Source organism: Elephas maximus, chromosome 14 (genome assembly GCF_024166365.1).
Source record: "Elephas maximus indicus isolate mEleMax1 chromosome 14, mEleMax1 primary haplotype, whole genome shotgun sequence".
NCBI classification, from domain to species: domain Eukaryota; kingdom Metazoa; phylum Chordata; class Mammalia; order Proboscidea; family Elephantidae; genus Elephas; species Elephas maximus.
The window spans coordinates 32479924-32552012 of NC_064832.1; positions in this window are offsets into that span (position 1 = coordinate 32479924).

The window sequence follows — 72089 nt, forward strand, 5'->3', positions numbered from 1 at the left end:
TCAGTGCTTCAAGTCCTCTTCCCTTTCTGCAAGGAAGGCTGTGTCATCTGCATATCGCAAGTTGTTAATGAGTCTTCCTCCAATCCTGATTCTGAGTTCTTTTTCATACAGTTCAGTCTTCAGATTACTTGCTCAGGATACAGATTGAATAAGTATGGTGAAAGGATACAACCCTGACACACACCATTCCTGACTTTAAACCACTCAGTATCCCCTTGTTCTGTTCAAACAACTGCCTGTTGGTCTATGTACAGGTTCCGCATGAGCACAGTGAAGTGTTCTTGAATACCCATTCTTTGAAATGTTATCTGTAATTTGTTATGATCCACGTAGTTGAATGCCTTTGCATAGTCACTAAAACACAACTAAACGTCTTTCTGGTATTCTATGCTTTTAGCCAAGATCCATCTGACATCAGTAATGATACCTCTTGTTCCACTTCCTCTTCTGAATCCAGCTTGAATTTCTGGCAGTTCCCTGTTGATGTATTGCTTCAATCATTTTTGAATTATCTTTACTAAAATTTTACTTTTGTGTGATATTAATGAAATTGTTCAATAATTTCCACATTCTGTTGGATCATCTTTCTTTGGAACGGGCATGAATATGGATTTCTTCCAGTCGGTTGGCCAAGTAACTATATTCCAAATTTCTTGGCATGGATGAGTGAGCACTTCCAGCATTGCATTCGTTTGTTGAAACGTCTCAATTGGTATTCCCTCAATTCCTGGAGCCTTGTTTTTCACCAATGTCTTCAGTGCAGCTTGGACTTCTTCCTTCAGTACCATCGGTTCATGATCATATGCTGCCTCTTGAAATGGTTGAACATCGACCAATTATTTTGGTACAATGACTCTGTGTATTCCTTTCATGTTCTTTTGATGCTTCCTGTGTCATTCAATATTTTCTCCCGAGAGCACACTTGATAAAATCTATTTGATAATGCTAGAATCTGACTATGAGTTTGAACATGGCATGCATTTTCAGCTCATTTTAGTTCTTCCATCTATAAAATAAAAACAAGATAACCTGCCCCTCTGTCTCTCATAGGGATGATTTCCATCTTTACAAACTGTAAAAATGCTTAAGAATCCTCATATTGGGAAATAATATGGTTCTGGGACAAAAACATGATCCATATGGCCCAAATCTCTGTTTTGTACATGAAGACAAACTCTGCCTCAAACTTCTAAGCAGTAAGACTGCTAAGAATGAGGACTTCACCCAGTGGCACTAGTCACCCTTGGGTTGTACTTTTATCCAGTGTGATGGAACAGTACACAGGAGACACATACACAGTGTTGGCAAAGTGAAAGCCATTATTATTATTTACAGAAAGCAAATGGCAAACAATAGGAACAGATTGCCTACGGTGAACTGGTCCCACCCCTCTACATGTAGCTTACTTTGTAGGCAAAAAACTTGCTACATCTCAAAGGGAGAACTGCTTACCCTTGCTCAAAATTATCCATGTCCATTCTTATATTACTTGGCAGGCATGCCATGGTTCAGGTCAGATACTGTGTTCACATCACTGCTGCCTCCAGCTCCCATGCACATTGCCCGGGCCTCATGGCTCCTGCTGTGCTGTAGGAAGATCCCTGCCCAGATCTTCCAAGCCTCTGCAAGCAACCTCTCTCCAAGGGTGCCCAGCTTTTCTCTTGGGCTGACAAGCCCACCATTTCTCTTCCTCTTCAGCATTACAACCCTCGACCCATATTACAGCTCTTTTATTGGGTCTAGGAAGTTCTCAGCACAAGGACCCTGGGTCCAAAGGATGTACTGTGCTTCAGGCTTTTGACCATCATGAGGTCCTCCAAAACCTCTGTGAGATTGGCCTCTTATGTAGGTCATCTCAAAGTGTGGCCCTCCCAGTCGAATCACAAACTAACCAATCCTCTAGGTAGAACACAAGCCACTCAATCCTATTGGGTAGATTACAAGCCTTTTATGTGGCTAGTAAGTAGACCAATCATCTGCAAGATCGTGGCCTTAGCAATCATTTTGGAAGAATTTTGAACCCAGGGCCAGAAAGGCCATAGAAAAGAAATCCATTGCATCATAATCTCAGAACCACTTTGGCTTCTCCCATTTCTTTAACTACTACACCCAATCTGTTGCCAAGCCTCATCTCTTTTAATGGTACAAAAATTCTCACATCCATATTTTCCTCATTCTCCCAATTGCCACTGTACTACTCACAGCATCTATTCCCCAGACTCTGAAATGGTTTCCTAGTCTCCAGTATCTCCTCCCTCAGATCCATTCTCCCCACAGCTGCCAACATTATCCTCCTAAAATAAGTCATCATGTCCATGGCTTGCTTAAAAACCTCCAACAAGTCTGCACAATGTTTCCCACATTAGGTACATAATTATTAAAAAAAAAAGTATTATAAAAGAAAACTTTCAATGTTTACTTATCATGTTATGGGGAATGCTTTTTCCCTACTCCTGAGGTTTCTGTCTTGTAAAGACAGCAGAATTAGCATAATTTCAGGCCTCTCTGCCCTGTACGTATTCTACCGCAGGGAGTGAGCAAACAATCTGATTGGTTCATTTAAGAAGAATAACAAAGCATGCTTGACTTAGCTGTATCCCACTTTCCCTCCCATAGAAAACACAGTTTTCCATAGCTCCCCCAGTTTTAAATTGTAGATATTTGACCCAAGGGAGAGGTTTTCCTCGGGTGGAATCACCTGGTAGCTGGCCAGTGTGTCAACCTACCTCTAAAGTTCATTTAGGAGGCCTAATTGGCTCTTACACTAAAGTGGATAGATAACCTCCTTGAAACTGACTCCAACTCATGGCACTTTATGAACAACTGAACAACATATCACCCAGTCCTGTGTTATTCTTATGATTGCTGGCAAGTTAGAGTCCATCATTGTGACTATTGTGCCAATCCATCTCACTGAGGGTTTCTCTTGGCCTTGCTGGCCCTCTGCTTAGCCAAATATGATGTCCTTCTCCAGTGATTGATTCCTCCTGATGACATGCCCAAAGCAATCTAGTGGGGAAATGTTCTGTTGTGATCTATAGGATTTTCATTGGCTAATTTTTGGAAGTAGATTGCCAGGCCTTTCTTCCTAGTCTGGAAGTTCCACTGAAACCTGTCTACCATGGGTGAACCTGCTGGTATTGGAGGTACCAGTGGCATACCTTCCAGCATCACAGCAACATGTAAGCCACCACAGTACAACAAACTGACAGACCCATGGTAGTATACTAAAGTTCATTCCTCTAAAGTAGTCAGTCTCCTCTTTCTCTTTCTCTTTCTTTCTAATAAAAGTGATATTTTGGCCTTGATTTTTGGTTTTACTTCTCAAATTGTTTTGGGGTAAAGAGTGTTATTACAAAAGTTTATAGTAAATAACAAGTTACACAAGTACAGTAAGTAAAAATTTAGTAAAGTCACAGACATTATACAAGTATAATATATTAAGGCTCTCAGAAGAGTTTCTGGCACATACTAAGTATTCAACAAGTGCTATTATGATGATGATTTATCAGGAACTTTGAGTTATTACGATCATCTCTTATCACCTTCAGGCAAATAGCCAAGTTGGAAGGATGGAGAATACTACAAATGGCGTTTGCATCCAAAGGTATGGGTTTCAGACAACTGGCCCTGGTGGCACGGTGGCTAAAAGCTCAGCTGTCAACCAAAAAGTCGGCAGTTCAAATCCACCAGTGCCTCCTTGGAAACCCTATGGGGCAGCTCTACCCTGTCCTATAGGGTCGCTGTGAGTTGGAATCGACTCAACAGCAATAAGTTTTTTGGTTTTTTGTTATAGATTGACACAGCCTGGTGAAGGATTTCTTTCCTCCCTTTTCTGCTCTACTGAGCTGCTCCTATTGTCTTGGGAAAAATTGAGTACTGGGTTCTGAGAACACAATTCCAATGGGGATAAACCCAGAAACTAGGGACTGACTTCTAAATGCTATGGGCATAGCCAGTGCTGGGCTGCGTATGTCCCATAAACTCTTTGGGCTCTTTTAAAGGTGAGGCTCCTGGGACTCTTGTCATTAAACCAATTCAACTTCTGAGGTCCTGAGTGAACCACACCCACTCCGACCAGAGATGGCTCATTATAGAGATGCCAAAGGAACCACATCTCCACTCAGGCACCAGGAACACCTCTGGCTGAGACTGAGCAAAATGAGACCTTCGTGGATTAGTTTCCCTGAGCTGCCAAAATTAAGTATCACAAACTGAATGGCTTAAAAAAACAGAAATTGATGCAAGACTAGAGGCAGTTATGTTAATGAGGTAGGACTCAATCTATAAGATTAGGTTCTCTCACACCAATCTCTTTTGAGATATAAAATTGAGAAGCAGGCAGAGACACCAGGACCTCATACCACCAAGAAACAAGAGACAGGAGAAGAATGTGTCCTTTCGACTCAGGGTCCCTGTGCCGAGAAGCCCTCCAGTAGAGGAAGATTAATGACAAGGACCTTCCCCCAGGGCCTACAGAGAGAGAAAGCCTTCCCTGGAGCTCGCACCATGAATTTGGACTTCTAGCCTCCTTGACTTGAGTGAATAAATTTCTCTTTGCTAAAGCCAAAAAAAACCCCAAACAAACAGAAATTGATTGTCTCACAGATTCAGGGTATGGGCAGGGTCTGTCTGAAGGCCCTAGGGGGAAATTCTTCCTCATCTCTTCCAACTTCTGGTAGCCCAATGCGTTTTTTGTTTGTGACAGCATAACTCCAATTTCTGTCTCTGTCTTCACATGGCCATCTTCCCTCTAAGTCTCTTCTTCTTTTTACAAGCAGTCATATTGGATTAAGGCCCACCTTACTCCTGTATGATCTCGTTTTAACATAACTAATTACATCTGCAAAAACTCTATTTCCAAATAAGTTCTCATTTGCAGGTACTGGGGGTTAGGACTTCAACATATCTTTTTCAAGGACACAAGTTAACCCATAACTTTGTAAGAATGATTTTTCAAAAGAGGACTTTGGACTTCTAACTCACAAGGGCACAAGAATTTCATGTGGGGCTTTAGTATTCAGATTTGGGTTGCTCCATGTTGCTGGTACTTTATTACCAGAGAGTTCTTATAAACTGTGTTACAGGACTATCTTAATATTGTCATTTTATCTCATTGCAGACTTTGATAAGCTGTGCTGGACAACGTGGTTAGACTAATTTGGTTGGGGAATAGAATAGGGAATGAATATTCAGTCTTGAGTATGGTTTAGCCTTTGGTATTTAACTAATATTCTTATCCATTTCAGATTCTGAGGGCAAAATATAATCTCCTCACCAGCAGTTCAGGAGGCTACCTAAAGGATCAGTGGTGGTTATTAGGATAAGAGTGTCAGGAAGATGCAGGTAAGGCTGTGCTGAAAAGCTGGATTTTCTCTCCTGGGTGTGAGGGTCTTCCCCCTTTTGACCATATGCTTAATGGCAAGGTCAACTGGTTGAAAGAGAAAGAGGAAAGGAGGTAGGCAATGTTAGTGAGAAACACTACTTCCCTCCTACTACTTTTATTTTCTCGTGAATAGAGCTTAATTGGTATAACCCTGAGCTTCTCCATCTTATACTTATTCTAATGCTGGGGAAGTGGGATAACATCCGATTGATAATTTGAGAAAAATAGCTGGGCGTGCTTCACCCAACCCAACCTCTTTTTTCCTCATTGGAGGGAGCCTGGCCACATAGAATCATTCCATATCATAAGTTGGGCAGAGGTTTATTTTTGCCAGGAGCATGTCTTCCCCAGTCCAGCTCTGCCTATAACTGTGCGGGTAAGTCTGCATGATCCTGAGGTTCAGTTCAGGCCCATGTGACGCTCAGACTAAGCTACATCTGCCAGCCTAACTCCACTTGTACCCATTGTTTTATTTCTTAGACAGTTTAGAACCCAGGTAGAAAAAAGAGATCAATTTATTGCAGTCCCAACATCTCATATTCTTTTCTATTCCTTCTATTTACTGCAAAGTCTGAACTATTTCTCTTCACAATATATCTTGCTTTCATGTCTTTTTCACCCATTGTTGTCTCTGCCTGGAATATTCTGTTTAGTTACTGCATATTAAAACTGCATACTCAAAGGCTTTTTTCATCCTTTAACAGCCAATTCAAATACCTCCTTCTCCAAGATAAGCTACGTGACCTCGGAGACACTATCTTGTTTGCAGCTGCATACACTTAGTGCCTACCATAGTTCCTCGCACATATTAGATCAGTAAATCTTGTAAGAATGGTTGAAATATAAGGAGGATGACATTAAAAAAGAAAGATCACTTCCTGCTTAGGAAAGGATTCAGTCATTACATCTAAGATAATTCATCTTCTTGCCTTCAAGAAATTCGGTCTAAGGGATAGAAATCCAGAAAAAAGACACGTAAACAAATAGCAGAAATTCATCACAATCTTCCTTAAAGTACGGTTATTGTATATACATGTTTAATATACACAAGTAGACTCTAAGCTCCCTAAGGGCAGAATTCAGAATATGTTGCAGATTGTAGAAAATTTGGAAGTATCTGTTGAATGAATAACTGAATGCATAAATTTTTAGAAGGCTCTTCCTGACTCTGAGGTTCCATGAAGCTAATCTGATGCTGTAGAACACTTCAGCAACTCCTTTCTTTACCCACTGTCCGAAGTCACCCCGGACTCAGCCCTAAAATTCCCAGTGAAGTCTAGGGGAGATAAGAATGAACTTAAGTCACTTTTCAACTTATCTGATATGCAGTTACTTCAGTAAAAGTTGTGGCCATTTATGGTGGGCAGTTAATCCATTTTGCTGATTTCTGTAGCTCTGAACCCTACATTCAGAAAGTTTAGTCACATACCCTCTTTAGTTCACCTGCTGTATGATTTCATTTTATTGAGGCTGCATTCTGAGCCTCCAAGTCTGAGTTGACTTGCTGGGGCTATCAATGGCTTGGCACCAATGGTGACCTACCAAATGATTATGATGAAATTAATTTCTTATCGATTTTCCTCCTATAACTAGTTACTGTAGAATTGATTCCAACTCATGGTGACCCCATGTGTATCAGAGTAGAACAGTGCTCCATTGGGTTTTCAATGGCTGATTTTTCAGAAGTAGATCACCAAGCCTTTCTTCTGAGGTGACTCTGGGTGGACTTGAACCACCAACCTTTCAGTTAGCAGTCAAGTGTGTTAACTGTTTGAACCACCAAGGGGCTCATTTCCTCCTGTACTTTATTTTAAAATGGTTTGAATAACTGAGACATACAGGTACCTGGGATTTTATGAGGCAGCATGTAGAAAATTTAGGAGATGTATATGCTTTAGGCCTGTTCTTTAAAACTGCTAATCCCTAAGTCCCATCTTTCTAGCCAAGCATTCCACAGAATAGAACTGAATTTAACTAATTTTTTTTTAATTTTATTGTGCTTTAAGTGAAAGTTTACAAATCAAGTCAGTCTTTCATATGAAAACTTATATACACCTTGTTTTTTTTTTTTTATATACTCCTAGTTGCTCTTCCTCTAATGAGACAGCACACTCCTTCTCTCCACTCCGTTTTTCTGTCCATTCAACCAGCTTCTGACCCCCTCTGCCCTCTCATCTCTTCTCCAGACAGGAGCTGCCCACATAGTTTCATGAGTTTCCTTGATCCAAGGAGCTCACTCTTTACCAGTATCACTTTCTATCCCATAGTCTAGTCCAATCCCTGTCTGAAGAGTTGGCTTTGGGAATGGATCCTGTCTTGGGCTAACATAAGGTCTAGGGGCCATGACCTCTGGGGTCCTTCTAGTCTCAGTCGGACCATTAAGTCTGGTCTTTTTACAAGAATTTGGGGTTTGCATCCCACTGCTCTCCTGCTCCCTCAGGGGTTCTCTGTTGTGTTTCCTGTCAGGGCAGTCATCAGTTGTAACCGGGTATCATCTAGTTCTTCTGGTCTCAGGCTGATGTAGTCTCTGGTTTATGTGGCCCTTTCTGTCCTTGAGCCCATAATTACCTTGTGTCTTTGGTGTTCTGAATTTAACTAATTTTAATTTACAGTTTGGGCCATATTTTTTAGACCAAGTTGTAGCTATTTTACCTTCTTGTATTGTTTTTCTTCTTAAATTAGTCTAATTTCAAATATTGGAAGTATGTCCACTGTCACCACTTGTATTCCACATTGCACTGGCTGACCTATCGAGTGCAATATGGCATCTAATTCCTTTATTTAAGATGAAGCATAAGCCTAAATGTGGAAGCTAAAAGTAATAAAGCTTTTAGAAGAAAACATAGGAAACTACCTTCATGATCTCAGGTAGGTAAATATTTCTTCAACAGGATACATTATTTAGTTAAATACTAACAAACTGGACATGTTTCATGGATTGAATTGTGTCCCCCCAAAACATGTATATAGATTTGGCTGGGCCATGATTCCCAGTATTGTGTGGTTGTCCTCCATTTTGTGATTGATATAATTTTCTTATGTGTTGTAAATCCTAATCTGTGCCTGTGGTTAATAAGGCATGGTTAGATTATGTTAAAGGGGATTAGGGTAATACCCTTGGTCATCCCTGATCCAATGTAAAGGGGGTTTCCCTGGGTTGTGGCCTGCACCACCTTTTATCTTCTAAGAGATAAAAGGAAAGGGAAGCAAGCAGAGAGTGGGGACCTCATACCACCAAGAAAGCAGCACCAAGAGCAGAGCTTGTCCTTTGGACCTAGAGTTCCTGTGCAGAGACGCTCCTAGCCCAGGAGAAGATTGATGACAAAGACTTTCCTCCAGAGCCAACAGAGAGAGAAAGCCTTGCCCTGGAGCTGGTGCCCTGACTTTGGACTTCTAGCCTACTAGACTGTGAGAGAATAAATGTCTGTTTTTTTAAGCCATCCACTTGTGGTATTTCTGTTAAAGCAGCACTAGATAACTAAGACAGCTTCATTGAAACTAAGAACTTCTGTTCATCAAGCTATACCACTAAAGAGTGAAAAAGCTGCACACAGATATAAGATGTTTGTAATACATTTATCTAAATTAGGACACATTTCCAGAATGCATGAAGAATTACAAATCATTAACGAAAAAAGACAAGCTGACAAAAAAAGAAAAGTGTAGAAATGGCATGGTGGGGGTGTCTGACCTCCTCTAACTTCACAAACAAGGAGGAAAATCATAATCAACATCAATAGCCCAAGGTTGAATCTGATGAAGCCTAGGTCAGATGGGCCTCCACCTTCCAAACTTTTTACCATTCTGACACCAACAATCCCTTCCAGGGCACTCTCTACTTCTCTGTTGGATTTGATAATTCATTGCAATGGCCACATAGAATTCACAGACAATACTCATTGTCTTAGTCCTCTAGTGCTGCTGTAACAGAAATACCACAAGTGGATGGCTTTAACAAACAGAAGTTTATTCTCTCATGATCTAGTAGGCTAGAAGTCCAAATTCAGGGCATCAGCTCCAGGGGAAGGCTTTCTCTGTTGGCTCTGGAGGAAGGTCCTTGTCATTAATCTTCCCCTGGGCTAGGAGCTTCTCTGCACAGGAACCCCAGAACCGAAGGACATGCTCAGCTCCCAGCACTGCTTTCTTGGTGGCATGAGGTCCCTCTATCTCTCTGCTCACTTCTCTCTTTTATATCTCAAAAGAGATTGGCTCAAGACACAATCCAATCTTGTAGATTGAGTATTGCCTCATTAACATAACTGCCATTCATCTCACCTCATTAATATCTTCTTGTTGTTGTTGTTCTTATGTGCCATCAAGTCAGTTCTGACTCATAGTGACCCTGTGTGCCGCAGAACAATCTCACAGTTGTTGTTATGCTTGAGCCCATTGTTGCAGCCACTGGGTCAGTCCATCTTGTTGAGGGTCTTCCTCTTTTCCACTGACCCTGTATTTTACCAAGCATGATGTCCTTCTCCAGAGACTGATCCCTCCTGGCAACCTGTCCAAAGTATGTAAGATGCAGTCTCGCCATCCTTGCTTCTAAGGAACATTCTGTTTGTACCTCTTCCAAGACAGATTTGTTTGTTCTTTTGGCAGTCTACATTATATTCAACATTCTGCATTTGTCATTAGCATCATAGAGGGTAGGATTTACAACACATAGGAAAATCGCATCAGATGACAAAATGGTGGACAATCATACAATTCTGGGAATCATGGACTAGCCAAGTTGACATATATTTTGGAGGGACAAAATTCAATCAATGACACTCATGATTATGGGGTTTATTAGGGTAAGAAACAGCCCAGAATACTGTTCTTCCATCAGGACATCCTCTTCTCAGCCAAACCCGCAGGCAGACCTCCCTGGCCCCCGGCCTCTCGGCCCTTGGCCCCTTGGGCCTCTTGGGCCTCTTGGGATGGCCAGGCCTCTGCCCTGCTTAGCCAAGTGTTACAAAGCTTTTTAGCTCAACTGCCAAGTGCCCACAGGTACCCCGCTCCTCCAGCAAGCCCCCTGACTGAAGGTGCTCAGCTTTCTCACCAACCATACCCTCTCCTGCCAGTTTCCGGGTTCTTCCACCTCTGCTGCCATCATTCTTCTGCTGCTGCTTCTCACCGTCTGGTACCATCTCTGGTGTCACAGTTCTCTCTCTCTCTGTCTCCTGTGACTAGGAAGTTCTCAGTGCAGGGATCCTGGGTCCAAAGAACATGCTTTACTCCTAGCTCTTCCTTCTTGATGGTGTGAGGCTCCCTCTTTTCTCTGTGATTGTCTTTCTTTTAAGCCTGGCAGGATGACAAAACTGATCAATCCCCTCATTAGGACTCCATACACCTTATTTACATGGTCCCAAGCATGCCATGCACCTTAATTACATTATTAACAAGCTATCCAATCCCCTTGGTGGGCTGCGAGCACCTCATTTGCATAGTCCCACCCAGTCATATGGTGGGAATTACAAAGACTGTGGCTATAATTTAAAAAAAAAGTTTTTGTTTTTTTTTTTTGTGGCTATAGAAGGGTCATATTAAGTTATTCACTGCAATGCAATTGGTAGGAGACTTAACAGGCACTTCAAAAAAAAAAATTCTAATGACCAAAAATTTAAAAGGAAGTAGGAATTAAAACCACAGCTACATACCACTACATGTCCCCCAAAATAGCTAAAACTAAACTGATAGACGATACCAAGTGTTGGCAAGGATGTGAAGCCAATTGAAACTCTCATATATTGTTAATTGGAGTATAAATTGGTACAACAACTTACACCGAGCAGCATCATGAAAGGTAAACACTTTTCTAACTTATGATCCAGGAATTCCATTCCTGGCCATACCTTCAACAGATATAAAAGCATATGTCTACCAAAAGCCATGCACAAAAACGTTCATAGAAGCTTTATTCATAATAGCTAAAAACTGAATATAACCGTAATGTCTAACAGTAGAATGAATAAAACGGTTGTGATATATTCACACAATGGAATACTACACATCAAAGAAAAGTATGAACTCCTGCTACACACAACAGCGTAAGTGAAGAAACAAAGGAGTACATACAATATGATGCCATTTTATGAAGTTCAAAAACAGGTACGACCTACTGATGGTGATATAGATCAGAATAATGGTTACTTTTGTGCAGTATTAATTGACAGCAACTACAGGGGTCTAATAGCATACTGAAAAAGTTCTATATCATTTTCTGGGTGGTGATTTTACAGGTATATGTGTGGACAAAAATCCACTGAGCTGTACTCTTATTATCTGTGTACTTGACTGTATAAAGTTCTTTGTTGTTGTTTTTTAATTCTCAAAAAAAAAGTCTAATTTTTTATGACCCAATTGAGGGTCTTGCACATTTATCTAATGAAATCTTCCAAATGTATAGAGTCAGTCACAAAATACTCTGACGTAGTACTATGAATAATTCTTAATTTGTTCCTTATTATATAATCGTGAATTATCTGAGTATCGAATGTGGTTACTTCTATTAGAAGAGTAGCCAGTTGCCCAGTGGACACATCCCCTCACCCAATAGTTTCTTCATCCCTTCTGGAAGGGCATAGCCTGTGGAGGGAGGAGTGGGTTCCTCTATAATATGAGGCCCAGGGTGGAGCTTCAGTCGCCAGGTGCTAAGGGCAGTACTACAGGGCCCTTATGAGTCAGAATCAACTCAGTAGCAAAGGGTATTTGGTTTTTTTAAGGGCAGTACTGATCATAGAAATCACGTACCTTCTTGACCACCTTTTTCAGGGGCTATTCCTAAAGGTCATATCTCAGCAGGCCTGGGCAGTGCCAGTAACCTTGAACTTGCATTTCTTAAATCTAAACTGATGCCATTTGGAATTTTAAAAATAGATCCAGGTTAAAAAAAATTAAGTGACTTTAATTCCAAATGGTCAACAGATGTGATAATTCATATATTCTAATGTCTTGGTCATCTAGTTCTGCTGTAACAGAAATACCACAAGTAGATGGCTTTAACAAAGAGAAATTTATTCTCTCACAGTCTAATAAGCTACAAGTCCAAATTCAGGGCATCAGCTCCAGGGGAAGGCTTTCTGTCTCTGTCAGCCCTGGAGGAAGTTCCTTCTGATGCATCAGTCTTCCCTTGGTCTGGGAGCATCTCAGCACAGGAAACTCGGGTCTAAAGGACATGCTCTGCTCCCTGCACTGCTTTCTTGGTGGTATGAGGTCCACATGTCTCTCTGTTCACTTCTCTCTTTTATATTTCAAAAGAGATTGGCTGAGGTCGGGGCCAAAATGGCTGACTAGGTAGACGCTACCTTGGATCGCTCTTACAACAAAGACTCGGAAAAACAAGTGAATCGATCACATACATTACAATCTACGAACCCTGACCAACAAACACAGATTTAAAGAGTTGACCTGAGTGACAGAGACCATGAACGAACAACTACGGGGAAGCAGAGACTGTTTTGGAGCCTGGAGCCAGCGTCCCAGTAAGGTAACCTTGGCACCAGGCTTTGGACTGGGCGCAGGGGAGCTGAGCACAACATCCTGTCTTGGTGAAAACACGGGGCACAGCCCTACCCCCCTGAACTGACCTCGGGAGGGGGCCCAGCCAGCCAGCACGGGCAGCGTGGCGAAGCAGCTGGCAGGAGGAGAAGTCACCGGGAGGCAGCGACTGTTTTTGGAGCTGCGAGTGCAGCGTCCCAGCCGGGGAACCTTGACACTGGGCTTTGAACTGGCAGTGGAGGAACTGACCCGGCTTCTGAGACGGCGCGAGCACGGGACGAGGGCCTGGCCCTCAGGGGCAATCTCTACCCAGCCAGCGCACACAGGCAAGGCGCCCCTTGGGAATCTCAGATAAAACAGTCATCCCAAGCAAGATAAGTAACTTTGTCTATATTCCGGGAATTTTTTTTTTTTTTTTAACTCTCTCCTATTTTTCTGAACCCTCCCATCCCCTTCCCAGGTGGCTTCATTAACATTGGAATTTCCTGAGCCAGAGGGAGAAATGCTCCGCGCTTTTTCTTTTCTTTTCTTTTCTTTTTTGGTCTTTTCCTAACCCATTCTTCTGGCCTGAGAGAAGCAACCACAAAAAACCCAGGGACCAAAAATCCTTCCCTAACTGACTAAAAACACAGAACCAGCTCCAGCCAAGCATATGTGATCCACAGTCTTGGGCTTTCATCCCTACAGGGAACAAGGTGGCTATTATAATGCAAAGGCATTTCTGATAGGGATCTGACTGCATTTTTTTTTTTGTAGTGGATTTACTGGAAAGACATGTTTCCCAGGTCTGATATCTCTGCGTATTCAACAGAGCCCTCACTGACCCACAACAGGGAACTGAGGGCTGAAGCTCCCCCAGACCACCCAGCCTCCTGCCTTAGGGGTCTAAGGAGGGTGACACCAACCAATCTGTAGAGGTACTTGCATTGAGGTCCTAAGGTACAGCTGCAGAACCCACCCACCAAGGTGCTTCAGGAATAGATACACACCTACCTCACTGACACTTGGGGGAAGCCTGTCAGCATCCTGCCCACCCTGGAGTGTGAAACCCAGCTGCTACTAGAATCTGGTGCACACAACTATCACCACTACTTCTCAAGGTGGATAGGTGACAGGGTGCATCACACACTTGATGACCCCAAATCAGATTCTACTCAAGAAAGTGAATGGACTCAGGCACATATATCTGGTAACAGCCCAAACCAGCTGGTAATAGGTCATAAGTAAGTCAAGGGATACAAGAATCAAGACAGCACAATCTAGTAGCCCATCCGCGTATATTGAAAGAAAACAAAACAAGATAAAACTCAGTGAGCAAATATAGAATAAATCACTACAATATCTTAGTGATGGCTCGGAGACAGCAGTCAATATCAAACCACATAAAGAAGCAGACCATGACTGCTTCTACAACCCCCCCTAACTAAAGAATCAAAATCTTTCCCAAATGAAGATACAATCCTGGAATTATCAGATACAGAATATAAAAAAACTAATTTACAGAATGCTTCAAGACATCAGGGATGACCTCAGAAATGAAATAAGGCAATCTGCAGAAAAAGCCAAGGAACACACTGATAAAACAGTTGAAGAACTCAAAAAGATTATTCAAGAACATAGTGGAAAAATTAATAAGTTGCAAGAATCCATAGAGAGTCAGCATGTAGAAATCCAAAAGATTAACAATAAAATTACAGAATTAGACAATGCAATAGGAAGTCAGAGGAGCAGACTCGAGAAATTAGAATGCAGAGTGGGAAATCTGGAGGACCAGGGAATTAACGCCAACATAGCTGAAAAATAATCAGATAAAAGAATTTAAAAAAATGAAGAAACCCTAAGAATCATGTGGGACTCTATCAAGACGGATAACTTGCATGTAATTGGAGTCCCAGAACAGGGAGGGATAACAGAAAACACAGAGAGAATAGTTAAAGATCTGCTGACAGAAAACTTCCCTGACATCATGAAAGATGAAAGGATATCTATCCAAGATGCTCATCGAACCCCATTTAAGATTGATCCAAAAAGAAAAACACCAAGACATATTATCATCAAAAATGCCAAAACCAAAGATAAAGACAAAATTTTAAAAGCAGCCAGGGATAAAAGAAAGGTCTCCTACAAGGGAGAATCAATACTAATAAGTTCAGACTACTCAGCAGAAAACATGCAGGCAAGAAGGCAATGGGATGACATATACAGAGCACTGAAGGAGAAAAACTACCAGCCAAGGATCATATATCCAGCAAAACTCTGTCTGAAATATGAAGGAGAAATTAAGATATTTACAGATAAACACAAGCTTAGAGAATTTGCAAAAACCAAACCAAAGCTACAAGAAATACTAAAGGAAATTGTTTGGCCAGAAAACCAATAATATCAGATACCAGTACAACACAAGGTCACAGAACAGAACATCCTATTTGATATCAACTCAAATAGGGAAATCACAAAAACAAATTAAGATTAATTAAAAAAAAAATGCTCAAAACAGGGAATCATTGAAGTCATTATGTAAAAGATCACAATAAACAAAAAGAAGGACTAAATACAGGTGGCATAGAACTGCCATATGGAGAGGGAAACAAGGCAATATAGGACAATACAAGTTAGGTTTTTATTTAGAAAAATAGGGATAAATATTAAGGTAACCCCAAAGAGGTATAACAACTCCATAACTCAAAATAAAAGCCAAGAAAAACGTAACGAATCAACAAACGTAAAGTCAAATACTATGAAAATGAGGAACACACAATTTACAAAGAAAAAAGTCTCAGCACAAAAAAGTAAGTGGAAAAATGAAATTGTCATCAACACACATAAAAAGGCATCAAAATGACAACACTAAACACTTATTTATCTATAATTACGCTGAATGTAAATGGACTAAATGCACCAATAAAGAGACAGAGAGTCTCAGCTTGGATAAGGAAACACGATCCGTCTATATGCTGCCTACAAGAGACACACCTTAGACTTAGAGACACAAACTAAAACTCAAAGGATGGAAAAAAATATATCGAGCAAACAATAAGCAAAAAAGAAGAGGAGTAGCAATATTAATTTCTGACAAAATAGACTTTAAAGTTAAATCCACCACAAAGGATAAAGAAGGACACTACATAATGATAAAAGGGACAATTGATCAGGAAGATATAACCATATGAAATATTTATGCACCCAATGACAGGGCTGCAAGATACATAAATCAAATTTTAACAGAACTGAAAAGTAAGATAGACACCTCCACAATTATAGTAGGAGACCTCAACACACCACTTTCGGAGAAGGACAGGACATCCAGTAAGAAGCTCAATAGAGACACGGAAGACCTAATTACTACAATCAACCAACTTGACCTCATTGACTTATACAGAACTCTCCACTCAACTGCTGCAACATATACTTTTTTTTCCAGCGCACATGGAACATTCTCTAGAATAGACCACATATTAGGTCATAAAACAAACCTTTTCTGAATCCAGAACATCGAAATATTACAAAGCATCTTCTCAGACCACAAGACCATAAAAGTGGAAATCAATAACAGAAAAATCAGGGAAAAGAAATCAAATACTTGGAAACTGAACAATACCCTCCTGAAAAAAAACTGGGTTATAGAAGACATTAAGGAGGGAATAAGGAAATTCATAGAATGCAACGAGAATGAAAATACTTCCTATCAAAACCTCTGGCACACAGCAAAAGCAGTGCTCAGAGGCCAATTTATATCGATAAATGCACACATACAAAAAGAAGAAAGAGACAAAATCAGAGAACTGTCCCGACAACCTGAACAAATAGAAAGTGAGCAACACAAGAATCCATCAGGAACCAAAAGAAAACAAATAATAAAAATTAGAGCTGAACTAAATGAATTAGAGAACAGAAAAACAATTGAAAGAATTAACAAAGCCAAAAGCTGGTTCTTTGAAAAAATTAACAAAATTGATAAACCATTGGCCAGACTGACTAAAGAAATACAGGAAAGGAAACAACCCAAATAAGAAACGAGATGGGCCACATCACAACAGACCCAACTGAAATTAAAAGAATCATATCAAATTATTACAAAAAATTGTACTCTAACAAATTTGCAAACCTAGAAGAAATGGATGAATTCCTGGAAAAACACTACCTACCTAAACTAACACAATCAGAAGTAGAACAACTAAATAGACCCATAACAAAAAAAGAGATGAAACGGTAATCAAAAAACTCTCAACAAAAAAAGCCCTGGCCCGGATGGCTTTACTGCAGAGTTCTACCAAACTTTCAGAGAAGAGTTAACACCACCACTAAAGGTTATTTCAAAGCATAGAAAATGACGGAATACTTCCCAACTCATTCTATGAAGCCACCATTTCCCTGATACCAAAACTAGGTAAAGACATCGCAAAAAAAGAAAATTACAGACCTATATCCCTCATGAACATAGATGCAAACATCCTCAACAAAATTCTAGCCAATAGAATTCAACAACATATCAAAAAATTAATCCACCATGACCAAGTGGGGTTTATTTATGCAAGGCCGGTTTAATATTAGAAAAACCATTAATGTAATCCACCACATAAATAAAACAAAAGACAAAAACCACATGATCTTATCAATTGATGCAGAAAAGGCATTTGACAAAGTCCAACACCCATTTAAGATAAAAACTCTCCCCAAAATAGGAATTGAAGGAAAATTCCTCAACATAATAAAGGGCAACTATATAAAAAAAAAAAAAAAAATTTTTTTTTATACAAAGCCAACAGCCAACATCACTCTAAATGGAGAGAACCTGAAAGCATTTTCCTTGAGAACAGGGACCACACAAGGATGCCCTTTATCACCGCTCTTATTCAACATTGTGCTAGAGGTCCTAGCCAGAGCAATTAGGCTAGACAAAGAAATAAAGGGCATCTGGATTGGCAAGCAGGAAGTAAAATTATCTCTATTTGCAGATGACATGATCTTATACACAGAAAACCCTAAGGAATCCTCCAGAAAACTACTGAAACTAATAGTAGAGTTTGGCAGAGTCTCAGGTTATAGATAAACGGATTCCTCTACATCAACAAAAAGAACACCGAAGAGGAAATAACCAAATCAATACCATTCACAGTAGCCCCCAAGAAGATAAAATACTTAGGAATAAATCTTACCAAGGATGTAAAAGACCTATACAAAGAAAACTACAAAGCTCTACTACAAGAAACTAAAAAGGACCTACTTAAGTGGAAGAACACACCTTGCTCATGGATAGGAAGACTTAACATAGTAAAAATGTCTATTCTACCAAAAGCCATCTATATATACAATGCACTTCCGACCCAAATTCCAATGTCATTTTTTAATGTGATAGAGAAACAAATCACCAACTTCATATGGAAGGGAAACAAGCCTCGGATAAGTAAAGCATCACTGAAAAAGAAGAAGTAAGTGGGAGGCCTCACTCTACCTGATTTCAGAACCTATTATACAGCCACAGTAGTCAAAACAGCCTGGTACTGGTACAACAACAGGCACATAGACCAATGGAACAGAATTGAGAACCCAGATATAAATCCATCCACATAGGAGCAGTTGATAGTTGACAAAGGCCCAGTGTCAGTTAATTGGGGAAAAGATAGTCTTTTTAACAAATGGTGCTGGCATAACTGGATATCCATTTGCAAAAGAATGAACCAGGACCCATACTTCACACCATGCACAAAAACTAACTCCAAATGGATCAAGGACCTAAACATAAAGACTAAAACGATAAAGATCATGGAAGAAAAAATAGGGACATTAGGAGCCCTAATACAAGGCATAAACAGAATACAAAACATTACCAAAAATGACGAAGAGAAACCAGATAACTGGGAGCTCCTAAAAATCAAACACCTATGCTCATCTAAAGACTTCACCAAAAGAGTAAAAAGACCACCTACAGACTGGGAAAGAATTTTCAGCTATGACATCTCCGACCAGCACCTGATCTCTAAAATCTATATGATTCAGTCAAAACTCAACCAAAAAAGACAAACAACCCAATCAAGAAGTGGGCAAAGGATATGAACACGCACTTCACTAAAGAAGATATTCAGGCAGCTAACAGATACATGAGAAAATGCTCTCGATCATTAGCCATTAGAGAAATGCAAATTAAAACTGCAATGAGATTCCATCTCACTCCAACAAGGCTGGCATTAATCCAAAAAACACAAAATAATAAATGTTGGAGAGGCTGCGGAGAGATTGGAACTCTTATACACTGCTGGTGGGAATGTAAAATGGTACAACCACTTTGGAAATCTATCTGGCGTTATCTTAAACAGTTAGAAATAGAACTACCATACAACCCAGAAATCCCACTCCTCGGAATATACCCTAGAGAAATAAGAGCCTTCACACGAACAGATATATGCACTTCCATGTTTATTGCAGCTCTGTTTACAATAGCAAAAAGCTGGAAGCAACCAAGGTGTCCATCAATGGATGAATGGTTAAATAAATTATGGTATATTCACACAATGGAATACTATGCATCGATAAAGAACAGTGACGAATCTGTGAAACATTTCATAACATGGAGGAACCTGGAAGGCATTATGCTGAGTGAAATTAGTCAGAGGCAAAAGGACAAATATTGTATAAGACCATTGTTATAAGATCTTGAGAAATAGTATAAATTGAGAAGAACACATACTTTTGTGGTTATGAGGGGGGGAAGGAGGGAGGGTGGGAGAGGGTTTTTTACTGATCAGTTAGTAGATAAGAACTGCTTTAGGGGATGGGAAGGACAATAGTCAATACATTGAAGGTCAGCTCAACTGGACTGGACCAAAAGCAAAGAAGTTTCTGGGATAAACTGAATGCTTCAAAGGTCAGCGGAGCAAGGGCGGGGGTTTGGGGCCTATGGTTTAAGGGGACTTCTAAGTCAATTGGCAAAATAATTCTATTATGAAAACATTCTGCATCCCACTTTGAAATGTGGCGTCTGGGGTCTTAAATGCTAACAAGCGGCCATCTAAGATGCATCAATTGGTCTCAACCCACCAGGATCAAAGGAAAATGAAGAACACCAAGGTCACATGATAACTATGAGCCCAAGAGACAGAAAGGGCCACATGAACCAGAGACTTACATCATCCTGAGACCAGAAGAACTGGATGGTGCCCAGCCACAACCGATGACTGCCCTGACAGGGAGCACAACAGAGAACCCCTGAGGGAGCAGGAGATCAGTGGGATGCAGACCCCAGATTCTCACAAAAAGACCATACTTAATGGTCTGACTGAGACTAGAGGAATCCCGGCAGTCATGGTCCCCAAACTTTCTGTTGGCCCAGGACAGGAACCATTCCCGAAGACAACTCATCAGACTTGGAAGGGACTGGACAGTGGGTAGGAGAGAGATGCTGATGAAGAGTGAGCTATTTGTATCAGGTGGACACTTGAGACTGTGTTGGCATCTCCTGTCTGGAGGGGGGATGGGAGGATAGAGAGAGTTGGAAGCTGGCAAAATTGTCATGAAAGGAGAGACTGGAAGGACTGACTCATTAGGGGGAGAGCAAGTGGGAGTACGGAGTAAGGTGTATATAAACTTATATGTGACAGACTGACTTGATTTGTAAACGTTCACTTGAAGCTCAATAAAAGTTAATAAAAAAAAAAAACCTACAGGTCACAGCAGTCTGATCCCCTTGTGCATGGGGTCCCCAAGAGTTGGGGCCAACTCCCGGCAGCTAACAACAATAAAGAGAGCTGGAGGAACCTTGAGGGGAAAATAGGGAGTGACTGCTAACGGGTACGGGGTTTCTTTTTGGGGTGAAGAAAATGTTTAAAATTGACTGTGGTGATGGTTGCACAACTTGATGAATATACTAAAAACCACTGAATTGTACATTTTAAAAGGGTGAATTCTATGGCATGTAAATTACTTCAATAAAGCTTTTTTTTTTTAAAAAAAAAAAAAAGAGAGATTGGCTTAAGATACTACCTAATTCTGTAGACCTCATCAGTATAACTGCTGCTAATCCAGCTTATTACATCATAGTGATAGAATTTACAACACATGGGGAAATCACGTCAAATGGTAGAAATCACATGAAGTGGTGGACAATCACACAATACTGAGAATCATGGCCCACCTAAGCTGAGAGATATTTTGGGGGAAAACAATTCAATCCGTAACACCTAAGAAAAACGGCGTAAGTGTGGCATACAAACAACCTCAAAAGCACCTAATCAGAGAGAGTTTTGAGGTCAAACCGAAAACATAAGGCAACCAATAATTGATACAATGGGTCTGTATTTGTTTCCTGGGGCGGCCACAGCATCGTTAACTGGGTGGTTTAAAACAGTAGAAATTTATTATCTCACAGTCTGGAGGCTGGAAGTCCAAAACCACAGTGTGAGCAGGGTCAGGCTCTCTCTGAGGCTCTAAGGGTGAACCGTTCCTTGCCTTTGTCCTCACTTCTGGTGGTTCCAGGCAATCCTTGGTGTTTCTTGGTTTGGAGCTGCATCGCTTCAATCTCTGCCTCCATCTTCACATGGCCTTCTTCCCTGTTTCTATCTCTCAGTGTCTTCTCATAAGCGTACCAGTTCAACTGGATTAAGGTCCACCCTACTCCAGTATGAACTCGCCTTAACTTGATTACATCTGCAAAGACTCCATTTCCAAATAAGGTCACATTCACAGGTACTAAGGGCTTTAACATATCTTTTTACAGGACACAATTCAAACCACAACACGGTCTTCGTGGGGTTTTCAGGCTAGATGAAGGTTAAGATGGAGGGATTCCAATTCATCAGGATGAAGAGAGTTGCCACTTGGGGGAGCGTAAACACTCTAGAAAGGATATAAAGAAAAAAAAAAGATGGAGGTATTCCAATTCATCAATATAAAGAGAGTTGCCACTTAGGGGAGAGTAAACACCCTAGAAAGGATATAAAGAAAACGATTTAGCAAATGGCTGGCCAATTCACTAAAGAGGAAAAGACAAAAAGCAGTCTAAATTTGGAAAAGGAGAAAAAAATGTTAGCTCTTAAAGAGACAGATGAGAATAATATGCAGGCAGATAACTGATACAGCGAGATTGTTGTTTTCTTTTATTCTAATTTTTGGGAGATAATTTAGGGAATATGGATGACTGAGAGAGAAAAGAGAACAGGTTATCTTATGAGTGATAAGCAATCAACCAACAGATGGTACTGGCAAAGATGTTTATGTTGTAAATAGTCTGATACTTTATGTACCTGTAGGAATGTCCTCATCAAACCTCTTGTTGACAATAAAAATCAGGGAAGACCTGAGATGACAAATCCAAGGACTTCTAGTGTTAAACACCTATCTTTCCCACGCACAAAGAATTTATGGGATAGAGAGAGCCTTCACGTGATTTTCACATTGATTAGTAAGGAACCCAGTTCAGTTTTTCTCTCCTGGTTTTCAGGGATTCTGACAGATCTGGATCATTTCCTATGCCACTTTGGTGCACCTTGTATAGACCACTACCTGCCTGCTGGTTTGTTGTACTGTGGTGGCTTGCATGTTGCTGTGATGCTGGAAGCTACACCACCAGTCTTAAAAATATCAGCAGGGTCACCCATGGTGGGGGGGTTTCAGCGGAGATTCCAGAGTAAGATGGACCAGGAAGAAAGGCCTGGAGATCTACTTCTGAAAATCAGCCAGTGAAAACCTTATGGATCACAACAGAATATTGTGCTGGAAGATGAGGTCTTTAGGTTGGAAGACACTCGAAATACACAGTGGCTGCAACAACAAACTTGAGCATAACGGTGATGGCGAAAATGGCCAGGACCAGCCAACATTTCCTTCTGTTGTACGTGGAGTCACCATGAGTCAGAGCTGATTCAACAGCAACTAACAACAACAGCAAAACAGATAGAGAAGAGAGAGTTGAGCCTGAAAATCCAGTCCCAAGGCAGGCAGGGTTCTGGATTCTTTTTGGGAATGGATTGGTGAAATGAAAAAGTTGAAAATTACCATAGATGCAGACAATATCACACTGAAGCTCAGGTAAAAGGGACTCTGCCCCAGGGTCTACACCCCATCATTTTGAGGCCTTTTATTTAAATTTTCTAAGCCCCTTTCTGGTGGCTGGGTTGGTCAAGTAGAGCCATCTAGGCAAGGCATCCCCAGTCCAGACCCATTTCTCCCCGCAAGGCACTCTCTGACCCTCTACCCTGCACAGGAGGCCAACAAAAGGCCCACAGGAGCTCCTGGACTGGTGCCTGTGGGGTCGTCCTGAGGCCCTGTGGCCAGCCTTGTCCTAGGAGAGGGACCTGGTGGGCAGATCACTCCTGCTGAATGGTAAGGTATCTTATTTTCAAAACTGCATGAGACTGGACTTCCAGAATGATGCTGGCACCCAGAGTAGAAGTGTCTTAAATTGTTTATATACTGTGCCTCCCAAAATGTTTTTCCAGGGCCCAACACATCCTGGTGACAACCCTGGCTTCTGAAGGTTCAGGAGATTTTTTTTTTCCCAACTTCAAATAATGTATGTATAAAACACTAGAATGATAATGGTTGTGGAGGATTATTTAAAAGAGAGAGAAAGAGAAACTGACTGATTTCTGGTTGGTACAAAATGACAGTGATATGGGCATTATCATTTCCATTTTACAGACAACAAACCTAAGGCTCAGAGAGTTTAAGCTACTTGCCTTTGTTTACCCAGCCATTGGCTTACTTCACTATCATTAGAATACAACTGGACCAGTCTTGGATTTAAGAACCAAACATTGAATCAGAAACAGAATTAGAAAGATGCAAAGAGAACTGACAAGTCCCGTGTCTAGGAACAAGACAGAGACGCCATTGTTGTCATGAGTGCTTAAAGGCTTGGACAGGCAACCCTGCGCAGGTCACCTCTAACAGTTGCCCTCTGGTAGTACTATTCTCTACACATCACACACTAAGCATCTAGGGACTTGTCTGTCCCTGGGCCAGAGTGACCTGATTGCTGTCCTATCATCACGTGGGGTCCCAACTGGACAATCAGTCCACTGATGAGCACAACTGAAAGCTCCAATGTGCCCCCAAACTATGTCTTAACTGATTTTAGTCTGAAACATGGATGAATGCATATTTTGTGTCATCCATGATTTTTTTAATTGCAGAATTTATATTAATAGTGTGTATAAGCTCAGAGAAACTTAACAAGAAAGGGCAAGGGTAAGAAGAGAACTACTCTTGTTCAAAACCTCAGAGAAATTAGCTAAATATACAATTGGCTTACACGGTGCCTGAGGGGAGAAGGAGCTTGACGCTGGAGATAATTTTCTGATATTCATATGTGGGTCTGATAAAGATTATTTCTGCATTACAAAATCAAGTCAGAAAGATCTGGAAATTTACTGAGAGGAAAACTTCTGAGAGGTCATAATTTTTAGACTACACTTTAATCTCCTGAGGAAAGTGTCTCTTGACTCATTTATCAACAAAGGTGGAAGCGTGATAGAAGGTGCCCTGTGGACAGCCACTAAGGTAAGGTGACAGCGTGGCTCTTTTCTCTTCACTCCCTTTAGATCCCACAGTAGCTGGCTACACTTTACAAAATAGAGAATTCACACAGCACCTTTCAAACCATTCTCACAGCTCTTGTCTGCAGGCTGGCACCCTTTTGTCTTTTCGTTTTTAAGCCCAACCTTCCGCCCCCCCCAAAAAAATCACTTATTCTAGTACAGTTCCCTGCCCCATACGGTTAAGTGTCACTTGACGTCACTCTGCTGGGTAATTAGACTTCATGTAGGTGGAAGCATAAGTCAGATCATTTGCGTTACAGTGATTTAATTCTGAGATTTCTTTTGCTTTTCCCTACATAGACTTAACAGGCATGCACTCTCCTAATTTTTCAGACTGGAAGGGCCCATTTCCTGTGCATGGAGTTGGCACATGGAGGACACTTCTTGACACATCTACAATCAAGGCTAATTATTTCAGGGTGTGTGCTTTTTATAAAGAAAAGATATTAAAATAATGAAGCATTAATATGAATCAATGGTTAATATAATGGCAATTTTTAAAAGTCTGAAAATGCCACAGAAAGATTCAGAGAACTCAAACACAGGTATGGGCCAGTACCTGGCTTATTTCCCCCCCACGGTTCACAATCTACATGGAGTTTAATGCCGGTGTTAATTTCCAAAGCTAAAAGAAAAGACTCAGTACTCTGTCTACATTCACTACAAGAAACCTCGTTAGAATCAAACATAGCTTATGAACTATCTTTTTTTTTTTTTAGGATTGCAAAATAACTTTCTATCAATTTATCAAAAGACACTTTAGATGAAGTAAGTCAGACACAAAAGGATAATTATTGTGTGATTCCACTTGCATAAAATATACAGAAAAGGCAAATGCATAGAGACCAACATTTATTAGTGCACTAATAAATGTTGGTCTCTCTGCATTTTTTTTCTACCAGCAGCAGGTGCAGGGGAAGGGGAGCTATTGCTTAAGTGACACTGAGTTTCTGTTACGGGCGATGAACACATTTAGAAATGGATAGTGTGGATGATTGCACAGCATGGTGAACATTATGTCACTGAATTGAATGTGGAAAAATGGCTGAAAAGGCGTTTTGTTATATATATTTCACCACAATAAATGTGTCAAAAATAGTTTTGTAAAAAGACCCTCCAGCAACATACTTAAAACTAGTACATAGAAGAACTACATTTTCTCTCCTAAGTCCCGAAAACAACTCTTCTGATCTTTAAGGAGCCCCATATCATTTGCAGCTACTGCACCCCTCTCCATATTTAAGCAACCTCACCTGTGGATGAGCGTGAGCGTAAGCATACCTGGCCCTTCAAAGTGTGGCTCCCCATTCCTCTGGTTTCTGGGTGGAGCATGCAGCTTAGGAACAAGAGTCCTATCGCAGTGTTCAATAGAGGAGATTTTTGAGGAGGCATCAGATGGCTTACAGGAACAGAGGAAGAGATGTAGAACAGGGACATGGCTATGTTGGCACCACTCACAGCTCAGCTGCCCATTAAATCTGCAGGAAATTATCCGTTTATCATAAATGCAACGGGAAGTGGGTCAACTTAAGGGAAGCACTGAAGTACCAAGTTTTCTTCAATGATAAGAGCAGGGCAAAGACAGAAACTGTCCTAGAGCCTCTGCTTCACCCAGAGTTTGGGATAAAATGCTATAAGCCCAATGATAGAGATCCGCACGGGGAATTACAGAGGAGTGAAGAAAGGGCACCTAATCATATAAATATTATTGTTGTTGTTACTTTCTGTCAAGTTGACCCTAACCCGTGGTGACCCCATGCACAGCAGAACCTGACTTTGCCTGGTCCTGCATCATCCTCATGATCGGTTGTGGATCAGACTGTTGTGATCCATAGGTTTTCGTTGACTGATCTTCAAAGGTAGATTGCCAGACTCAGTCTTAGGCTGGAAGCTCCACTGAAAGCTGTTCAGCATCACAGCAATGCATAAGCCTTCACTGACAGACACATGGTGGCTGATCAGGAGGTGCGTTGGCCAGGAACTGAACCCAGGTCTCCTAGATGGAAGGCAAGAATTTTTCTGCTGAACCACCACTAACTCATATAAATAACAAAACAAAACCAAACTTCTTGCCGTCGAGTCAGTTTTTGACTCATACGTCACTGTAGCACAGAGCAGAACTGCCCCATGGGGTTTCCAAGGAGTGACTGGTGGATTCAAACCGCCAAACTTTTGGTTAGCAGCCAAGCTCTTAACCACTGCGCCACCAAGGCTAGCAATTCATGGGAGAAAGAGACTCAGAAAAGAGTACTTTGAATTTGGCCTCGAAGCTTGGGAATGATAAACCAAACTTTTTGCTTCATCTTTTCAGAAATTGAAGATGAATTTCAGGCACAGAGTAAAGGCAGTAAAGGATTTGGGAGAGACAGTAAGTACGGGAAGCACAGAATTTACTCAGGGGTGTGGCTCGGTTTCAGTGAAAGACCCTGAGGAAGAAAGTGGGCGTGAGGAACTCATCCACCTGTGTGTGGCCACCAGCAGAGCAAGACAGAGTGACACGCCAGGGAGGCCTGAGAGTCACAGTGCCTACTGACAGGGACGGCCAACTTCCGCCTGAAGTTTAAAGGTCTTTGCCCTGAGATTAAAGTGCGATGCTTCTCTTTTTTAATTAATACAACTTAACAAGAAGGAAAAAGAATAGCTTTCTAGGTGGGTTGAATGCTGTGACAAAAGTACAGAGAAGATGAATATATATATATGTGGCTGTTAGTTGTCATCAAGTTGATTGTGACTCCTGGCGACCCGATGTGTGCAGAATAGAACTGCTCCATAGGGATTTCAAGGTTGTGAACTTTCAGAAGCAGATTGCCAGGCCTGTCTTCTGAGGCGGCCCTGGGTGGAAATGGCACTTGCGCCACTCATGGACTCTCTCTCTCTCACTTTCTCTCTCTATATAAGGAAACAGTGAATGTAAGTTCAAGAAATGTTAAATTGGCCAAAGAAACGGTATGAAAGGTTTTTCTTAAAAAAAAGGAATAAAAGAACAAAATGGTTCTTTTTGAAGCTTAAATTGATAGGATTATGTAGGGTGGGTTGTGGGAGAGAGAACTAGAATTTTACAGAAAAGTGAAACCAGACTGTCATGGATTGAATTGTGTCCCCAAAAACTATCTGTCAACTTAGCTGGGCCATGAGTACCAGTATTGTGTGGTTATCCACCATTTGATATGATTTCCCTAAGTGTTATAAATCCTATCACAAAGATGAAATGAGATGGATTAGCAGCAGTTACACTGATGAGATATACAAGATTAGATAGTGTCTTAAGCCAATCTCTTTTGAGATATAAAAGAGAGAATCAAGCAGAAAGATGGGGGACTTCATACCACCAAGAAAGCTGTGCCAGGAGTACAGCGTGTCCTTTGGACCTGAGATTCCTGTGCTGAGATGCTCCCAGACCAAGGGAAGACTGATGTGTTACAAGGACCTTCCTCCAGAGCCGACAGAGAAAGAAAGCCTTCCCCTGGAGCCAGCACCCTGAGTTCGGACTTCTAGCCTGTGGGACTGTGAGAGAATGGGCTTCTCTATATTGCAGCTATCCACCTGTAGCGTTTCTGTTACAGCAGCACTAGATGACTAAAACACAGACCATGAAAGCTGTATCAGTTTCTACGGCTGCTGTAACAAAGTACCACTAACAGAGTGGCTTAAGAGCAGAGATTTATTCTCTTACAGTTCTGGGGGCCAGAAGTCTAAAATCAAGGTGTTGGCAGGCCCACACTCTCTCTAGAGGCCCTAAGGGGAATCCCTCCTCACCCCTTCCAGCTTCTGGTGGTTCCCAGCAATCCTTGGTGTTCCTTGCTTGTAGATGTCTCACTCCAATCTCCACGTCTGTGGTAACCTGGTGTTCTCCCTGAGCATGTCTGTGTCTCTCCTCCTCCTCCCACAAGGATACCAGTCCTATCTGGTTAGGGCCCCCCTGCTCCAGTGTGACCTCATCTTAACTTGATGACATCTGCAAAGGCCCTATTTCCAAACACCGTCATACTCACAGGTACCAGGGGTTAGGACTTCAATGTATCTTTTGGGGGGACATAGTTCAACTCAAAACAAGAGCTTAGAACAAAATAGCAACAGTGGAAATGGAAGATGGGGTGGTGGGGAGAAAGTTAAAGAGAATATGAGAAGGCAGAAAAAAAGATGAAATTTAATAAGCAATTAGAATGAGTGAGAAGGGAGAACAAAAGATAATGCCAAAACATGAGCCCAACTTATTCATCACCACTCTTGATAGCAAACACTCTATTTTTCCATTTTAAATACCTAATTAAATTGTTGTGAAAAATATGAAACTATTTCTCTCTTATTGCCTGTTTATTAACGGATTTGCTTTTGCAGAGCTGTGAATGTTATTTAGAGAGAATACCTCTTTTCCTGCAGAAAGGTCTTTCATTCAGTTAAACGTTAAATTGCTCACAAAAACTTACTAATTAAATTGGCTGTAACTGCCACTTTTAAAGAGTGATGGCCAACATAATTGGCCTGAAAGTAACAGCTAATGTCTCATTCATAGAGGACCTGAAATTAATTTCATTGTTTTCAATTTTCAGAAGCACAGTTCCTCACCGCCCCGCCCCCCCCCCCCCCCCCCCCCCGTTGTCCATCTGGCAGTCCCTGCCTGTATAGCCTCCCTTAGGTTCACTTAGACCGGTACTGCAACCCTGCTGGTTTCTGAATTAATAGTGGTGGTGGCAGGAAGTCAAGCAACAGCTCGTCCTAACTAGTAGGGTTTGGAGACAGACCCACTGCTATAGCTTCAGAATCCCATGTGCCTAAGGTAAACTCGCAAATCATAGCCTGCCTCCCTACTCACCTCCTCCACCACCCTCCTTCCCTGTCATTTCTTCTTCCAGACACCCAGGTGCATGTGTGTGTGCATGCACACACAGACACACACACACATGCACACACATGTGCACAGCAGACACACACACACTTTCCAAATCGGTCCAATATCTGACTGTAAGCATCTGCCTGTTTCCCTACTCAGAACTTTGGTTTCTGTCTGACATTATAACTTTCTTAGTTTGTTAGTGCCATCATAACTAAAATACCACAAGTGGGTGGTCTTCAAGAACAGAAATTTACTTTTTCACAGTACGGGAGGCTAGAGGTCCAAATTCATGGTGTGGCTCTAGGGGGATGTCCTTACTTGTCTATAGCTTGGGAGTTTCTGGGACTTCCTTGGTGTTCCTTGGTGTCTGTCTTCCCCTGTGTCTCTATGTCTATTCTTCTCTTTTTACAACTCAGACGTGATTCGGTTTAGAATTCAACCTTCTGGTATAACCTCATTAACATAACAAATGAAAACCCTAGTTTAAAACAGGGTCATATTTACAGGTACAGGGGTTAGGATTCAACATACATTTTAGGAGGATGCTATTCAATTCATAACGTAATTCTGCTCTCACCTCAGCCCACCTGTTACGGCCCATAAACCTGGATCCTGCACTTAATATTCCTAGCCACTAATACAGGCCTTCCTGTGAGTTAACTAGACCACAACCACCACATGAACTTCAGGTACTTTCTACCACCTGACTCTAGCTACCAGCCTCCATTTACCAAATTAGACATTCTTTGATGTAAAAATCAAGCTGAGTTGATCACACATGCAATTACTCCCTTAGGAAGAAGCTCATGTCCCACATAAACCCACCTTCCTTCCTCTTCCCCATGAGTCCTTGATTCTGAGGTCCTAGTAGATCTCAGAGCGGAGTCCACGTGAATTATGATACTGCTTCATGCTGGAATTGAAACACAGTTGGTTTCACCAAGAAAGGGGAATAGTTCACTGTCTACATAGCCACGGCTCTAACTCATTCTAAAAATAGTCCAAGTAATATTATGGTAGTTTTTTTAAGGTAACCAATATACAAAAACTAAGAAATTTTTTAATGATAAAAATAGTCCTGAGGAGTAGTTGGTAATTCTAAAACCCTTGGGTAACTGGTAAGTTCAAAGTCTTCATCTACTTCAGCTACTTAAAGAAGAAACAAACTGAAAATTTTCACTATGGAACCATACCTCATTTTTATAATGGAACCGTAAAAATAATCAGTAGCTAAAATTCTCTAGAACACAATTTAAAGAATTTTAATTAAATCTAGAAATCAATTTAAAGCCTCCAGGGTAAAGAAATCTTAAAAAGGTAGTTCATAAAGTGACCCAATGAGTTCACAAAGAAGGGAATTAGAATGGGTCTTCTGTAATCCAGCCTACAGTATCTGCCACAGTCTCTTCCTTTTATGACTCAACATCCCTTTACACCTTCCTTCTCATAATTGAACTTCCAAACAACACAGCAAAACAACTCACTCCTGCCTAACAAACAAGGCAACTTGGCCTTACACAAATGGAACCCTTTTACCTCCTGCCAGAAAGGAGAGATTCATGGTCTCCTTCACCCCTGTAACCATCTCTGAGTGATGTGCTTTCCTCCTCTAGTTCTGCACAATCTTGTCTTGATATTCTGTAAACTAAGGACAAAATCAGTATAAAACTAGGGGAAAGAGTGCTGGGAATTAAAAGTCTGAATTTGTAGCTTTTTTCCCATATGCCCTGCGGTCCAATCAGAAGCAGTCAGCCTATATTGGTTTATATTTTTGTGCCTTTCAAACCAAGCTGTGGAGCAGCCTCCAGTCCAAACAAGTGATGAATCCATGAGCACTTCATTCCAGATGACCTTAGGTGGTAATTTAAACAACCATTTCAACACCAGATGCCAGTGGTGTTGCTATGCTAATGCTAACAGATTCCACCCCCCGCCCCAAGCCCAATCATTTCCACGTTCTGAGGCTACAGTCCTGGTTTTTGTTGTTGTTAGCTGCCCTCGATTTGATTTTGACTCATAGCAACCCCATGTGACAGAGTTGACAGAGAAAAACTGCTCCATAGGTTTTCCTAGGCTGTAATCTTTAGAGGAGCAGATTCCCAGGTCTTTCTACCATGGTGCTGCTGGTTGCTATTATTGTTGTTAGGTGCCGTTGAGTCGGTTCCAACTCATAGCGACCCTATGCACAACAGAACGAAACACTGCCTGATCCTGTGCCATCCTTACAATCGTTCTTATGCTTGAGCTCATTGTTGCAGCCACTGTGTCAATCCACATTGTTGAGGGTCTTCTTCTTTTCCACTGACCCTGTACTCTGCCAAGCATGATGTCCTTCTCCAGGGACTGATCCCTCCTGACAACATTTCCAAAGTATGAAGACGCAGTCTCGCCATCCTTGCCTCTAAGGAGCATTCTGCCCCTTCTTCCAAGAGAGATTTGTTCGTTCTTTTGGCAGTCCGTGGTATATTCAATATTCTTCGACAACACCACAATTCCAAGGCGTCAACTCTTCTTCGGTCTTCCTTATTCATTGTCCAGCTTTCACATGCATATGATAGGATTGAAAATACCGTGGTTTGGGTCAGGCACACCTTAGTCTTCAAGGTGACATCTTTGCTCTTCAACACTTTGAAGAGGTCCTTTGCAGCAGATTTACCCAGTATAATCCGTCTTTTGATTTCTTGACTGCTGCTCCCATGGCTGTTGATTGTGGGTCCAAGTAAAATGAAATCCTTGACAACTTCAATCTTTTCTCCATTTGTCATGATGTTGCTCATTGGTCCAGTTGTGAGGATTTTTGTTTTCTTTATGTTGAGCTGTGATCCATACTGAAGGCTGTGGTCTTTGATCTTCATTAGTAAGTGCTTCAAGTCCTCTTCACTTTCAGCAAGCAAGGTTGTGTCATCTGCATAACTCAGGGTGTTAATGAGTCTTCCCCCAATCCTGATGCCCCGTTCTTCTTCATATAGTCCAGCTTCTTGGATTATTTGTTCAACATACAGATTAAATAGGTATGGTGAAAGAATACAACCCTGATGCACACGTTTCCTGACTTTAAACCAATCAGTATCCCCTTGTTCTGTCCAAACAACTGTCTCTTGATCTATGTAAAGGTTCCTCATGAGCACAATTAAGTGTTCTGGAATTCCCATTCTTTGCAGTGTTATCCATAATTTGTTATGATCAACACAGTCGAATGCCTTTGCATAGTCAATAAAACACAGGTAAACATCCTTCCGGTATTCTCTGCTTTCAGCCAGGATCCATCTGACATCAGCAATGATATTCCTGGTTCCACATCCTCTTCTGAAACCGGCCTGAATTTCTGGCAGTTCCCTGTCGATATACTGCTGTAGCCATTTTTGAACGATCTTCAGCAAAATTTTGCTTGTGTGTGATATTAATGATATTGTTCTATAATTCCCACATTTGGCTGGATCACCTTTCTTGGGAATAGGCATAAATATGGATCTCTTCCAGTCAGTTGGCCAGGAAGCTGCCTTCTATATTTCTTGGCATAGATGAGTGAACACCTCCAGCGTTGCATCTGTTTGTTGAAACATCTCAATTGATATTCCATCAATTCCTGGAGCCTTATTTTTCTTCAGTGCCTTCAGAGCAGCTTGGACATTTTTCCTTCAGTACCATCAGTTCCTGATCATATGCCACCTCTTGAAATGGTTGAATATCAACTAATTCTTTTTGGTATAATGACTCAGTATATTCCTTCCATCTTCTTTTGATGCTTCCTGGGTCGTTTAATATTTTCCCCATGGAATCCTTCACTATCACAACTCGAGGCTTGAATTTTGTCTTCAGTTCTTTCAGTTTGAGAAACGCCAAGCGTGTTCTTCCCTTTTGGTTTTCCATCTCCAGCTCTTTGCACATGTCATTATAATACTTTACTTTGTCTTCTCCAGAGGCCCTTTGAAATCTTCTGTTCAGTTCTTTTACTTCATCAATTCTTCCTTTTGCTTTAGCTGCTCGACGCTCAAGAGCAAGTTTCAGAGTCTCATCTGACATCCATATTGGTCTTTTCTTTCTTTCCTGTCTTTCCAATGACCTCTTGCTGTCTTCATATATGATGTCCTCGATGTCATTCCACAACTCCTGTGGTCTTCAGTCACTAGTGTTCAATGCGTCAAATTTATTCTTCAGATGGTCTCTTCCACAGTCGGCCCCTGGCCTTGTTCTGACTGATGATATTGAGCTTTTCCATCATCTCTTTCAACAGATGTAGTCAATTTGATTTCTGTGTGCCCCATCTGGCGAGGTCCATGTGTATGGCCGCCATTTATGTTGGTGAAAGAAGGTATTTGCAATGAAGTCATTGGTCTTGCAAAATTCTATCATTTGATCTCCAGCATTGTTTCTATCACCAAGGCCGTATTTTCCAACTACTGATCATTCTTCTTTGTTTCCAACTTTTGCATTCCAATAGCCAGTAATTATCAATGCATCTTGATTGCATGTTCCATCAATTTCAGACTGCAGCAGCTGATAAAAATCTTCTGTTTCTTCATCTTTGGCCCTAGTGGTTGGTGTGTAAATTTGAATAATAGTCGTATTAACTGGTCTTCCTCGTGGGTACATGGATATTATCCTATCACTGACAGCGTTGTACTTCAGGATAGATCTTGAAACGTTCTTTTTGACGATGAATGCAACACCATTCCTCTTCGAGTTGTCATTCCCAGCATAGTAAACTATGTGATTGTCTGATTCGAAATGGCCAATACCAGTCCATTTCAGCTCACTAATGCCTAGGATATCAATGTTTATGCATTCCATTTCATTTTTGATGATTTCCAATTTTCCTAGATTCATACTTTGTACATTCCAGGTTCCGATTATTAATGGATATTTGCAGCTGTTTCCTCTCGTTTTGAGTCGCACCACATCAGCAAATGAAGGTCCCGAAAGCTTTACTCCATCCACGTCATTAAGGTCGGCTGTACTATGAGGAAGCAGCTCTTCCCCAGTGATCTTTTGAGTGCCTTCCAACCTGGGGGTAGGGGGGTCATCTTCCAGCACTATATCGGACAATGTTCCACTGCTATTCATAAGGCTTTCACTTGCTAATGTTTTTCAGAGGTAGATTGCCAGGTCCTTCTTCCTAGTCTGTCTTAGTCTGGAAGCTCAGCTGAAACCTGTCCTCCATGGGTGACCCTGCTGGTATCTGAATACCGGTGGCATAGCTTCCAGCATCACAGCAATATGCAAGCCCCCACAGTGTGACAAACTGACAGACACATGGGGGTGTTGCTGGTACCAATTATAAATTAACCCCTTGGTTTGGATACTGGTTCTTCATCTTCCCAGCTGTGTGATCTGGTTGAAGCTGAGTGGCAGTTTTCTCACACATAGAATTGGGAGAGTCCAATATGGTTCTTTTAAGGGTTAAAAGATAAGTGAAAGTACTTAGCATGGTTCACTTAGTATTTTCTTAACATATGTGAAATAAAATGCATCTGATGTTTTACCACCAAAATAGTTGTTTTCAGGGTAGAAGCGTATAGAACAAGAAGGGCAGGAGACAGGTGAAGTTCAAGTGACTCACTGACACAGGATAAAAGAGGATAGCCCCAAGGGAGTTGACATGAGAACTCTCATAGGGAACAGCACAGCTGTCCAGGGGATCCAGTAAAAAAGCAAGCCAGCCTCACACATCCCAGGAGTCCTTGAGAGAACTTATTTTACAGCACAGTACAATGACTACAATAACCCATGTTCTTGAGGCACTGGAGCACAGTGGAAAGAGGTTGGCCCTCTGGGAATCAGATAGATGTAAATGTAAAAAAAACCCTGCTCTCTAACTGACTAGCTTCATGACCATGGACTGTACCTTAAATACAGTTTCCTCATCAATAAATTACAGACATCTTAGCAAAACTATATAACAGTTACTAGACTAGAGTTAATGTACATAAGGCATAATAATGCCTGCACGTGGTACATAAACAGCTCATCTTATTAATGTTCATTTTCTGTGTTCCAGGCACCATGCTAAGTCATTTACATACCTTATAGAATTCTAGAATAGTCCTGTAAGATGGTTTATTATTATCTTGTCCATTTGCAGATGAGGAAACCAAGACTTAGAAAAGTCAAGTAACTTGCCCAAGACAATGGCTAATAAATGGTGGAGTCAGGATTCACACACAGGTGATCTTGCTCTAGAGCTTGTACTTAATTACTAATCTCTAGGTCCTCCATATACTGGCAGCTATACTAACTAGACTAAGGAGCCCTTGTGGCGCAGTAGTTAAAGCGATCCACTGCTAACTGAAAGGCCAGCAGTTTGAAACCGCCAGCAGCTCTGAGGGAGAAAGACGTAGCAGTCTGCTTCCGCAGAGATTTATAGCCTTGGAAACCCTGTGGGGTCACCTTGAGTCGGAATCGACAGCAGTAGGTTTGATTTTGGTGGGGTTATGCTAACTAGACTAGATTTTCTTGATCTTACTCTCAATTGTAACCTTACTCTCAATTGTAACCTGACATACCAAAAAATATTCCTTACATTAATGTTCTCTGAACACTAAAGATCAAAGTATATAAAGCATTTTTAAAATCTTTCTATAAATACTAGATACAATATAAACATTTCTATGCTCAAACCATAGAACCTCACTCACCTGGGGGCAAAAGTCCCTAATCTATAATGCTTGATGACCTATGAAGACTGATGAATATATAAGAAATAAAGAAAAGAAAATTAAGAGGTACAGGATGGCTACAGAACAGCCCCATAAGGATTTTCTAAACTTAGAGATTTAGTAAAGCATAAAAATGATGGCGCCCCCAGAGTTAATCACTATTTAAGAATGAGAATGCAAAGGAGAGGACAGAGGTGCTGCTTGGGGTCCCAGAGGGATACAACCAACCATTCATGGTGTTATGGATTGAATTGTGTTGCCCAATAAGATATATTGATGTTCTCACCCCTGGTAACTATGAGCATGACCTTGTTTGGAAATAGGGTCTTTGAAGATGTTATTTTTACATTAACATGTTAACTTGAAGTTAACATGAGGTCTTACTGAAGTAGGGTGAGTCCTAATTCTATCTGAGTGGTGTCTTTATAAAAGAGAAGGACACACAGACAAATAGAAGGACAGCCAGTCATGTGAAACTGCATCTATCAGCCAAGGAACATGTGGCGATACTAGAAGCTGGGAGAGATAAGAAGGGTTCTTTCGTTAGAAAGTTCAGAGGGAACATGTCCCAGCTGACACTTTAAACCACCAGAACTGTGAGACAATAAATTTCTGTTCTTCTAAGTCCCCTACTTTGCGGTACTTTGTTCTGGCAGCCCTGGAAAACCAATACACATGGAATCTCTTCATAGCAAATCAAATCCTTCCAAGGATGTGGTACTCAGCACAGGGACTAGGTGATGTTTTAATTGTAGATGTTTCTGCCTCAGAGGAATAATGAGGCTGAGGTTCATAATGGAAATGAAATGCCTATGGACTAAACTCATTGCTGTCGAGTCAATACCAACTCATAGCAACCCTATAAGACAGACTAGAACTGCCCCATAGGGTTTCAAAAGAGTGACTGGTGAATTGGAGCTGCTGACCTTTTGGTTAGCAGCTGAGCTCTTTAAACACTGCCCTACCAGGACTCTGCCCATGCACTGAATCCATTGCCATCCAATTGATTCTGACTCATAGCAACCCTATAGGACAGAGTAGAACTGCATGGACTGTAGTTCCATAAATTTGCTCCCAACTGCAATTCTCTGACCAATTATCGGAGTAACACAGAGCAAGCGGCCCTCACAGTCTTAAGGGCTTCTAGAGTTAATGAGAGTCCCTTGGTGGTCCAAACAGTTAAGCATTCACCTATTAGCCAAAAGGTTGGCAATTTGAACTCACTGAGAGGTGTCATGAAAGAAATGTCTGGCAATCTGTTTCCAATAGGTCACAGCCTTGAAAATCCTATGCAGCGGTTCTACTCTGCACACATTGGGTCACCATGAGTTGGAATCAACTTCGACAGCAACTGACAACAACAGAGTTGATGATCCCAGCAAGAAGAACTTGTGCAATAATCCAGGTTCGGTCGATTAGCCCAAGGTAATGCTTGCTAAAGACAGGAGCTGCAAAGTAGTGAAACTGAAGCTGTCCCTTTAAACCAGGCAAGAAAATAACCCTAGCAAACTGTAAAAATCATGAGGAAGATGAGCTCCTCCTGGCTTATGCTTGAAATTAATTTGAAGACTATAGGACTATAAATCAATTTCAAATGGATTATGAATAGTTAAGAGTCCTGGTGGCACAGTGGTTAAGAGCTTGGCTGCCAACCAAAAGGTCAACAGTTCGAATCCACCAGCTGCTCCTTGGAAACCCTGTGGGGCAGTTCTACTCTGTCCTATAGGGTCGCTATACATCAGAATCAACTTGACAGCAATGGGTTGTTTTTTTTTTGTTTTTTTTGTTTTTTAATGAATGGTCAGATTGGGGAGTGGAAATCAAATGTTCTTGTATGAAAGTTTACTCTATTTTAGATGAAATGGCAGACACTAAGAATATGAAGGGGGTTAAAAAGCTCTGGAGAAAAAAGACTCATTTGCCAAAAATACTGTCTAGAGGAAAAAAGAGTTGACTGTATTTGTTATCTCAGTTACTAATTTATTCTTCAGACAAAGTTGCCCAGTATACTTTGCAGTGTTTCCTACCCTTGACCCTTGGCACCTTGATCTTCAGGTTTCTGGTGGTAAGATGAAGCAAACCCTAAACTTCAACTCAGCTAGCTGGGTTACAGTCCTGGTTCTACCACATATTAGCTGAGTGTGATGAACTTGGAGATGAGCTGCCCAAGCCTCCTTCAAGAAAGGACTTGCCACTCAGCAGACAGCCATCAGCTATCAGCTACAAAAAGCCACTTCAGCCCAGGCCACGGCCTTTCAGGGTGGCCCACATGCAACCCAGATACCTCGGAAGGACCATGTCAGCTCCAGAGCAGCATGGGTCAACTGAGGCTGTCAGGCCTGCATCACAGTTCAACTTCTCCTTCTTCTCAGTTCTTTTTCTTTCTCTTCCCTTCCACAAGTGTTGACCCCAAGGGCATGTCCTAGTAAACATCCTTCACATCAAAATCTGTGTCAGGGTGGCTTTCTGATCAACCTCACCTGCTACTATGTGTTACCTTGGGAAAATCACCTCTATGGATTCTGTTTCCTCATCTGGAAAATATGAAAATGGTTCTAACTTCCAAAGTTGCTGGGAAGTTTAAGTGAAATAATATATACTTTTTTAAAAGGAGCAAAATAAAGAAAGTATTTTTAAAACATGTTGTTCTTGATAGTGGCCATCAAGTCAATTCCAACTCATGGCAACCCCATAAATCATAGGTTAGGAAAAAATTGCTTTTTCCAAGAAGATTTCAGCTTGAAATACTATGAAAGAAAACTACAGAAATTCATATGGTCATCATCATCATCACCATCACGATCAGCTGTCCTTACCACTTAGCACTTGCACAGTCTTAGGAGATGTCACTAGTCTGCATTTCTTTGAGGATATAACTAACGCACTTAGAAATATTTGTCTGTTTCTCTGCTCTATACATGTAAGTGCCGTTAGTATAAAGTGAAGTGTTCTTTCCATGAACTTTAAATCTTGTCATCCTGTTTTGACAACTGAACCAAATATATTAATTAGCACAGTTTGTCTGGAATTAACTAGAAGTGATACATGCTTTTCTTAGGGTGACTCCGCTGGAAATTGAGAACATCTCTCAGTACTTCAGCCACATGGCTCGCCTGTACCAATTCCTTCTAACCACCTCCACCTCTGTGTTTAGTTGAGCTAAATGCTATTTCATAGCAAAACAGAAAGGAAAAATGAATGCAACCTTTAAATAATCCTGATTTGCAACTAAGGGGTGACTTCTTGGAGGTTCTTCTTCCCCTAGCCTTCCTTATACAAGACTCTTGGTCTGTTTCCCCCTGCAGCTGTGGTCACGTATTTTTGCTTTCTTTGCAGGTTCATTCCTCTTTTTTCCCAGCCATAAAATATTGTCGTTCCACAAAGATCAGTCCTAGGCCCTTTCCCTTTCTCATCCTGTTCTCTCAACCTTAGCTACCTCATCCAAACTCACTGCTGTAATTACCATGTAACCTTCCTTCGCTGAGCTTTGGGCCTTGTATATCCAAGTGCCTTTCCCTTGGGATAGCTCAATAGGTCTAAAACCAAACTCATGCTTATCTCTTCCAGCTGGTTCTCAGAGTTTCTGTCTCAGTGAATGGCTCCACCATCTCTCTAGTTGCACAAGTCAGGTATCTAGAAGTTGTCCCTAACACCTCCCTCTCCCTCATCTCATTTATCCAACTCCGTGTCAACCCCTGGTGATTTTGTCTCTTAAAAAATTCTTGTCCAGTCTTAATGGTCTGACTGAGACTAGAGGAATCCCGGCAGTCATGGTCCCCAGACCTTCTGTTGGCTCAGGACAGGAACCATTCCCAAAGACAACTCATCAGACGTGGAAGGGACTGGACAATGGGTTGGAGAGAGATGCTGATGAAGAGTGAGCTACTTGTACCAGGTGGACGCTTGAGACTGTGTTGGCATCTCCTGTCTGCAGGGGAGATAGGAGGGTAGAGAGGGTTAGAAACTGGCAAAATCGCCACAAAAGGAGAGACTGGATGGAGGGAGCGGGCTGACTCATTACGGAGAGAGTAAGTGGGAGTATGGAGTAAGGTGTATTTAGCTTATATGTGACAGACTGATTTGATTTGTAAACTTTCACTTAAAGCACAATAAAAATTATTTTTAAAAAATTCTTGTATCTTTTCATTTCTTTCTATCACCATCAAGAGCATCCTAATCTCAAGATCATAGGGAGTCTACAAATATCCACTCTGGCCTTTCCCTAATTCATTCACAGTGTAGCAAAGGGCTATGGAGAGCAGTACAGTGGAGAGCTGCATGCAGGGAGCCTAATCAAGTACCAGAGTCTCTATCTGCAGACCTATACTCAGTTATGGCATGGAGGTCACCTCCATCCTCCTGCTCCCAGATGGGGAGGCTACTGTGCATTACCCAGAGATCAAGGACTTTGAGCTTGATGCCATCACTAAGTGGGATTTTTGAGTTGTCACTTTCAGGGAGAGGTGAGTGTACTTTGTATGTAGGAAGGACAGTTAGCCAATTATTTGATGAAAAAAATAGGCAGAATGTAGTAGTTACTAATGTTGCATGTTGATATCCAGTTATCTGTTCCTTATAGGCAACTGACAAACTGAATTTCCTGGCTCACTTTTGTGAGCACGGGGCTGTGTGACTAATGAGTGTATAAGTGATGTGGGTCATATCTAGGCTAGGACATTTAATTGCTGGTGTAAGACAATCTAGAGTTCTTTCTCCCTTCCTTCTGTTGGGCTAATCATGGAAGCACGAGTCAAACTGAGAAATAAGCATCAGCCTGCGTCCCTGAGTTGGAATAACATAGAGCAGAGCCACCAAACCAACTCAGGATAGACATATAGCTTGATCCATAAATAAATCTTTCTTGCTTTAAGCTATGGCAATTTGGGGGTTGTTTGTTATTAAGCATAATCTACCCTATCCTAACTGATACAGCATTGGTAAACAAGTTAATTGACTAAATAATTTCACAACAAAGAAGGAAAAAACAAAAAATTTATGTGGATTTAAAATAGTCAGAGTTTATATCCACAGCATCAGATTTTTACCTCAGAAGTAGTAGCACTTCAGTTCCGGCCAGTATGGCGACATAGATAGAAGCACCACGTCATCCCATCACAGCAAAGACCAAAAAACTAATCAAAACAGAGACAAACATCAGTCCAGGAACCCAAAGTGTCAAATTAAGAAAACAAGAACTCAGAGAAGCACCAAATGGAATAAGAAACTAGCATAGAAGAGAAAGCAAGGAGAGATAAGGGCAGAGGTCCCCTACCAGGTAACGTAGCACAGATTTGCCATCTTGGACTTCTGCCAGAGATAGGCAAACAGAGAGCATGGGAAAGCAGCTTCATGGAGCTCCCAGGAGGAGACAGAGCACCCGTAACCAGCAATACACACTTTCCTACTCTCCATCCTTTCCCTGCTGCTCTACCTCTGTGCTTCCTGGCTGGCAGAGGTGGCTCAGCCAGCCAGGAAGTAGTGTCTGTGCCACTTGGATTTGCCCCACCCACAGCAGAGATCAGCAGACAGGAAGTATGGAAAAATAGCTTCACAAAGTTCCCAGCAGGAGACAGAGCACCTGGTAACCACCGATACACACATTCCTTATCTCTGCCCTTCTTCCACCCTCTTTTGGCCTCCTCTGCTTCCCACCTGCTGCAGTCTCTTGGCCCAGAGGCAACTACTTCAGTCCCGGGCCACTGGGATTCTCCCCACCCTCACCGGCCAAGCTACCTGAGTGTCATTTCTCTGCTGCTGGTGCTACTTTTTTCCCATTTCTTTTAGTTTCTTCTGTGCCTCCCACCACCTTCCCATCCTTTTCCTTGAACACCTGACTCCATGTGCTATCTTTGCTTCCTCCTGAAAGGCTATGGAGCACTGCTTAACTGAGGAACCAATCTTCCAGCCCTCTACACCATGCTTGTAGGATCCCTAAGGCTTTTTTTTTTTTTTTTTTTTTGCTTTGTTCTGTTTGTTTTCTTTTTATTTTCATGGCTTGGGAACCCCTTCTAGCTGGGCTGCACTGCACAGCTTAGGAGCCATACCACCAACCTGCACAGCCGAGTAGGTGGGATCCTGGCAGCAGTTCTTTTTTCTTCCTTTTTTTTAAATTATCTCTTTTCCTTTCTGTCTCTCTTCATTTATCAGTTCTTGTTTCTCTATACTTACATTCTTTTCCTGTCTTCTAAATACCTGGTGCTGTGTGACAGGTATACCCCATTTAGCCAGGCTATATTGAGCAGCCTGGGAGCCACTTCCCTGGTTTTTTGCAGCTGCACTGGGGGACACCCTGGGGCTTTTCTTTTCTTTTTCTTCCAGATTTTTATCTAGTTATTTTTTGTTTCTTGTCCTTTTTGTTTTACTCCATTTCTCAGTTTCTCATCTCTCCACTCCAATGGCAAGCTCCCTTAGCAATTTTTTTAGTTTCTTTGTTTGTTTTTTGCTCCTGCTTCTCTCTCCTCTTTCTCAAACACATATTAGCTTCACACATCACAATCTCCCCCCTCCTTCCTGCCTACCTGCACCATGCACTGAATATCACACCCCCAACCATCACAGTCATGGCCTACTGGAACCTACCCAGCACTGATTCCCAGCCTGACCTATCAGCCCTAGTACATGCCACAAACAACCCATCCCAGCGCCTCCCCTTCAGCTGCACCTGCTCTACTGCACCATAGCTAAGGGACTGGCCTACTCATTGGACAAGGAGGTGAAACTATCATGACCACAGACAAGCAAACAACAAAGAATTCATAGCCCACCTGCTCAGACATAACCAAATAAAAAAGCAGGATGAAACAAACAGATCTACAATCAATAAATGAAGAAATTAACTACTGAATGTCCCAAAGACTGAAGACAATATCAAAAGATATTAAAAAAAAAAAAAAGGACAGGACAGGATGGATCCAGTAGGTGTCCGAAATAAAGCACCAGATGACTTTCCAGTAGAAGAAAAGACACTAGAACTACCTGATAGGGAATTCAAATCTCTAATATACAGAGCTATCCAAGAGTTGAAGCAAAAATCAGGAAAAAATGAGGAAAAATGGGCAAATTCCTGGAAAAGGCAGACAAATTCATGGAAAACACAGTAAAAAAAAAAAAAAAAAGGAAGAATTCAGGAAAAAATACAGGAACAAAATGCCAAAATAAATCACAACTAGAAATCATACAAAAACAACAATTAGAAATCCAAAAGATAAACAAGATTACAGAAATGGACAGTGTCATAGAAGGGCTGAGGAGCAGGTTTGAAATGATGGAAGACATGATCAGCTAACTTGAAGACAAACACTTTGATATAACCCTGTTTGAGGAAAAATCAGAAAAAAGAGTGAAGAAAAATGAAGAAACCCTGACAATTACATGAGATGCAATTAAAGGCAAAAATTTATGACTGATCGGAGTTCCAGAACAGGCAGAGAAAACAGAAAACACAGAGAGGATCATTGAAGAACTGCTGACAGAAAACTTCCCTAATATCATGAAAGATGAAAAGCTGACCATCCAAGAAGCATAATGAACCCCATATAGGGGAGACCCCTAAAGAAAATCACCAAGGTACATCATAATCACACTCACTAAAGCCAAAAAGAAAAAATCCTCAGAGCAGCTCGAGAAAAACAAAAAGTCACATACAGAGGAGAAACAATAAGACTAAACTCTGATCATTCAGCAGAAACCATGCAGTCAGGAAGGCAATGGAATGACATATATAAAACCTTGAAAGAAAAAAATTGCCAACCAAGAATAATATATCCTGCAAAACTCTCGTTCAAATATGATGATGAAATTAGGACATTTCCAGGTAAACAGAAATTAAGGGAATATGTAAAAAACAAATGAAATTTACAAGAATTACTAAAGGGAGCCCTTCAGTCTAAGAACAAACATCAGACCACTCCTGAATCTAGGCTGCAAGATTGTACCAGCCAGATACCAACCTAGGAAATGAACTCCCAAGGACTTTCTAAAATCAAAACAATTAGAGCAAGGAACCAAAGAGGTTAACATGTAAATGACAACAACGTTAGAACAATAAAAGAGGGAATAAACAGTGTAGGTATAGAACTTTCTAATGGAGAGGAAGGCCAGGCAACACCAAGTAATAATAGACTGGTTCAAATTTAGGAAGATATGGGTAAATTTAAAGGTAACCACAAAGAACATTAACAAACCTACTCATCAAAATAAAGAAGAAAAACATAAAGTCTCAATACAAACAAAATCTACAAAAACAAAAGAAATGAAAAAGAAATTTACAATAAAAGGGAAGTCAGCACAGTAGACTAAGAGGAACAAAGAAAATGTCAGCACCACAAAAAAAAAAGCACTACAAAATGATAGCAATAAACTCACACCTATCAATAATTACACTGAATATAAACAGTCTAAATGCACCCATAAAGAGACACAGAGTGACAGAATGGATTAAAAAAAAAAAAAGAATCCATCAATATGCTGTCTACAAGAGACAAACCCTAGAAATAAAGATGTAAATTTATTAAAAATCAAAAGTTGGAAAAAATATATCAAACAAACAGTAATTAAAAAAACTGCAGGAGTGGCAATACTAGTCTGATAAAATAGACTTTAAAACAGAATTCACCATAAAAGACAAAGAAGAGCACTATCATGATAAACATCTATGCACTCAATGACAGGGCTCCAAAATACATAAAACAAACTCTAAAAGCACTAAAAAGAGAAATTGACAGTTCCACAATAATAGTAGGAGACTTTAACACACCACTCTTGGTAAAGGACAGAGCACCTGGGAAGAAACTCAACAAAGATACAGGAGAGCTAAAGGGCACACTAGGCCAACTTGACCTCATAGACATATATAGAACACTCCACCCAACAGCTAGAAAGTACGCATTCTTTGCCAATGCACATGGAACATTCTCCAGAATAGACCACATCTTAGGCCACAGAGCAACCCTCAACAAAATCCAAAACATTGAGATAGCACAAAGTATCTTCTCTGATCACAATGCCATCAAAGTAGAAGTTAACAACAGGAAGAGTAAGGGAAAAAAAAATCGACTACATGGAAAGTAAATACCACCTGCTTAAAAACAACTGGGTAATAGAAGAATTCAGAGATGGAATAAAAAATTCCTATAATCAAATGAGAATAAAAACACAACATACCAAAACCTTTGGGGCACAGCAAAGGCAGGGCTCAGAGGTTAATTTATAGCAATAGATGCACACATCAAAAAAGAAGGGCCAAATTAAAACATTAGCTACAGAACTTGAATAGAGAACAGCAAAAGAAGCCCACAGCCATCAGAAGAAAGGAAATAAAAAAGATCAGAGCAGAAATAAATGAAATAGAGAATAGAAAAACAATAGAAAGAACCAACAAAACCAAAAGTCGGTTCTTTGAAAGGAATAACAAAATCGACAAACCAATGGCCAAACTAACAAACGAAAAACATGAGACGACACAAATAACCCAAATAAGAAATGAAATGGGGAGCATTATAACAGACTCAACTGAAATAAAAAGGATCATAACAGAGTATTATGAAAAAACATACTCCAACAAATTTGAAAACCTAGAGGAAATGGACAAATTTCTAGAAACACACTACCTACCCAAACTAACACAAACTGAAGTTGAAAATCTGAACAGAGCCATAATAAGAAAAGAGATTGAAAAGGTAATTTAAAAAACTCCCAACAAAAAAAAAAAGAACCCTGGCCCAGATGGCTTCACTGGAGAATTCCACCAAAAAGAGAAAAGCCTACACCAAAACTACTCAAACTATTTCAGAACATAGAAAAGAAGCAATATCACCAAATTCATCCTATGAAGCCAGCATAACCCTGATAACAGAACCAGGCAAAGCACCACCAAAAAAGAAAGAAAGAAAATTACAGACCAATACCTCTCATGAATATGGATGCAAAAACTCTCAACAAAATTTTATCCAATACAATTCAGCATCATATCACAAAAATAACACACCATGACCAAGTAGGATTTCATACCAGGTATGCAAGGATGGTTTAACATTAGAAAATCAATGTAATCCACCACATAAATAAAAGGAAAGAAAAGAATCACATGATTATATCAATAGACACAGAAAAGGCATTCTACAAAGTCCAACACCCATACCCGATAAAAACTCTCAATAAAATAAGTATAGAAGGGAAATTTCTCAACATAATAAATGGCATCTATGCAAAACCAACGGCCAACATCATTCTTAAAGGAGAGAGGCTGAAAAGAGGAACAACACAAGGATGCCCTTTATCATCACTCCAATTTAACATTGTGCTGAAAGTTCTAGCTAGAGCAATAAGGGAAGAAAAAGAAATAAAGGGGAATCAAATTCGTAATGGACAAGTTAAACTGCCCCTATTTGTGGGTGACATGATATTATAAATAGAAAACCCAAAAGACTCCATGAGAAAACTACTAGAACTAAGGAAAAGATTCAGCAGGGTAGCAGAATACAAGATAAACATAAAAATCTCTGTTGGATTCCTATACACCAATAAAGAGAATGATGAAAAAGAAATCACAAAAGCAACACCATTTATAATAGTCCCTAAAAAAGTAAAATACTTAGGAATAAATCTAACCAGGGATGTAAAAGACCTACACTAAGAAAACTACAAAACACTACTGCAAGAAACCAAAAGAGATCCACATAAATGGAAAAACATACCATGTTCATGGACAGGTAGACTCAACATTGTGAAAATGACAATTCTACCCAAAGCAATTTACAAATACAATGCAATCCCAATCCAAATAACGACAACATTCTTTAAAGAGATGGAAAAACTTATCATTAACTTTATATGGAAAGGGAAGAAGCCCTAGATAAGTAAAGCACTATTGAAGAAGAAGAATAAAGTAGGAGGACTCACACTACCTGACCTCAGAACCTACTATACAGGTAAGGTAGTCAGAACAGCCTGGTACTGGTACAACAACAGATACTTTGACCAATGAACAGAATTGAGAACCCAGATGTAACTCCATCAAGCTACAGTCACTTGATCTTCAACAAGGGCCCAAAGTCCATCAAATGGGAAAAAGGCAGTCTTTTTAACAAATGGTGCTGGCAAAATTGGATGTCCATCTGCAAAATAATGAAACAGGACCCATACCTCACACCGTATACAAAAACTAACTCAAAGTGGATCAAAGACCTAAATATAAAGCCAAAAACTATGAAGTTCATAGAAGAAAAATAGGATCAATGCTAGAGTTCCTAATACAGGGCATTAGCAAGATACAAACCACAACCAACAACACACGAACTCTGGAGGATAAGCTAGATAACTGGGATCTTCTAAAAATTAAACACTTAGGCTCATCAAAAGATTTCACCAAAAGAGTAAAAAGAGAACTTACAGACTGGGAAAAAAAAAAAATTGGCTCTTACAAATCAGTCAAAGGTCTAACCTCTAAAATCTACAAGAAATTCCAACACCTCTACAACAAAAAGACAAATATTCCAATTAAAAAACGAGCAAAAGAAACCAGATACTACTTCAGCCTGAGACTAGAAGAACGAGATGGTGCCTGGCTACAACCAATGACTGCCCTGGCAGGGAACACAACAGAGAACCCCTGAGGAAGCAGGAGAGCTGTGGGATGAAGACCCCAAATTCTCATAAAAACACCAGACTTAATGGTCTGACTGAGACTAGAAGGACCCCAGAGGTCATGGTCCCCAGACCTTCTGTTAGCCCAAAAGAGGAACCGTTCCCAAAGCCAACTCTTCAGACAGGGATTGGACTGGACTATGGGATAGAAAATGATACTGGTGAAGAGTGAGCTTCTTGGATCAAGTAGACACATGAGACTATGTTGACATCTCCTGTCTGGAGGGGAGATGAGAGGGCATGGGCGGGGTCTCAGAAGCTGGCCCAATGGATGCGAAAATAGAGAGTGGAGGGAAGGGGTGTGCTATTTCATTAGGGGTAGAGCAATTAGGAGTATATAGCAAGGTGTATATAAATTTTTGTATGAGAGACTGACTTGATTTGTAAACTTTCACTTAAAGCACAATAAAAAAAATTTTTTAAATTAAAAATAGGCAAAAGAAATGAACAGACACTTCACCAAACAAGATCTTTAAGTGGCCAACAGGCATAAGGAAATGCTCGACATCACTATCCATTAGAGAAATGCAAATCAAAGCAACAATAAGATACCACCTCACCCCAGAGTTACCGGCACAAATAAAAAAAACAGGAAATAACAAACGTTGGAGAGGCTGTGGGGAGATAGGAACTCTTATGTACTGCTGGAGGGGATACAAAATAATACAACCATTCTGCAAAACGATACAGTGCTTTCTTAGGAAGCTAGAAATAGAAATACCATATGATTGAGCAATACCACTCCTAGGAATATATCCTAGAGAAATATGAGCCAATACAAGAATGGACATATGCATAACCATGTTCACTGCAGCATTGTTCACCATAACAAAAAGACAGAAACTACCTAGATGCCCATCAATAGATGAATGGATAATCAAACTGTGGTACATACACACAATGCAGTATTACACAGTGATAAAGAACAACGATGAATCTGTGAAGCATCTCATAACATGGATGAATCTGAAGGATATTATGCTGAGTGAAATAAGTCAATCACAAAAGGATAAATGTTGTATGAGAACATTACCGTAAAAAACTCATGAAAATGTTTACACACAAAAAGGAACAATCTTTGCTGGTTACGAAGGTGGGGAGGGGCGGGGATGGAAAAACACTAAATAGACAATAGATAAGTGGTAACTTTGATGAAGGGTGAGACGGTACACGCTACTGGGGAAGCCAGCACAACTTGTACGAGGCAAAATCATGGAAGCTCCCTAGACACATCAAAACTCCTTGAGGGATGGAATTGCTGGGCTGAGGGCTGTGCAGACCATGGTCTCGAGGGACATCTAGCTCAACTGGTGTAACATAGTTTATAAAAAAAATGTTCTACATTCAACTTTGGCGAGTAGAGTCTGGGCTCTTAAAAACCTGTGAGCAGCCATCTAGGGTACTCCACTGGTCTCAATGTTTAGAATGCAAGGAAGAATGACGAAAACTAAATATACAAGGAAAAGATTAGTCCAAAGGACTAATGGACCACATCTACCATGACCTTCACCAGACTGAGTCCAGTACAACTAGATGGTGCCCGGCTAACACCACCGACTGTTCTGACAGGGAACAAAATAGAGGGTCCCAGATGGAGCTGGAGAAAAATGTAGAACAAAATTCTAACTCAAAAAGAAAAACTAGACTTGCTGGCCTGACAGAGGCTGGAGAAACCCTGAGACTATGGCCCCTGGACACCCTTTCAGTTCAGTGATGAAGTCACTCATGAGGTTTACCCTTCAGCCAAAGATTAGACAGGCCCATAAAACAAAACGAGACTAAAGGGGCACACCAGCTCAGGGGCAAGCACTAGAAGGCAGGAGGGAACAGGAAAGCTGGTAATAGGGAACCCATGGTTGAGAAGGGAGAGTGTTGACACATCATGGGGTTGTTAAGCAATGTCATAAAACAATACGTACACGAACTGTTTAATGAGAAACTAGTTCTGTAAACCTTCATCTAAAGTACAATAAAATTAAAAAAAAAAGAAGTAGCACTTCAGTAAGAAATTTAAAACATAGTGTAAAGGTAGTCAGCTTTACAAAAATGAAAAGCCTCTAAAATTAATATATTCCACATTTTAAAAAAAAGAAATTCAAATTAGCCTAATTTTAATGCATCATAACAATATGGGCTTACTTAGCCCCAGTAAATCGGAATAGTTTTCAGGTAAATTACAGTGAATCATTCTAACCCTCAAAGATTTAATGAATCCAGGTGTATTTGTTTCTTAGGGCTGCCATAAAAAATTTCCACAAACTTGGTGGCTTAAAACAACACAAATTTATTGACTCGTAGTTCCTAAGACCAGAAGTTCAAAATCCAGATGTTGGTAGGGCCATGCTTCTAGCATCTAGTGGCTGCAGGTGTTCCCTGGCTTATGTCAGCATAATTCCAACCTCTGCCTCTGTCTTCAACTTTCTTTCCTTATGTCTGTGTCTTCTCTTTTTCTGTCCTTATAAGGACACTCATCATTAGGTTTAGGGCCCACACTATTCCAGGATGATCTCATCTCATCTCAAGATCCTTCTCTTAATTACATCTGTAAAGGACCTTCTTCCAAATAAGGTCATGTTTTGGATGGTGGACATATCTTTTCTGATAGCTACTATTCAACCCACTACACCAAGCAAGCATTTCTAAAGGAAGGTGGGGCAACTGTATTGAATAATCTGAAGTGCTTGTTAGAAATGCACATGCCAGGATCCATCCCATAGACTCAGAATCTCTAAGGATGGATCCTAGAAATTTGAAGCTTGTCATGTTCAGGCTTGAGAATAACTCACCTACGTTCTGTATACAATTATGAGTCTGTATATAATAAATCCTTCATTTCTTAAGATGGTAGTTTCTCAAGATATTTGTTGCTGTTGTTGTTGAGTCAGTTCTGACTCATTGTGACACTATGTACAACATAACACTGCCTGGACCTGCACCATCCTCACAATTGTTGTTAAGTTTGAGCCCATTGTTGCAGCTGCTGTGCCAATCCATTTCAGTAAGTGTCTTCCTCTTTTTCAGTGATCTTCTACCTTATCAAGAATGATGTCATTTTCCAGGGATTGGACCCTTTTGAAAATATGTCCAAAGTAGTTAGATGAAGTCTCACCATCCTCACTTCCAAAGAGCACTCTGGCTGTACTTCCTCCAAGACAAACTTGTTCATTCTTCTGGCAGTCCATGGTATATTCAGTATTCTTCACCAACACCATAATTCAAAGGCATCAATTCTTCCTTGGTCTTCCTTATTCATTACCCAGCTTTCACATGCAAAAGAGGCAATTGAAAATATCTTGGCTTGGGCCAGGCACACCTTAGTCCTCAAAGTGATACCTTTGCTTTTCAACACTTTAAAGAGGTCTTGCAGCAGATTTACCCAGTGCAACACATCATTTGATTTCTTGACTGCTGCTTCCATGGGTGCTGGTTACGGATCCAACCAAAATGAAATCTTTGACAACTTCACTCTTTTCTCTGTTTATCGTGATGTTGCTTATTGGTCCAGCTATGAGGATTTTTCATTTTCTTTATGTTGAGGTGCAATCTATACTGAAGGCTTTGGTCTTCATCAGTAAGTGCTTCAAGTCTCCTTTGCTTTCCCCATGCAAGGAAGGTTGTGTCATCTGCATATCACAGGTTGTTAATGAATCTTCCTCTAATCCTGATGCCACCTTCTTCTTCATATAGCCTAGTTTCTCAGATTATTTGCTTATCATACAGATTGAATAAATATGGTGAAAGGATACAACCCTGATGCACACTTTCCTGATTATAAACTACGCAGTATCCCCCTGTTCTGTTCTAAAGACCTCCTCTTGCTCTATGTACACCTTCCACATGAACACAATTAACTGTTCTGGAATATCCATTCTTTGCAATGCTATCCATAATTTGTTATGATCCACACGACTGAATGCCTTTCCATAGTTGACAAAACACAGATAAACATCTTTATGGTATTCTCTGCTTTCAGCCAAGATCCTTCCGACCTCAGCAATGATATCCCTCGTTCCATGTACTCTTCTGAATTCAGCCTGAATTTCTCAAAGTTACATTTTGATGTACTGCTGTAACCATTTTTGAACTGTCTTCAGCAAAAATTTACTTGTGTGGGATATTAATGATATTGTCTGCTAATTTTCACATCCCATTGGATCACCTTTCTTTGGAATAGGCATAAATATAGATCTCTTCCAGTTGGTTGGCTAGGTACCTGTCTTTCAAATTTCTTGGCCTCTAGTGCTGCATCTGTTTGTTGAAACATCTCAATTGGTATTCTGTCAATTCCTAGAGCTTTGTTTTTCGCCAGTGCCTTCAGTGCAGCTCGGACTTCTTCCTTTAGTACCACTGGTTCTTGATCATGTGCTACTTCCTGAAATGGCTAAATGTTGACTTTTTTTTTTTTTTTTGGCACAGTGGCTCTGTGTATTCCTTCCATCTTCTTTTGATACTTCCTATGTCATCCAATATTTTCCCCATAGAATTCTTCAGAATTGCAACTCAAGGCTTGAATTATTTCTGTCAAGTGTGTTCTTCCCTTTTGGCTTTCTAACTCCAGATCTTTGCATGTTTCATTATAATTTACTTCATCTTCTCGAGCCGCCCTTTGAAATCATCTATACAGCTTTTATCATTTTTTCCCCTCTCTTTAGATACTCTGTGCTCAAGAGTGTCTTTTCTTTATTTCCTGTCTTTTTAATGACCTTTTACTTCTTCCTGTGAGATGTTCTTGATGTCATCCCACAATTCAACAGGTCTTTGGTAATTAGTGTTCAATGTGTTAAATCTGCTCTCAAGATAGCCTCCAAATTCAGGTAGGACATAATCAAGTTGGTATTTTGGTTCTCATGGACTTGTTTTAATTTTATTTAGCTTCAACTTGAACTTGCATGGGAGCAATTGATGGCCTGTTCCACAGTTGGCCCATGGCCTTGTTCTGACTAATGATATTGAGGTTTTCCATCGTCTGTTTCCACAGATATGGACAATTTGCCTGTGTATTCTCTCCGGTGAGGTCCACATGTAACTCGTCATTTATGTTGTTGAGAAAAAGGTGTTTGCAATGAATAAGTCATTAATGAATGTATAAACATTACTTTCACAATAATATACCATAAATACTATACTCAGAATAACATATCTGAGCTCACACTCCCTCCAAACCTTGAGCTTTAGTGAGTGACTTGACTGATGAGTATATAAACAGGCTCAGAGAGGGGCTTCATAACAGAATGAAGCTCAAGCTCAAGTAAGATCATAAATGAATTTCCACTTTTCGTAAAGCAAAATTGAGCTACTTCTGAGTCTGAATTGTCCCCCTGCTGCCCACATTTCCCACAGGGGATAAATGATATAACTACAGGTAATGAAGCTTTGCAGTTGGGAAACTGATAGAAAGCATAACAGATTACAAGATCTTCAAGTGGTTCTTTGGGGAGAACCCAGAGTCATGGAAGAGAATAGAAACAGAATAATAGAATGCAAGTGGAACTATTCATCTGTTCTTTTCCTGAGTATGAGAGCACAATTTATTATTCTCATGGTGTTTCTCTGGGTAATGTTTTTATTCCATAATAGCACATCTCTGGTTTTTAAAAGGAATTAGTCAATCAAAGGTGATTAGGTACAGGCATGTTCCCTATCTGGAGAGCCCATGAACAGCCTGTACGATTATTATAAATCAAAGGTTGGTGAACTAAGATAACAGTGCTATGGTCTGAGTATAGGGTAGTTCAAATAACATATTTTTTATAAAACCAAACAGAGGCAGGAGCAGACTGCTTCTAGTTTAATAAGATTTATTCAATCTAGACCAACCTTTCTCTTCATAATATTTAGATTCAGATTCAATACCACTTAACAGTCCTCTAATAGTTAAATATCTGTTAATTTTTCTCCCCAAATTATTTAATGCAAGCTTTTTGAGAACAGAGAACATACTCACATGAGGTTATACCTGTGAAAACACTTGGTGACAGTAAAAGAAACTTAATAAATAGTAGGTATTACCATCATAAAAAAAAAAAAATTTATTACCATCATCATGTGTACCTTATTCTGAAACAGCAGGATTGATTGAGCTCTATGTAATGAATGAATACATTTCCCTCAAAAGACAGTCAGAATACTAAAATTATAATTTCATGGTAATTAAATCCAATCCACAAACTAAATATTTAAAAAAAAAAAAAACATTAGCTTCATCTTAATCTAGGCTTTATATTTATGGTCACTAAGAAAAATTCCATTAACAACCTGTGAAATGCAGACGACACAACCTTGCTTGGGGAAAGCAAAGAGTACTTGAAGCACTTACTGATGAAGATTGAATATTACATCCTTCAGTATGGATTACCTCAACATAAAGAAAAAAATCCTCACAACTGGACCCATAAGCAACATCATAATAAACAGAGAAAAGATTGAAGTTGTCAAGGATTTCATTTTACTTGAATCCAAAATCAACCCCCATGGAAGCGGCAATCAAGGAATCGAACGATGTATTGCATTGGGCAAATTCCCACAAAAGACCTCTTTGAAATGTTGAAAAGCAAAGTGTCATCTTGAGGATAAGGTGTGCCTGAACCAAGCCAAGGTATTTTCACTCAATTGCCTTATATGCATATGAAAGCTGGGCAATGAATAAGGAAGACTGAAGAAGAATCAATGCCTTTGAATTAAGGTGTTGGCGAAGAATATTTAATATACCATGGACTGCCAGAAGAATGAACAAATCCATCTTGTAGGAAGTATAGCCGGAAAGCTCCTTAGAAGTGAAGAAGGATGGCATGACTTTGCTCACATACTTTGGACATGTTATCAGGAGCGACCAGTCCCTGGAGAAGGACACCATGCTTGGTAAAGTAGAGTGTCAGTGAAAAAGATGAAGATGGTCAGCTAGATGGATTGACACAGTGACTGCAACAATGGGCTCAAACATAGCAACAATTGTGAGGATAGCACAGGACTGCACAGTGTTTCATTCTGTTGTATACAGTGTCACTATGAGTCAGAACTGTCTAGTGGGCCCTTAAGAACAACAACAAGAAAAATGCAAAGGGTACAGAAATGTAATGATTTCACAGTTTCCAAGGTGTGATTAAATGTTATTGTCACTATCCTTATATACAAGATTTTATTATATACAGACAGTCCCTGGGTTATGAACATCCAATTTATGTATAATCTGTAGTTATGAACCAACCTCCTTAAAGCCTATATTAAAAATTTGAAGTACAGACAATACTTCATAATAACAAAGGGGCACTATTTTGCAACAAGCATCAAAACATTACTATTATTACTGTATTATTATGTTAAAGATGTTTTTGTGTATTTGAGTGTTTCTTTAATGTTTTTATGCAAAGAAAGTACATTATATACTATATACTAAGACAAACATTTAACCAACATATGTTAGATACAAACTGTGCCTAACTGTCCCAGTTTAGGTACAAATTCAATTTAAAGACAGACTTAGGAACAGAACTTGTTCGTAATCCAGGGACTGCCTGTAATACCAGTATCTTAGTTATCTAGTGCTGCTATAACAGAAATATCATAAATGGGTGGCTTTAATAAAAAAATTATTCTCTCACAGTTTAGAATAGGAGTCTGAATTCAGGATGCTGGCTCTAGGGGAAGGATTTCTTTCCGTGTTGGCTCTGGAGGAAGGTCCTTGTCTCTCTGAGCTTCTTTCTGCTCTTGATAGATCTTCATGTGGGTTGGCATCTATCTTTGCCCCATCTCTGCTTCTTTTGCTTGCTTGTTTAAGGTCTTTTATATCTCAAAAGAAATTGATTCAAGACACATCCTACACTAATCCTGCCTCATTAACATAACAAAGAAAATCATTCCCAAGTGGGATTATAACCACGGGCATAGAGGTTAGTATTTAAAATGCATATTTTGGGGGGACACAATCCGTTCTATAACATTTCACCTTTGACCTCCAAAAATTCATACCTTTACCACTTGCAAAACACATTCACCCCATCTCATCATCCTAAAAGTCTTAAATCAAATCTAAATCCAAAATTTCATCTTCTGAATCATCTAAATCAAAAATAAGTGAGACTTTAGGCATAGTCAATCCTGGGGCAAAATTCCTTTTCATCTGTGAACCTGTGAAATCCAGAATATCAGTTATCTGTTTCCAAAGTACAATGGTATAACAGGCACAAAGTAAACATTTCCATTACAAATGGGAAAAACTGGAGAGGGTAGAAGAGATAACAGGCACAACACAAGTCCAAAACCCAGCAGAACAAATTGCATTAGCTCTCATGACTTGAAATAATCTCCTGTTCTTTGGGACCATCTGTGCTATGGCCCTACCCTTCAGAGTCTGTGTTTTTTGATCACACCTTCTGGACACTGAGAAGTGGTTAAGAGCTATGGCTGCTAATCAAAATTGGCAATTCAAATCCACCAGGCACTCCATGGAAATCATATGGGGCAGTTCTACTCTGTCCTATATGGTTGCTATGAGTCAGAATTGACTCAGTGGCAGAGGGTTTGGTTTTTGTTTTTTTCTGAATTCTAAGTGAAGGCCCCTTGGCCCTGGGCTTCAGCTCCACATCTAGGACCTCTGGGATGGAAACTCTGCTCCCTGAACTTTGGGCAGCCCCATTCTCCTAGTCCACCTGAATGGCAGCCCCACCCCTTGGCCCTGGCTGGCCAGTTCTGTCCCTTGGGCATGGCAGCCCTAGCCCCTCAGCTTTGGTTGGCATCCCCATCCCCCTGGCACACCTAAACAGCCCCATACCCCAGCCCCAAGTTGGTGAAGATCCGATTCCATGAAACTTAGAAGGCTGTGGCCCCACCCTTTGAGATCCAAGAGATCATGGCCCCACCCATTGAAAGTGAGAAGACTCTGCTTTCCATGCTCCTTCCAACAGTTCTGCTGATCTCTGAGCTGCTCCAGGGATGGTTCTATTCTTTTCTTGGAGGACAATAGATGTAGCTCCTTTGGCCTGTTTCCTGCCTGCAGAATTCCAAGAGGCAGACAGTGTTTTTTCCTTTTGTTCTTTCTCTGTTCCCTGCAGTTTGAGCTGATGGGTCTTCTGCTGTGGTAGTTCATTAGATCCATCAGTCATAGGCTTAATCTCTTTAACAAAAGTTTGTGTAGCCACATCCTTGGTGAAGTTTCTAGGACATGTGTCCTTAGTTGTACAAAAGAATTTTCCAAATCTTTAAGTTTTGCTTTCATTTTGCAGAGTTCATTTTTAAGTCCATCTCTTTCCTCTTGCATTTTACTGTAAGCAAGGAGAAACTACACAGCACCTTTAAGATCTTGCTTAGAAATCTCCTCAGCTAAATATTACAAGTTCTACTTTCCACAAAACTTTTTAACATAATTCAGACAAGGTCTTTGCCACTGCATAAAAATTATTGTCCTTCCTCCATTGTCCAATCAAATGTTCATAATTTCCTTTTAAGCCTCACCAGAAGTACCTTTAACATCCACATTTCTATCAACCTTCTGTTGCTGACACCATACATATTCTCTAAGATGATAGAGACTTTCTCTATGGCTCTCCTCATATCCTTCTGAGCCCTCACCAGAATTGCCTTTGACATCCATAATTCCACCAACAGTCTCTTCAAAGCAATCTAGGCTTTTACTATTAGGCCTTAAAACTCTTCCAGCCTCCCTTTATTACCCAGTTCCAAAACCACTTCCACAATGCAGGTATTTATTTGTAAGAGCAGCACTCCCACTTCTTGGTACTATACTCTTATTATCTACTGCCCCTGTAAAAGAAATAACATAAATGAGTGGTTTCAACAAACAGAAATTTATTTTCTCACATTTAGGAGGCTGTTGTTGTGTTGTTGTTAGGTGCCATCTAGTCAGTTCTGACTCATAGCAACCCTATATACAACATAACAAAACACTGCACCATTCTCATGACCATTGTTATGCTTTAGCCTACTGTTGCAGCCACTGCGCCAATCCATCTCGTTGAGGGCCTTCCTCTTTTTCCCTGACCCTCTACTTTACCAAGCATGATGTCCTTCTCCAGGGACTGTTCCCAACTGATAAACATGTCCAAAGTATGTGAGACGTAGTCTTGCCATCCTTACTTCTGAGATTTCTGGCTCTACTTCTTCCAAGACAGATTTTTTTGTTCTTTTGGCAATCCATGGTAAATTCAGCATTCTTCACCAACACCAAGATTCAAAGGCATCAATTCTTCTTTGGTCTTCTTTATTCATTGTCCAGCTTTCGCAAGCATATGAGGCGACTGAAAACATCATGGCTTGGGTTAGGTGCACCTTAGTCTTCAAGGTGACATCTTTGCTTTTTAGCACTTCAAAGAGATCTTTTGCAGCAAATTTGCCCAATGCAATTCATCCTTTGACTTCTTGATGCTGCTTCCATGAGTGTTGATTGTGGATATAAGTAAAATGAAATTCTTGACAACTTCTATATTTTCCCCGTTTATCATGATATTGTTTATTGGTCCAGTTGTGAGGATTTTTGTTTTCTTTATGTTGAGGTGTAAGCCGTACTGAAGACTATGGTCTTTGATCTTCATCAGTAAGTGCTTCAAGTCATCTTCACTTTCAGCAAATGAGGTTGTGTCATCTGCATAACACAGGTTGTTAATGAGTCTTTCTCCAATCCTGATGCCCCATTCTTCTTCATATAATAAAGCTTCTCAGATTATTTGCTCAGCATACAGATGGAATAAGTATGGTGACAGGATACAACCCTGACACACATCTTTCCTGACTTTAAACCATGCAGTGTCCCCTTTCTGTGATCAAATGACTCCCTCTTTGTCTAAGTACAGGCTCCTCTTGAGCACAATTAAATGTTCTGAAATTCCCATTCTTCCTAATGTTATCCATAATTTGTTATAATCCACACAGCTGAATACCTTTGCATAGTTAATAAAACATGGATAAACATCTGATATTCTCTGCTTTCGGTCAGGATCCTTCTGACATCAGCAATGATATCCCTCATTACACATCTTCTTCTGAATCCAGCTTGAATTTCTGGCAGTTCCTTGTCAATGTACTACTGCAGCTGCTTTTGAATCATCTTCAGCAAAATTTTACTTCCATGTGATATTAATGATATTGTTCAGTAACTTCCACATTTGGTTGGATCACCTTTCTTTGGAATAGGCAAAAATATGGACCGCTTCTAGTAGATTGACCAGGTAGCTGTCTTCCAAATTTCTCCACATAGATGAGTGGGCACTTCCAGTGCTGCATCTGTTTGTTGTAACATCTCAATTGGTGTTCTGTCAATTCCTGGAGCCTTGTTTTTTGCCAGTGCCTTCAGTGCAGCTTGGACTCCTTCCTTCAGTACCACCAGTTCCTGATCATGTGCTACCTCCTGAAATGGTTGAACGTCGACCAATCTTTTTGATATAGTGACTCTGTGTATTCTTTCCATCTTCTTTTATGTTTCCTGCATCTTTCAATATTTTCCCTGTAGAATCCTTTAGTAAGCAACCCGAGCCTTGAATTTTTTCTTCAGTTCTTTTAACTTGAGAAATGCCAAGCATGTTCTTCCCTTTTGGTTTTCCATCTCCATGTCTTCACAAGTCATCATAATATTTTACTTAGTCTTCTCAAGCCGCCCTTCGAAATCTTCTGTTCAGTTCTTTTCCTTCCTCATTGCTTCCATTTCCTTTAGCCACTCGATGTTCAAGAGCAAGTTTCAGAGTCTCTTCTGACATCCATTTTTGTCCTTTCTTTCTTTCCTTCCTGTCTTTTTAATGACCTCTTGCTTTCTTCTTGTATGATGTCCTTGATGTCATTCCTCATGTCCTCTGGTCTTTAGTCTTAACTGTTCAATGCATCAAATCTATTCCTGAGATGGTCTCTAAATTCAGGTGGATATACTCAAGGTTGTACTTTGCCTCTTGTGGACTTGGTCTAATTTTCTTCAGCTTCAACTTGAACTTATATATGAGCAATTGATGGTCTGTTCTACAGTAGGCCCCTGGCCTTGTTCTGACTTATGATATTGAGTTTTCCGTTGTCTCTTTTCACAGATGTAGATGATTTGATTCTTGTGTATTCCTTTTGGTGAGGCCCATGTGTATAGTCACCGTTTACATTGTTGAAAAAAAGGTATTTGCCATGAAGAAGTCATTGGTCTTGCAAAATTCTATCATGTGACCTCCAGCCATATTTTCCAACTACCAATCCTTCTTCTTTGTTCCCAGCTTTCACATTCCAGTCTCCAGTAATTATCAATGCATCCCGACTGCATGTTTGATCAATTTCAGACTGCAGAAGTTGGTAAAAATCTTCAATTTCTTCATCTTTGGCCTTAGTGGTTGGTGTGTAAATTTGAATAGTAGTCGTACTAACTGGTCTTTCTTGTAGGTATATGGATAGTATCTTATTACTGACAGCTTGGTACTTCAGGATAGATCTTGAAATGATCTTTTTGACAATGAATGCAACACCATTCCTCTTCATGTCGTCCTTCCCAGCACGGTAGACCATATGATTGTCTGAATCAAAATGGTCAATACCAGTTCATTTCAGCTCACTAATGCTTAGGATATTGATGTTTATGCGTTCCATCCCATTTTTGACCATTTCCAGTTTTCCTGGGTTCATACTTTGTACATTCCACCTTCCAATTATTAATGGATGTTTGCAGCTGTTTCTTCTCATTTCAAGTTTGCCACATCAGCAAATGAAGGTCCTGAAATCTTGACTCCTTCCACATCATTAAGGTCAACTCTAATCTAAGGAAGCTGCTCTTCCCCAGTAGTCTTTTGAATGCCTTCCAATCTGAGGGGCTCATCTTTCAGCACTATATCAGACAATGTTCTGCTGCTATTCATAAGATTTTCACTGACTAATTCTTTTCAGAAGTAGACTGCCAGGTCTGTCTTTCTAGTCTGTCTTAGTCTGGAAGCTCAGCTAGAATCTGCTAGCCGTGGGTGACCCTGCTGGAATTTGAATACTGGTGGCATAGCTTCCAGCAGCACAGCAACACGCAAGCCCCCTCAGTATGAGAAACTGACATAGGTATGGAGGTTTAGGAGGCTAGAAGTCTGAATGCAGGCTGCTGGCTCTAGTAGAAGGCCATCTCTCTCCATTGGTTCTGGAAGAAGGTCCTTGTCTCTTAGCTTCTGCTCCTGGGCAATCTTCATATGGCTTGGCATCTCTCTTTCCCCCATCTGTTTCTTTTGCTTGCTTGTTTAATCTCTTATGCATCCCAAAAGAGATTGATTCAAGATACACCCTACACTAATCCTGTCTCATTAATATAACAAAGACAATTCATTCTCAAATGGGATTATAACCACGGGCATAGAGTTTAGGAGTCACAACACATATTTTGGGGGGACACAATTCAATCCATAAAAACTGATTTCTAGGTAAGAGGATAATAAACTAATGGACAAATTTCTAAGTTAACTTAGATAAATTATTTGATGTTATCGATGTTATTTTTCAGGGGAAGTAGACTCTTTCAAGATATTCTAAAATATCAACATATACTTAATCTAAAATAGTATCACAATGACAATATTCTCAGTGCCTGAGAAAGTACTCAGTAAATAAACACTTGATAGGTGATGGACAGGTGTGGGAATTATAATGTGCTTCTTAATAGGACTGCTCTGGCACAGAGGGTATGGCCCATAATAGAAAATTCCCATTACTGTACTCCAAAGTGTCCTCAAGGCCAGAAGCCTTCCTAAGGATAAATGAGCTTGTGCATCAAACTATCAAATAAAACTGAAAATACAGAAAAGACCATGTAGTTGTCTAAGTGACAGAAGCACTGCAGAACCGCTGAGGTATTGTGAAGAGGAGGCTGTGACTCAGGGTCTAGACAATGGGAAACAAGACATATAGGAGATGCCCTAGTTGATATATTAGAGTATTGGGCAAATTATGTGGTGGAAGAAAATTGATGAGCATGCAGTTTGCTGACCAAAATAAGGACATCAATATATGGGAAAGCATCTTGCACAATGCCTAGCACGTAGTATGTACTGATTATGTGGCTGGCTGGCTGGCTGGCTTGTTTGTTTGCTGCGTAGTGGTTTCCTGCAAACTTCATGGAGTGTCCCTCTGACCCTGCCTATGGTTGCAAGATATATTCTGAAAGGAATCAGTGTAATGACCTGCAAGGGAGCCAACACAGCTACTAACCAATTATACTCCAAGGAAAATCCAGCACAAGTGAGGAGTTCTAAATAGCAGAATCCTCCCTTCTGTGCACTCACTTGGTCTTTTCTGCAGAAGGCCATTACTGCTGCCAGCACTTAATGGGATATGTTGTCACCTGGAGACACAGAGCATATCTGAAAAGAATGCTGCTGTTAAAAGCAGCTCATCACAGCTCTCCTCCCAGCAAAATTGTATCACAGAGACCACGGTAAAGAGAAAGAGCCACCTGGGTTCTATAGAAGTAACAAGAGAATAAAGAAGATTCTGTCTGGGTCAGATCTGCGGAGTCTGGTGACCGCATTTACTGAGCCACAATCAGAATACAGCCTGAGAAGGGAACAGCATATTTGATATCAAGATTGCAATGAAATGTCTAGAAGATCAGTCTAGAAGTCAGGCTAATTTTATCACATTCCAGATATGAAAACTACGTTTGAGGACTGCCTTGATTGACTGATAGCAGCACATGGACAAGAGCTATGTCTCCCAAGTCCATCACTAACATCTGTTCTGCCACACTGCCTCACGTCAGAATGAGGGATCATTCATGAATACTCCCATCAGGAATGCTCAGTGCCTGGGCATGCTTAACTGAATCTTCTCCTGCACCTCCCCTTCCCATCCAGACATCCTTCCTCCACCCCCACCAAAGTAAAGAGCCAAGAAAAAAAAAAAAAAACCATTGCCATCGAGTTGAGTCAATTCCAACTCATGGTGACACCATGTGTTACAGAGTAGAACTGCTCCATAGGGTTTTCTTGGCTCTGATCTTTACAGAGGAGCCCTGGTGGTACAGTGGTTAAAAGCTTATCTGCTATCTGTAAGGTTGGTGGTAGGAACCAACCAGCTGCTCTGTAGGAGAAAGACGAGGCAATCTGCTAATGAAAAGATTACAGCCTTGGAAACATTATGGGGCAGTTCTGCTCTGTTCTGTAGGGTCGCTGTGAGTCAGAATTGACTCCACAACAACAGGTTTTTTAAAATCTTTACAGGGCAGTCCCTGGGTGGCATAAACAGCTAAGCACTCTACTACTAGCTGAAAAGTTGGTGGTTCGAACCCACCCAGAAGCACCTCAGAAGACAGGCCTGGTGATCTGCTTCTTAAAGGTCACAGCCTTGAAAACCCTATAGAACAGTTCTACTCCCCACACATGGGGGCATCATGAGTTGGAATCAACTCAACAGCAACTGACAAGATTGATCTTTATGAAAGCAAATCACTTGGGTTCAGAATACAAACCTTCAGGTTAGTAGCCAAGAGCAAGCTGTTTGTAGTACCCAGGGACCTTAGGTGACAAACACTTACTTTTAATTTCAGACTCAGCTCCCTCTCTCTATCCTCCTTTCACTTACCCCACTTACTGCCCCCCAGTGAACACCTTCCATATTATAAACTGCATATTTAAAAAAGCAAAGATTGTTTTTTAAAAATTGGAATAACTAATATCACAGTCTATTTATCATTAAATGGATCACAGACTTTAATAAATCAAGAACTTCAAAAAAACAGGTCATGTCTAACATCATCAGACCCAAAATTTAACACATTCTTGTTTTCGTTCATTTTTTTTATTTTCACAGGAATGTGGTATAGACGGGGTGAGAGGGACCACAGCAGATAATAGCTCTGTTATTTGGTGCTATGTTCTCTTAATGATGATGAGGATGTGACCCTACACAAGTAACTGAAACTCTCTGAGCTACAAGTTCCTCATCTCTGAAATTCAGGCCTATACTAGATGTTTGAGTGTCTGTAAAGCTCTAACGGACTACAGATTTAGAGATTAGTGACATGAAAGAAAACTGAAGAGCAGAGGCAAGGAGAAGGTTATACTGAAGAAAGTGAATGGGCTGGATTTGTTTCCTAGGGCTGCCCTAACAAAGTACCACAGACTGGGTACTTATAAGAACAGAAATTTATTGCCTCACTGTTCTGGAGGCTAGTGGTCTGAATTCAGGGTGTGGGAGGGCCAAGCTCTCTCTGAAGGCTCCAGGACAAGATCTTTTCTGGCCCCTCTAACTTTCTGGTAGCCCCAGGCATTCCTTGGCTTACAACTGAAGCATTTGTCTGTTGTCATATGGCTATTTTCCCTCTGTTTGTTCTCTGTGTCTCCGTGTGTCTTCTCTTTTATAGGAGAGCCCTAAGATTGGATTAGGACCCACCCTACTCCAGTATGACTTCAGGTTAACTTAACTGACATCTTCAAAGATTCTATTTCCCAACAAAGACATGTTTGTAGGTACCAGGGGTTAGGACTTCAGCATATCTTTTCAGGAGACATAATTCAATCCATAACAGGGACTACTGCAAAAATATATTGCCACATAGAGTTTTATGAGCATGACAAACTCAGAAAATGTTCTATAAGCCTCTATTTATCAGAATTAAATGTGCCCCCCCTTTTAAAGTGTCTTTTCAAGTTTCATATACAAATTTAATGTCTATTTTTCACTTCAAAAAGCTAGAAAGAAAAAAATAACACTTACGTAAAATAAAATTATTGGCATTTTGTTGTTGTGTGCCATCGAATTGATTTTAACTCATAGCAACCTTGTATGACAGAATAGAACTTCCCCATAGGGTTTCCAAGGCTATAATCTTTATGGGAGCAGATCACCAGGTTTGTTCTCCCATATAGGGTCTGGTGGGTTCAAAACGCCAAACTTCCGGTTATCAGCGATACACTAGCATTCACAAGGTGCTGAATTGTGAGCCATAACAAATTTCTATATCATTCGAGGGCAGAAGAAGGACCAATGGTTAAAAATTACAAGAGAAGTTACTCTTTCATAAAAGAAAGATCTTCCTAACAATTATAAAAACAAACCAAACCCATTGCCATCTTAGTCAATTCCAACTCATAGTGATCCTACAGGACAGAGTAGAACTGCCCTATAGGGTCTCAAAGGAGCAGCTGTTAGATTCGAACTGCTGACATTTTGGTTAGCAGCTGTAGCTCTTAACCACTGAAAATTATAGGTGTCCCAAATAAAATTAGTTGTTTACTAAGGTAATCAAATTTTCTACAGGGTTGCATGACCATCCACCAAGACCTTGACAAAGGAAATTTTTATATTGAGTGGAAAGATTGACAACGTGATCCCTATATCTCCTGTAATGCTAATATTCTATGAGTTTATATTCTGTAGGTAAACACATCTAGGTGGAATTATTACCAAAAATTCCTAAGTCTTGAAACTTGCAAATGATATTAAGAAGACAAGGATAACCAAAGGTACAATTGTTAAGTCTAGGAAAGTTGGCTTTCAGGAATCAAGATCAGGTTGATTCTGGTTTACATGTAGGCTATTCTAAGAGATGAGGTTGCAGTGATGAAGGGGAAAGGTAAGGGCACCGGTTATTAATAGATTAGACACTGAGGTAAGCTCCGGATTTCATTTAATAGAACTTAAGAAAATCAAGAATTTCACATGAGGAAATAGTATAATGCCTGTGGCTATAATTTGGCAATTACATATAGCATCAATTGAGTTAATTAAATTCTAAACTCCATTAATTATTCTGATTGTTACTAGATCCCAGAAATATAAGTGGACAAATCTGAAATGTAGAAATTAGTTGAGTGCTTTTCAAGGTGGAGACCAGGGCAACTGCAATGTCATAACATATTGAAAAAATTAGAAAGCATGTTTCCTTGAGAGGAAAGAAGGCGAGCTTAAGTTTGGGTTTGGTTGTTTTATTTAACTCTTTTTTTCTATGTAAACTGCTTATTACTAAATTAATATGACCAAGTTAAAAATATTGGAAAATAAATGAAGTAAAGATAATAAACCCTGATATAACTACTATTTCTACTTCAGCATCTCTTTTATTACATAATGCATATTCAAATAAATATATACCGTGTCAGTTTATAATTCAACAACGTGTTATAAACATTTATGTGTTATCACAGTCTTCTTAACCACAACTGTAATATCTGTATAATATTCTATTGATTAAACATATCAAAATTTACTAAACAGTAGATTTAAATAATACATGAAATACATAGGTTATTCCTAATTGTTCAATGATTTATAAGTTATCTCAAAGACTATCACCATGCATACAGCTTTCTCAATGTTTGGGCTTATCTCCTCTAAGAAAAATCCTAGAGAGAGAATTTTGGAGTCACAACGAACTAATATTGAGCCAGTATACACTAGCATAGCCTTACTAGTTTGTTGTTGTAGGTAGGTGCCATCGAGTTGATTCTCATAATGATCCTGTGTACCACAGAAAGAAATGCTGCCTGATCCTGCACCATTTTCACAATCGTTGTTATGCTTGAGCCCATTGTTGCAGCTACTGTGTCAATCCATCTCTTTGAGGGTTTTCCTCTTTTTCACTGACCTTCTACTTTACCAAGCATGATGTCTTTCTGGAGGTACTGATCCCTCCTGGCAATATGTCCAAAGTATGTGAGACATAGTCTCACCATCCTTGCTACCAAGGAGCATTCTTGTTGTACTTCTTCCAAGACCAATTTGTTCCTTCTTTCAGCAGTCCTTGATATAGTCAACATTTTTTGCCAGCACCACAATTCAAAGCTGTCAGTTCTTCTTTGATCTTCCTTATTCATTGTCCAGCTTTCCCATGCATATAAGGCAATTGAAAACACCATGGCTTGGGTCAGGAACATCTTAGTCTTCAAGGTGACATCTTTGCTTTTCAACACTTGAAAGAGGTCTTTTGCAGCAAATTTGCCCAATGCAATGCATCTTTTGATTTCTTGGCTGCTGCTTCCAGGGGTGTTGATTGTGGACCCAAGTAAAATGAAATCCTTGACATCTTCCATCTTGTCTCCATTTATCATGATGTTGCTTATTGGTCCAGCTGTGACGATTTTTGTTTTCTTTATGTTGAGGTGCAATCCATACTGATGACTGTGGTCTTTGATCTTCATGACTAAGTGCTTCAAGTCTTCACTTTCAGTAAGCAAGGTTGTGTCATCTGCATATCACAAGTTGTTAATAATTCTTCCTCCAATCCTGATGCCCAGTTCTTCTTCATATAATACAGCTTCTCAGATTATTTGCTCAGCGTACGAATTGAATAGGTATGGTGAAAGGATATTATTCTGACGCACACCTTTTCTGACTTTAAACCACACAGTATCCCTTGTTCTGTTTAAAGGACTGCCTCTTGATCTATGTACAGGTTCCTCATGAGCATAATTAACTGTTCTGGAATTCCCATTCTTCGCAATGTTACCCATAATTTGTTATGATCCACACAGTCAAATGCCTTTGCATAGTCAATAAAACACAGGTAAACATCTTTCTGGTATTCTCTGCTTTCAGCCAAGATCCATCTGACATCAGCAATGTTATCCCTCATTTCACATTCTTTCCTGAATCTGGCTTGAATTTTTGGAAGTTCTGGGTCAGTGTACTGCGGCAGCCACTTTTGAATGATCTTCAGTAAAACTTTGATTGCGCGTGATATTAATGATATTGTTCAGTAACTTCCACATTTGGTTGGATCACCTTTCTTTGGAATAGGCATAAATATAGATCTCGTCTGACTGACCGACCAGTTAACTGTTTCCTAAATTTCTCTACACAGATGAGTGAGCACTTCCAGCACTGTATCCCTTTGTCAAAACACCTCAATTGGTATTCCATCAATTCCTGGAGCCTTGTTTCTCACCAATGCCTTCAGTGCAGCTTGGACTTCTCTTTTCAGTACCATTAGTTCCTGATCATCTGCTACCTGCTGATATGCTTGAACATTGACCAATTCTCTTTGATATAGTAATTCTGTGTATTCTTTCCATCTTCTTTTGATGCTTCCTGCATCATTCAATATTTTCCTCGTAGAATCATTCAGTATTGCAACTTGAGGCTTGAATTTTTTTCTTCAGTTCTTTCAACTTGAAAAATGCCAAGCTTACTCTTCTCTTTTGGTTTTCCATCTCCAGGTCTTTGTACATCTCATTACAATACTTTACTTTGTCTTCTCGGGAAACCCAGGTGGCATAGCGATTAAGTGCTACAGCTGCTAACCAAAGGGCTGGCAGTTCAAATGCACCAGGTGCTCCTTGGAAACTCTACAGGGCAGTTCTACTCTGTCCTATAGGGTCGCTATAAGTTGGAATCGACTCGATGGCACTGGGTTTGGCTTGGTTTTTTTGGTTTTGTCTTCTCGAGCTGCCCTTTGAAATCTTCTGTTCAGTTCTTTTACGTCATCACTTCTTCCTTTTGCTCTAGCTACTTGACGTTGGGGAACTGACTCGATGGCACCTAACAGCAACAACAATAACTCCACATTCAAGAGCAAGTTTCAGAGTCTCTTCTGATGTCCATTTTGGTCTTTTCTTTCTTTTCTGTCTTTTAATGATCTCTTCCTTCATGTATGATGTCCTTTCACAACTGGTCTGGTCTTTGGTCATCAGTGTTCAATGCATCAAATCTATTCTTGAGTAGGTTTCCAAATTCAGGTGGGATGTACTCAAGGTCATACTTTGGCTCTCGTGGACTTGTTCTAAGTTTCTTCAGTTTCAGCTTGAACTTGCATGTGACCAATTGATGGTCTGTTCCACAGCCAGCCACTGGCCTTGTTCTGACTAATGATACTGAGCTTTTCCATTGTCTCTTTCCACAGATGTAGTCAATTTGAATCCTGTGTTGTCCGTCTGGTGAGGTTCACATGTATAGTCACTGTTTAAGTGGTAAAAAAAAGGTATTTGTAATGAAGAATCCATTGGTCTTGCAAAATTGTGTCATGCAACCTCTGGCATCGTTTCTATCACCAAGGTCATGTTTTCCAACTACCAATCCTTCTTCTTTGTTTCCAACTGTCACATTCCAATCTCCAGTAATTATCAATGTATCCTGATTGCATGTTCTATCAGTTTCAGACTGCAGAAGTTGGTAAAAATCTTCAATTTCTTCATCTTTGGCCTTAGTGGTTGGTGCATACATTTGAATAATAGTTGTATTAACTGGTCTTCCTTGTAGGTGTATGGATATTACCCTATCACTGACAGTGTTATACTTGGAAAGATGTTGAAATGTTCTTTTTGCCGTTCCTCTTCACATTGTCATTCCCCGCTTAGTAAACTATATGGTTGTTGGAATCAGAATGGCCAGTACCAGTCCATTTCAGCTCACTAATGCCTATGATATCAATGTTTATGTGTTCCATTTCATTTTTGACAATTTCAATTTTCTTAGGTTTGTACATTCCGATTGCAATTATTAATGGATATTTGCAACTCTTTCTTCTCATTTTAAGTCATGCCACATCAGCACATGAAGGTCTCGAAAGCTTGACTCCATTCACATCGTTAAGGTTGTCTCCACTTTGAGGTGGCAGCTCTTCCCCAGTCATCTTTTGAGTGCCTTCCAACCTGAGGGGCTCATCTTCTGGGACTATATCAGGCAATGTTCCACCGCTGTTCATAAGGTTTTCACTGGCTAATTCTTTTCAGAAGTAGACTGCTGGGCCCTTCTTCCTAGTCTTAGTCTGGAAGCTCAGATGAAACCTAAACTCCATGGGTAACCCTGCTGGTATTTGAATACCGGTGGCATAACTTCCAGTATCACAGCAATAGACAAGCCCCCACAGCATAACAAACAGACAGAGAAGTGGGGACTAGTTTATAGTATACTGAAATATATCCACATCAGTTAATAAAGAGCTACTGCCAAGCCACACCCTGAGTGCTGCCATCATCAGTCCCTCCCTTGGAACCAAGCTGACATCCTCAGGGTCCCAAATTGAAAGGGTTAACACCTGTCCACATAGAGGGCCTCTAGGGCCTGCTCCACCACTGTGACCAGAGTTCCCACTGGTCAGTGACTATGCCTTACCAGTTCTTAAACATTTTAAGATGTTAGAGTCAGAGGCTATGACATTTGTAAAAATTAGCTCAGTCTTAACAGATTACATTTAAGGTACAAGGGCTATAAATTCCAGGAAGAATGGCTTTATTCCATATGACCATCCTCTTCTGATAATTCTAGCCTCTTCTGAGGCTAGAAATGCCTCATGAAGTGGCCCCAAGTACTCGCCAGTCCTGCCACCTACCTATCCCTACACTCTACATAGTGCTTTTCTTCCTCCCTAGGTGTCTCAAATGGCCTCAATCTCTTTCTTCTTCCCCCTTGCATGTACTCCACTCAACTCCTCACCTCCATATCACTAAATTCTGGTCCCCACAGATAGCATTTCCTTCTTCTCACTGCGTAGGGAAAGAGGGTCTATAAATATTTTTTGATTTGTTGATGTGGTACGTTCTATATTTTTACTGTTGTCCAAAAGACATTAGAGATTTGCAAGATCATAAAAATAGTACTGTCAGTGTTGCTAAGGGATCAGACAACTCTGAACTCAATGACAAAGCTATTTTTCCCTCTGAAATAAATACCAGAGAGTATCTGATTTTAACAAAAGAAGAAATAATCATTCTTTGTATTTAGTGAATAATGCATGTAAGCAATTTCTGCTGAAAATGTTTTTCCAAAAATGCTATTGAGCCAAAGCAATTAATCAGTAAGGGTTTTGCATATTATGATAGTCATTACTTAAGATGCTATCTCAATATACACTCCAAATTTAGTATACATCTGTTTTAGTTATCTAGTGTGGCTATAACAGAAATCCAAAAAGTGGATGGCTTTAATAAACAAATTTTATTTTAGGAGTTTAGGGGGCTAGAAGTCTGAATTCAGAGTCCCGGCTCTAAAGGAAAGCTTTCTCTCTCTGTTGGCTGAAGAGCTTGTCTCTTCAGCTTGTTTTCAGTTCCTTGGAGATGTCCATGTGTCTTGGCATCTATCTTACCCCATCTCTCTTCTGCTAGCTTGTTTAACCTCTTTTCTATATCAAAAGAGATTTATTCAGGATACACCCTACACTAATTCTGTCTCATTAACATAACAAAGACAACCCTTTCCCAAATGGGTTATAGTCACAGGCATAGAGGTTAGGATTCACAACACATATTCTTGGAGGACACAATCCAATCCATAACATTCCAGCCTTTGGTCCCCCAAAATTCATGTCCTTGTCACTTGTAAAACACATTCACCCCATCACATCATTCCAAAAGTCTTAAATCAACTCCAAGTCCAATATCTTATCTTCTGAATCATCTTTGATCATAGGGGAAACTTTAAGAGTATTCCATCCTGTGGCAAAATTCCTCTTCATTTGTGAAATCTACAAGTTATATGTTTCTGAAGTACAATGGCAGATTAGGCACAAGGTAGACATTTCCATTACAAATAGAAAAAATTGGAAAGAAAGAAAAGACAACAGGCACCGAGCAAATCCAAAACCCAGGAGAACAAATTACATTAGCTCTCAAGGCTTGAAAATAATACTCTCTTATCTGAGACTATCTAGGCAATGGTTCTGCCCTCCAGAATCTGGGTGTTGGCCATGCTTTCTGGATTCTGGGTGGAAGCTGTTCACCCCTGGGCTTCAGCTCCACCTTCTGGGACCTCTGGGATGGCAACTCTGATCCTTTGGCTTTTAGACAGCCCCATTTTCCTAGTCCATCTAAGTGGTGACCCCACCTCCTTGACCCTGGATGGCCCCGTTCTTCTGCCCCTTGGGCATGGCAGCCCTGCCCCCTCAGCACTGGGTGGCAGCCCCATCCCCCTGGCCCCACACTCTGGAACTGAGCTGATAAAGATCCAACTCTGAAACCTAGGAGGCTATGGCCCCATCCTTTGAGATCCAGAAGACTGTGGCCCCACCTTTTGAAACTGAGAAGGCCCGCTTTTCATGTTCCTTCTAACTGTTCTGCTGATCTCCAAGCTGCTCCAGGGATGGTCCTTTTCTTTTCTTGGAGGACAAGAGATGTAGTTGCTTTGGCTTATTTCCTGTCTGCAGAATTCCAAGAGGCAGACAGCATTCTTTCCTTTTGTTCTTTCTCTGTTCTCTTCAGTTTACGCTGATGGGTTTTCTGATGTGGTAGTTGGATAGGTCCATCAGTCACAGGCTTAGTATCTTTAACAAAAGATTTTTTAGCCATGTCCTTGGTGAACATTCTAGGACCTGTGCCTTTATTTTGTGCAACAGGATTTTCCAAAATCTTTCAGTTCTGGTTTCATTTTGCACAGTTCATTTTTAAGTCCATCTCTTTCCTTTCACATTTTACTACAAGCAGCAAGGAGAAATCACATATCCCCTTTAAGATCTTGCTTAGATATCTCATCAGCCAGATAGCCAAGCTCCTCACTTGCAAGTTCTACCTTCTACCAAACATTTGAACATAATTCAGGCAAGTTTTTTTGCCAGTCTCAAGTCCATGAGTAAGCTATCAGGCATCAGGCTTCTCCTGACTCACATAGCTGCAGGAGTTGACAAACCCAAGATAGACAAGTCAGACAGTAGCCTGCTGGCCCAAGTTCCAAGAACTGGAGATCAGATA